This window comes from Myotis daubentonii, chromosome 11 (genome assembly GCF_963259705.1).
Source record: "Myotis daubentonii chromosome 11, mMyoDau2.1, whole genome shotgun sequence".
Classification (NCBI taxonomy): domain Eukaryota; kingdom Metazoa; phylum Chordata; class Mammalia; order Chiroptera; family Vespertilionidae; genus Myotis; species Myotis daubentonii.
This window is the reverse complement of record NC_081850.1, coordinates 10,391,130-10,463,218: the sequence shown is the minus strand read 5'-3', so window position 1 is coordinate 10,463,218 and position 72,089 is coordinate 10,391,130. Positions and strand designations below refer to the sequence as shown.

Below are 72,089 nucleotides of genomic sequence, written 5' to 3'. Positions count from 1 at the left end.
TAAGCAAAGGCAAGATCTGTAAGATATTCTAAGCTGCTTAGACTTTGTCCTGGGGACACTGGAAAGCTATTCAGACTTTAAGGAAGCGGGTGATACAAGCAAAATTACATTAATAAGAAAGCACTGTGGCTGCTCTGTGGAGGATTGGAAGGGAGCAAGAGTGGAAAGCTGACTAGTCAGGTGACACATGTCTCTTATCATGTGAGACTAACTGAGACAAGTGTGGCAGTAGATAAAAAGAGAATTTGACAGAACTGGGAAATAGTATCTAGAGAACCTGGCAGTTGATTAAATGTGTGGGATGACTCAGAGGAGTCAAAAGTAACGGGAATAAGCTTAAAGAAGCTCTTGGTCACTTCTCTTATGTTTGCCTGATGAAGGAGAGGTCTTCTCCAAAGGGGGAGGGGAGGGGAGGGGTTGGAGTTTTAGAATAAAGAATCAGGAGGTTCTAATCACAGAAAACTAGAAAAGACTGCTGGCTAGCCCTGAGGGTCCAACTGAGGGTTAAAACAACTAAAATAAAACCGTTTGGAGTGGTAAAAAAGATAAGCAAGGCAACAATATGCAATGTGAATGCAAAGCAAAAGGAAGTAAGGGACAGTATTAATATCAGATGAGGTAGAAATTACATAAATATTCGAACATGAGCAAGAGGGCTCTTTTAAATTTTCAAATAAAAGTCACCATTCATAATCTAAAAACATAAAACTAAAGCACTTTGATCTATTTTCCCAACATGCTCGTGCTAGGCATGGCTTTCATGTGACTTGCCAGCCAGCAAAATCACTAGCATCCACTAATCTTAAATATATCATTCCTGTTCATTTCTACATGTCAGCTCTAAGGGAGAGGTTGAGTTTACATGAATCATATATTTTAGAGTATTTACACAATCAGAACATACAGATTTTTTAAAGTATAAATTACCAAACCATATGTGAGAACTCTGAAACACCATAGAAGAAATTTTAATGAAACATAGGAGTTCACAGAAATTAGCAAGAGACTGAGACCAGAATGATGATACTCATCTACATGATGCATATCAACAGAGAACATGGAAGAGAATAATTTGAAAACAAATAATAGACAATAGTACTTGACCACTTGCGAGGGCAAGACTGTAAGATTGTATATGTTTAACCCACTGAATCTGTACGAAGTTTATATAAGGAGCTGCTATTGTTATCAACACTGAACACAGGAGGCATATGAAGCTCAGACCAGTTATGTAACTCACCAGGGAACAGCACAGAGAGAGCTGAGCTGACATGTGCCCTAAGCCTCTGTAAGGACTCATTCACTCACAGGGAGCTGTCCTAGGCCCAATAAAACATCAATGCAGATATTTGCATTGGATCAAGTGAGGCTATTGCTGGCCTCAGAAAATGAGTGGGAATCTGTTCCTTTCTCTTCTGTTTTCTGTTTTTAACTCTTCTTTACAGGTTTAAGAAGATTCTTCAGTGAAATCAATGTGGGCGTGAAGATTTTCCTTAGGAGTTTTTAAATGACAAATTCAGTTTCATTAACAGCTATGAGATGACCCCAGTTATTGAGTTCATCTTGATTTTCAGGAGTTTGCAGATTTTGAAGAATTGTTGTATTTTTAGGTTGTTGCATTTATGAAGATAAATGTTACTAGTATTCCCTCACTCTCCCTTTAATGGCTATAAGATTTGTACTGATAGCCTCTGGTTCACTTCTGATTGGTGATTTGTGTCTTTTCTCTTTATCTTTGTGACCTTCCTAGAGGTGTATCAAATTTATCAGGTTTGTTTGTTTTTTGGAGAAACAATTTTTACTTTCAGTTATTTTTTCTATTATCTTATTGTTTTTAATTTTATTGATTTCTACTCTTATTTGTATTATTTCTCTCCTACTACTTACTTTAGGTTTATTTTGTCCTTTTTCTAGTATCTTAAGCTAGAAATGTAGATGACTGATTTGAGGCTTTTTCTCTTTGCTAATGTAAATGGTTAGTGCTATAAATTGCCCTCTCAGCACAGATTATGCTGCAACCCACAAAATTTGATGATATATATATATATATATATATATATATATATATATATATTTCTATGTATTTTTTAATTCGTTGAAGACTTCCTCTTTGATTCATGGATTGTTTCAAGTGTGTTATTTAATTTCCAAGTGTTTTGTAGATATTCTTGTTGTCTTTCTGTTATCGAGTTCTAGTTTTATTCCATTCTGGTCCGAGAGCATACTCTGTATGGAAAATGTTCCACCTGCCATAACTTAGAATGACAATAATGCATTTAATGGATGTGGCGCTCCAGAGAAAAAAATGCCGGAAAACAGAATAATAGTCAGATAGATTGGTTAATATTGGCTGTATTTGATGACATTTGAAGAAGAGATAAGCGTAGAAAAGAATTGACTGTCTTATAACCAGAAATGAAAAGAGACAAGAAAGTTCAGAAACTTTCTCATTTCTAATGGGTAAAGGATAAAACTGAGTAGGCATGTGGGCAACAAAGGCTGATTACTATTCAGCCTTGAGGCAAGAATCAAATTAACCATGGGGCCAGCTATCTGTCGCTAAAATCTCTAAATAGATTAAGCTGTCAAAGAAGAAGGAGGCAATTAAGGTTTTGGCTCAGTAAATCCTTTCAATTGGATAAAATGACTTGCAGAGCCATATTAGAAAACACAAATAAGCCACAATTCCTTTTCCCATAAACCCAGAGACAATTAAATTTCTTTGGGACACAGCACCAAAGGCAGCTGCTACCTTTGATGTTAGCCTTGCATCTATATCAGTGGTTCTCAACCTTGGCCGCACATTAGAATCACCTGGGAATCTTTTTAAAATCCTGATTTCTGGGCCTCATCCTCGGAAATTCTGTTTCTTTGTTACTAATGTTGTGGCCTCACCCCATAACAAAGAAACAGAATTTCCGGAGGATGAGGCCCAGAAATCAGGATTTTTAAAAAGATTCCCAGGTGATTCTAATGTGCAGCCAAGGTTGGGAACCACTGATTTAAATGGAAACTGCCGTTCTGGGTAGTTTGTTTATGGTACTTCAACGGGTGATTTGGGAACGTTATTTATTTATTTTTTTTCTGCTTCTTACATTTTATAATGGACGGTGCCAAAACCTTCAGTCTCATCATTTCTTCCCACATTCAGTGTTGTAGAAAGGACTGCAGGGAAACAAAAATGAACATGAAATAAAGGACAGTGAATGGAAAAGAGTGAAGAGCTACAATATAAATGCAAAAGAGTTGCTGTTTTAGAAAAAAAAGGGAGGAGATAGCCTGGAAGAACTGCCTGGACATGTTGCAGATAAGCTGCCAGGCGGCGCGGGAGAACAATCAGCCAGGCGCTCAGAGGATTCAGAAAAGGACCCCTTTATTGCAGATGCACAGTGCGGTGACTCAGGGAGGTCAGTCTCCAAAGCCTGAGCATTGAATGTTGGGGGAGCTTTCCCTGTTATCCCCTTCGTTTCTTTGTCTCCCAAATATGGACCAGGATTCCAGACTTTTCGTGGGCTTTGCAGCCCCCGTTGGTCAGAATGGGGGAAGTGAGATTATGACCAATGGCCCGGCTGGCGCCAGCAGTTATCTCTTGTGGGGGCTGTGTATGGTTTATGACCCTTGTGAAATGGAAGGATTCTGGGAAACAGGCTCTGCAAGGCGGGACAAATGATGAGAATGGGCTTCATTATACACTATCAAGAATGTGTGGCAGAACACTGGTTGCTGGGCGCAGATTCAGATTGCTATCCCATCCCCACCCCCAGTTGTCTTATATTCCCCTTCAGAAGTAGCTTTCATCTCCCCAGGGGAGGAGAGAAACCATTAGGAAATGGTGGGGGCTTTGTATAAAGAGACTTCAAACTTTTCCAGAGATGTTTTGGCTAAGGATAGGAGAAGACAAGGACAGTTCAGAGTGACAAATGAGAGAGGAAGGGATGGGAAAGGAAGCAAAAGCAGAGCCAGAGGAAGGCACTGAGTGCCATGCTGCCATTGTTTTTGGATTTCCTTTCCTTCATTCAACAGCCCATCACCTGTGCACAGCCCAGTGCCTAAGAATCCTCGACATTTTAAGTCCTTGAGCAGAATACCTACTTTCTAGTTCAGGAATATTTAGAACTAAAATGAAAAATAGAGAGTGAGTGTTCTCCAAGCAGAACAAAATCATTCATGAACAAGAGTATGAATCATCATGTAATGAAGGTTATAATTATCTTCCTGTATGAAAAGCACTCAAGAATCCAACTGATGCTATTAATTAATATTACCAAATTGTGTAATTAGTAGTAATTTTTATACTGTAAAAACTTAGAATCATAGAAAATTTGTATTCTTTCATATTAGATATATTATTAATTGTATAATCTCTAATAATTCTATCTTTAAGCCTCATCATTCCCAAATGATACCAAATACCCTTAAAAGGAGCAATGGCAGATAAACTTAATTTTCAGCTTAAAAACAAGATAAGTATTTATAATAAAGGATGAATAAATACCCTATGTTAAATTGATCTAATGCTTGTCATCCAATGTTAAGCCTGTCAATGTTCAACTAAAAGGGCAAACATATGGTTACTGATATAGATGATAGATAGGTAGATAGATAGATAGATAGATAGATAGATAGATAGATGATAGACTTTTAATATACTCTGCATTTCATTTCATCTCAAAGTCAGAAAAATCATCATTCTTGCTTGCAGATCAAATAATTTTGGTCTATCATGAAAATTGAAACTGTTATTTTATAAACAGAAAAATGCATCAAAAATGTAAGGTGGTAATATATATTTAGAGTAATATTTGTTAATGTATCATAAGTGTTATTCAATAAAATATGAAATATCTAATATTATATATTTATTAGCATAAATCACACTAACTGATGCTTCCTCATTCTTAATTATCATACAAGCAATATAATCGAATTGATGGGACATAATTCAAATATGAAAAATATGTCATTCACCTAATCAATACTGTAGATGGCTTTTCTTCAAACCTTAGTAGATATGACAATGACATGATTCACATATCCAAGAGGGTAATTAAACTGCCACATTTTAAAATCAAGTTTAGGAAAAAAAACAATTTAAAATCTCAATTTCCAGAAAAGATTGATTGGCTTAAACACACTGTATGTGCTGAAATATTCAGAAAGGCAAGTTCTACAGAAAAGGAAGGTGTATTTGTTTCCCATGGTTGCTATGACATGTTACCACAAACTTACTGGCTTAAAACAACACAAAATTATTATCTTACATTTTTGGCATTCAGAAATCTGAAGTGGTTCTTATAAGGCTGCAATCAAATTGTGTTTGTTTTTAATCTCTGCACAGGGCCTACCCCAGTTCCTAGACCATAAAAGGGGATGACTAAATGAATAGAAACCTGGAGGATACTAGGAATCACCTGAAAACCAAAAATCACAGACTTCTTTCTGATTGCCATTTTTCTTGGCGAAAATGAAGGCTGTTAGAAGATAGCATAAGCGAGAGAATGAGCAGTTTAAAATCAGAACTGTGAGACGTGTGCTGAACGATTTCATGCCCTGGTCTCAGTAGCACTCCTGAGTCAGTCATAAGTAGCTTCATTAGATCATAAGGCCAATCACAAGTACCATGGAATATTTCTTCCACACTAGTCAAGGTGGATGGGTGTTTCCAGGTGTGAGCCCAGCCTCTTCACTTCAGGCACATCTTGCTCCTCCCTAGAATATCAATATTTCCAAGGGTACACACCACCCTCAGTGAAGGGCGCATTTTTCTCTTACATGTGGAAATATTTAAGCATTTATAGGCAGCTGGTGCTTCTGGCTAGGAATTTCACACCTCATTTTGAAGCATGGCTTTCTTGTCATGAAGATATTAAAATACAAGGGAGGTATGTGGAAGAATTAGTGGACCAAACTGCTGATGCCGGGGCTGACCAGCAGCCCCTGAACGATGGATGAGGAGATTACTCTGCGGAAGAGAAGGCTAAGGGGTGGGCTGACTGAAGGTGCCAGGCAGCCTTGATTGCTTGCCTCATTAGGCTTTTATTACAGTTTTTATCTTTAGATACAATCAGTAGGGTGAGTAATCTTGGGAAGACACATGTGTTTACATTGTCCTCTAGGCGAGGGCATTCAGGGATTAGGCATAAGGATTCCAGTAAACACCTGAGACACAGGCTTGTTTGGAAAGGTCAAGGAATAATTAGGGGTGCTACCTTCGACACTCCCCTAAGTCTCCCCTAAGTCAGAATTCCAATAAACAGGGCAGGCAGCCTTCCACACACTTCCCTTTTTATCAGAATGTCCTCCTTACAGACTTTACAACCAAGTCGCATGCTTCCCAACCTGCTGATGGCTTGTGTCTGTCTCCCTGAGATTATTATTCCTTGATGTTCAAAAACAAGTGTTAGCGATCTGCCTTCCCAGAGTACACAAGGACAATGGTGTGACTACAGCAAGTGCCAACAAAGGTTTGGTGAATGAGTACACACAAAAGTACGTATTATTTATTTACATGTTGATTTATTTATATTTCTCTTGCTATGACTGACTCTTATGGCACAGATCAAAACAGTAAAATTGCTGAGTCACTAAGTGGACCTTTTCTTCTTTATAATCCACATATATAAACTTCAGGGGCTTTGAGGAATGGGCAAGCCCATACCTGATGTCCTCAGCCTGAAAAATTCATACCTAGAAAATCATGGGATTAGATTGAAGGATCTGCTGCCCAGGTCCTGAATACCAGAATTATGTTAGAGTCATGATCCCCAGAAGCAGCCAACTGTTTTCTTCTCTGAGGACATGCCTAGAATCTGCATACTTTACAGTCATTCCCAAGTCTGAATGTAGGCTTGGAAATCTAAAACAAACAAACAACAACAAAAATAAAAACCCAGGGCATGGCCTTTAGCCAGGTAAAACCTAACCAGCAAGCAATAGCAAGGAGAGTGAATGATCATGAAAGGCATTTATATTTGTCTTATTTGACCTACAAGGGACAGAATTTATTGTAGGAAACCCACGGACATCTGACAATAGTTTATCTAGAGGACCAGGTGGGTATTAAAGCCTTTGGGATCTATATTTCCAGAGTAATACCTGGTTGATTAACTCCATGACCACTACTACTTATTATCCGTGAACTTACGTATTTCCTAGAGCCAAGGTAAGGTTCCATAGGAAGTGGGGAGTGGAGGTGGTCTCATTGAATCAGCACCTATTTGGTGGAATAAATGGACGTGTTCAGAAGAATGTCCACCAGTTTCTCCACTAACAAGACAAACAGCACCAATTCTATCGGCAAGTCTGCTTTGGACTACACCAAAATGAAAACAGGGTAACTAAAACTCTCCTAGGTCATTGTTTCACAGATCACACTACCTCCCACTTGTGTCTGTCTGCTCAAGACCTTGGTGCTAACTGTAGAGAATTACAAACATATATTTAGGACTCAGTTACTTTTTGGCTTTACAAAAAAGTTCTAATAATAAAGATTAAACGGTGCTAAAGTGATCTGAATTTTTTGGGGGGGGAAATAGCTATATAAATGTATTGCAACTATTAAACCACAGCAGACAATCACTACTTTGAGTACAAGCAATATACCACTATGATTAATGTGTTTATTCTTTAACCTACAAATCAGAATAGATGTGCTAATTCCACAAGAATAATTCCTACAATAATAGGAACTGGTAGATGGTTTTACCCCTTCAGTGACTAAAATAATAAAATTGTATTACCATCACTAAAATGAAGCATTTTTATTTACCCAATGTAAGGATGTTTCTCATTTCTACCTGAATTACTGGTTTTCAACAAGAAAATTCCCATCTAACACTTGACCATGCTAAAGTTCTTGAAAATAAAAGCAGGCAATGCCTTTGTTATAAAGTGTACTTATGAGCGTCTTCAAATGCAAAGGTGTTTATACAAGGCTTTCCACTTAGCATAATTTTAAATTGCAACCAGGTTCTGGAATAATGGCCAATATCTCTCCTCAACTACAATCTCACTTTCCTTCAAGGAAATTCTCCAGAATCTGTGGTAATCTAGTTTTGCTGCTTCTCCTCTCATGGGTTGTCCCAAAATCTTAGTGTATTTATATATGTTTGAAATTTTCCATTAATGATTTAAATATATGAAAAATTAGGTAAAGGTATATTATTTGTAAACACTTGAGAATGTAAAAGTGGTCTTACAGTTCCTGTGAGAGAAAACCCTTACTGTTTCAATCATAAAATTGTGTATATGCAGCTTATAAAAATCTTGTTCTTTTTAGGCAAATATTTACCAACTCAAGCATATTGTTTAAATAGAAACTATTTCAGATTTTAATTTGTGAAAACAAGTTCTTTCCACCAAAGATTATGTGTGGTCTCACAATATATGATTATGAAAGATGCTTTAGTCTTGATATTTTATTTTCATAACCTTTAATTAAACTGTGTGTCATAAAGTTTGAACCCTTTCTATTTTTACACTAGAGTTATCTTTTCTTTATAAATCTTCTTAACTGATTTCATTTTTATACCTACAATAAAACAAAATGCAAATTGAAAAATGCAATGTCCATCTTGGTGAGCCGGGGATAGCTAGTAATTGGCTTGGTAAGTGAAGCAAAACATTTAATGACTTATCAGATTTTATATTGTGACATAAATCTTATTAGATATGAATAATAATGGTGGGCAAATCACTTCCTAAGCCTTTTTTTTTTATCATAGTAAAGGAGCCATGATAATCCTTCATTGATTCAAAAATGGTATCTATTTGTCACTTTTGACATAAAGCTAAGTCAAGTTATAGGGTGTATGTAATGAGCTTCCCCTAACCATCTTGAATGTCTGTATTAGGGAGGGGAAAAGTGGAGGAAAAACATGTCAGTGAATAGTTAAGGAGGGTGACAAGAAGTTCGAAGGATTGTTTAAAAAAATACATTGGAGGGCAATGTATTGTGTTGAGTACAAGCCAAATGTATTTATGTATAAGCATACATTAATGTGAAGCTCCACAGGCTTTAGATAAAGGAAACTATAAAATGTACTCTGAGGTATGAATTAGATATACCTATACAGGGAAAATAGACCTTGTTTGTGGACAAGAATATTAAATATTATAAAGATGCCATTCATCTCAAAATACTTTAATAGTTTAATCTGAAACATAGTATATTTATACAATCACAAAACAGAGGAGGGAACATCATTCCAAATATTTATGAAATAGTATGATTTAATAAGTATAGAATTGGTTATCTCTATAAAAGAAAAAATGTCTAGGTCTTCATTAAAGAGTTCTTTGTGGAAAAAATAAACCATAAGAATAGTGGAAAACTATAGCTGCAAAGAAACTAATTTCTAAATTTAAGAGTAATGGAAAATTATGAAAAAATGGTTAATATGAATATTATAATCTTCAGAATATTAAAGACATCCCAAGGAGACTAAGGAGAAAGTGAGAAAATATCTATAGGGTACAAAGGGTCCTTACCTTAATATAGAAAACTAGTAGCCTGGTGCATGAAATTCGTGCACATTAAAAGGGAATTAATTGCCCTAACCGGTTTGGCTCAGTGGATAGAGCATCGGCCTGTGGAGTCAAGGGTTCCAGGGTCGATTCCGGTCAAGGGCATGTACCTTGGTTGTGGGCACATCCCCAGTGGGGGGTGTGTGCAGGAGGCAACTGATCGATGTTTCTCTCTCATTGGTGTTCCTAACTCTCTATCCCTCTCCCTTCCTCTCTGTAAAAAAGCAATAAAATATATATTTTTTAAAAGGAAATTAATTAGCAGAGATATTATAATATTGCTATTTGCCCTTTCTCTATAATAGAAGTGTGAGAGATGAAAGGAAATTAGTAAAATGTATATGAAAATCATATATAAATTTATTAATAAATAAACAGTAACAAAAGGATATAACAACAGAGGCATGATATAAAAACTACAAAAACATGATATGAAAACAACAGAAACATGATATAAAAACAACAGTGATGCAAACAATGACTGATAAAGTGATTAAACTTATTCTAATATCTCCCTGTACACCACATTAAGAGTGAAAACACTTTCAGAGTGCTTGACTAATTTCCCTTGTGATGATGTACTTAGAACTTTAACTGTAACATCACATGCTCTTCAAACTCGAGAGAAAGCAACATATAACTGACCATGTGCAAAAATGGGTTCAGGTAGGAATATGCCTACTTTGTCTAGAGCCTATCCTTGTGATTTATTAGTAGTCATCACAAATGCTGGCATCACGGGAATCAATTTAAATGGGAGGCCAGTGTCAGATGGGGACAAATTAATTCCTGGAATCATGGTTTTTATATAAGTAGATGCTTATACAAATTAAGAATATGGCTAAAATTTCAATAGATAAATTGGCAAAGTAGTTGAGAATTTATCTACAATATTTGAAGTAATAATGGCTAAGAATATGTTGAACTTGTAATAATTTTAAAAAACTAATTGAAATAGCATATTTTAAGGAAACTGACTTTCTATTGAGATAGTTAAAGGAAACAGGTTTTAAATCTATAGTTTTTACAAGGGCTCCAGATGTGGAGTGATTGGAAGTCAGAGCACATCCACATATTTTACCTCATGTAGACATCGCTGTACTTGCCTCAGGCCTCTGCATACTCTGCCTCACTCACTTATGTGGTAGATATTATTGAACGTTTATTGTACCTACCAGAAAAGGAGCAAACAAAATGCAGCTGGATCCCTTCACAGAAACATAATGCGTAGGAGTGAACTAGGATAAATGGAGGGGTTATGGGAAGCTCAGTGAGACAAATATTTTTAAAGGAAGACTAGAAGGAGGTGAGGAGTCAATCCATGTAGAGATAATTCCGGGAAGAGCATGCCCAATAGAGAACAAAGAAAGTATCAATCAATGCCCTGAGGCCATCACTATCTTTTATGAAATTTCCCAAGTGCTCCAATCCTTCAACCAGGATTCAGACCACTAGGGTACCATTTCCAAGAGACTGGCCTTAGTCTGACACAGCTGAAAACACTTTGAAAGAAATGCAAAGAAGTAGATTGTCGGGATATTTCCACAACCCAAGCATAATCAGGACTGATTTTATGGTTCAAAGGGACAAGTGTTACAACCCTTTGCCATTTCTTCCATGTCCCATAAAGGCATTTTTTAAATGGAGGAATGTGAAATCTGTTTTTATTTAACCTAAAGCAGTGGTCGGCAAACTGCGGCTCGCGAGCCACATGTGGCTCTTTGGCCCCTTGAGTGTGGCTCTTCCACAAAATACCGACTTCTGCGCATGGGCCACGAAGTTTTGATCGCACTGTACGTGCGCGCCCGCACGTGGTATTTTGTGGAAGAGCCACACTCAAGGGGCCAAAGAGCTGAATGTGGCTCCCGAGCCGCAGTTTGCCAACCACTGACCTAAGGTTTAGAAAACCTCAGCCAGAGCATTCACCAAGTCAACATCATCATAACATGGTCTTGGTCCTAAAAATATAGTACCCTATAAATAAATGCTATCACATACAAACCTGGTGCATATAGTGCTTGTGTTCAGTATGAGTATCAGTGATGGGCATACCACTGTGGACACCCTTTCACATACCAGTAGGTAGACAAGGAGGCGAGGTGTGGACAGAAAGAAACATGGCATCCCTGCTACAATTCAATGGCCTCTTCATGAAGTGGTCCTGATAGAATATAAGTTTTAAAAAACACTTCAAAAACTTAAGCTAACAGCAGAACTAGACATTTCCCTTTGAATTGTGTCTACTTTGCATTTGAACCACAGGTCAGGAGTGTGACATGATAGATTCAAACAGAGCCTTGAGGCCTTTCCTCTAACCCTAGTCCCTGCCCTACGCAAAATAACGGGGACACTGGGGTGGCCCTTTGCTGACCGCCTATTTCACTGCCTAAATAGGAAGGTCACACATGAAAATACTCCCATCTCTGCCCTCTTTTAACTACACGATTATTATATTAATTCCATTTAGTTTATTTAAATCCATGGTACATGTTGAAGATCTTATAGCATTTTATATCTATCTTGCAGTTCAGCCACAAAATTAATTACTAAAAGGTCAGCCTGGTGCTAGGTTTTATTAATTTAATTATGAATTGCTTTTCTATTCACTATTGAGTGACTAAAATAATTCAATGTAGAATAATGTTATATAATAGCAAAATCATTATTAAAGCCGTAATTCAATAAAGCGTGCTTGTTCTACTATTCTCCTTCTCGCCAGCTTCATTTCACTGCAGAGTGAAAAAATGAAGATAATACCTGACATTATTTTCATGACCCTCCAAACATCAGTAGGTATACAAAACACAAAAATTAGAGAAAGCTTTTTATTATCTTGAATATCCAGTCAGTTAAACTAACATCTAAATCTTAAATCAAAAGTTTTGCCATTTTTCTGAATGATCTAACTAAAATATCTAACCCAAAGATTCTACATAAGTAAATTTCCTCATTGTAGCTGTCCTCCTTGGAAATATGAGTATAAATGTGCGCAAAGAATAAACAGTTAGATTAGGTCTTTTTGTCAGCTACCAAAATCCTTAGAAATGCAAATATATAGGTTATGATGTAGATCTCTCTCTCTCTCTCTCTCTCTCTCTCTCTCTCTCTCTCTCTCTCTCTCTCTCTCTCTTTCCTGTATCTATACCCTGTATCTATACAGTAGCCCACCTTTATCCACAGTTTTACTTTTCATAGTTTTAATTACTGGCAGTCAATGACAATCTGAAAACATTACATGGAAAATTTCAGAAATAAACAATTCACAAATATTAAATTGTGCACTGTTCCGAGTAGTATGATGAAATCTGCCGCAGTCCTGCTCTGTTCCACCTGGGATGTGACTCATCTTTTAGTCCAGCAGATACAGACAGAGAGATGAGTCACGTCCAGGTCCTGCCCACTCGTCACTTAGAAGCCACCACAGAGATCAGATGAGCTGTCATGATGTTGCAATGCTTGCATTCAGGTAACCCTTATTTTACCAAATAATGACTCCAAAGCAAAATAGCTGGGATGCTGGCAATTCCAATCAGCCAAAGAGAAGCTGTAAAGTGTTTCCTTGAAATGAAAAGATGAAAGTTCTCATATTAATCAGAAAAGAAAAAACATTGTATGCTGAGGTTGTTAAGTTCTATAGTAAGACTGAATCTGCTGCCTGACTGGCGTGGCTCAGTGGTTGAGCATTGTTCTGTGAACCAGGAGGTCACAGTTCAATTCCCAGTCAGGGCACATGCCTGGACTGTGGGTTCGACCCCCAGTGTGGGGCGTGCAGGAGGCAGCCAATCAATGATTCTCTCTTATCATTCATGTTTCTATCTCTCTCTCTCCCTTTCTCTCTGAAATCAATAAAAATTTTGCTGTTTTTGTTTTTTTTTAAAGAATGCATCTGCTATCTGTGAAATTGAGCTAGTTTTCTGTTGGACCTCAAACTGTACTAGTAAAAGTTACAGGCACAGTGAGTGATAAATGCTTAGCTAAGCAGGAACAGACATTGAATTTGTGGAATGAAGAGATGAATGGAAAACATGTTCTGATTGACAGCACGTATTGAGCGTGAATACGGACACTTCAGTACGGGATCCCCTGAAGGAGTGATGCCACATCATTGACTGCAAGTAAGGACAGTTCCACAGACTCAGGGATAGGTGTGGCATTGTATCATCTCACATCATCACAAGAAGAAGGGCATGTACAGTACAATAAGATATTTTGAGAAACAGAGAGCACATTCACATTACTTTTATTACATCATTTCTTATGTGTTCTTTCTACTTTTTTATTGTTATTGTGGATCTCTAACCATGCTTAGTTTATAAATTAAACATTGTCATAAATATGCATATGTAGGGAAAAACATAGTGTATATATAGGGTTTGGTACTATGTGCATCCACCAGGGTCCTGAAGCATATGCTCCATAGATAAGGGGGGGGGGGACACTACTGTATATCTATAAATCAATAACCCAACTGAAAATATATAAAATTGCCTTTGGTTGTTATAAAGCTACGAGGAATTTCTGGAATGAGAAACACATGAGAAGTTGTTTGAAGAGGAAAACAACTTCCAAGGTATGGCAAGGGGAAGTCTGGTTGATTCAAAATGTGGGAGCAAATTCCAGAGAGCTTCAACTGTGGGAATGGCAGGAACCTGGCACAGGTGCCTGTGGGCAACTGACAGGGCAACTGGTTTCGAAGCGGTGACGCGAACATTTACACAGGTCAAAGCCTCCTCCAACTCTCTCTCCTACTGTCAAGTGACAATAAGCAAAGATATCTGCCATTAGGCATGGGTCCTGAGTGTGGGGACTAAGGTAACAAAAAGAACACAGAGTCCCAGGTGCCTGGTGACACCAGAAAGAACTGAGAACACCCATGCCAGGAGGCCAGTAAGTGGCACGCACTGGGCAGCAAGCACGTTATTACCGGACTCAGTTGACTGGAGAAGAAAAGTCACCTGAGTGACAAACCAAGCATAAGAAAGCCCCAAGTGAAATGGCTTTCTCTGAGCCTTGCCGAGCTGTTACTCTGAAACCAGAACCTGGGTGGAGAAAGAACCTGGGGAAGCTGCAACGGACCGCGTAGGGCCTGGGGAGGCAAGTGGTGCTGTCACGTGTCCGCTTCACTAACCCTGAGTGAACTTGTTGTTGGGTAAGACCCAAGATTCATGTGATTCTTCTTTCACCATCAGATCTTTGAAATGAATCTCCGAGTCCTGTCCTTGAAACCTGACAACAGTTCCCATCTGTCAGAAGAGGAAACAGGCAAACAGCTAATGAGTGGTAGGCCAGGGCTCCGAAACACGCATTCCTAGCCTGGAATTGCTGCCTGGAAACATTTAGAAGCCAAACAAGATCTACACAAGTTAGTAGCCAAAAAGGAAGAAATTTGAGAAGTTTTTTGAAATAACATTGATTTTTCTCTGCTGAGAATGAGTGAGATGGAGTAAGGAGAGGACTCAGGCTGAGTTTTAACTACTGAAGAACTATCCTAGGAAATGAGAAAGTCAATAAAAGTTATGTTAAGGTGAGCTGCAAGCCAATAAACATTTGGACTCCGAATAGATTTTCTTTATTCAGGCTTTTCTTATCAGATTCAAGTTAATATATCTTCAATTTGTTCTAGCTAAAAAAATCTTTCATGCTTTGAGTAGCAAAACAAATATTTTCTTGTAAGATTGTGATTTATTTAGTTTTTGTGAGGATCTTAAGCTTTTATATTCTCTGATATATTCTTATGTGTCTGCATGAATGACCTTGAAAGGACTGACAAGTCCTTGAGCTGCAGCACTTCTCAGTTAATGTGTATATTCAAATAGGTTGTTTGACCTTGACTAGTGCCTGGGTTGTTTTGTGTGTGTGTGTTTTTTGTCACATAGCAGACTCTTTAGGATTTTGCATTTAGAATATTTCCCTTCAGCAATTCAGAAATGTACAGATGTTTTCTATTTCTCCACTTTCCGGGCTTACAGAGATCTATTTAGAGATCAAAGATGTGGATTGTACTGATTAGTAGGAAAAGACCTATTAATAATTAAGATAGATTTATTTGAAACAAGAATAACCATAAACCCTATTACTTTTAGGAGCCTGTGTTTGATTACATACCTGATGAAGGAAAACTATATTGTGTCCCTTTTTCCATGGATTGGTAAACAAATTATACTATTATTGTAGTAATTAGCAAATATATTAAAACATAAATTTACTTTTTGGCATTTAATTTAAGCACATTTTATTTTTAGTTACCATTATATTTTCAAACTACGATACCTTTTCAAAATGAGAAATTATACCCTGATATTATTTGAGAACATCTATATATATATGTGTGTGTGTGTGTGTGTGTGTGTGTGTGTGTACATACACACACACACACACATTGTGCAGATGAGCAAAGCAAAGCAGAAAAGATTTACTTCAGCCCAAATAGCATATTTAGGTCATCATCACTCTTACTTACATTTCTAAATTGAAGTAAATTTCATTTATTTAGGCAGCATTTATAATATAGCACTTTGAAGATAAACAAATGCCATGATCATTTTCCAAAGAGGAGGCAAATTGGTTTTCTAAATAGAAACAGCCCAACATGCCAGTCACGGCATCTTGTTTTTGACTTTGCTGCTGATAGAGTGTAAGTCCCCAGAGTCCATGATAATGTTTGAAGTGTTGGAACACATTTTTTCCATTAATTCTCTGGTATATCACCACCCACATCAGATGTGCTTTCCTGCAGTTTATAGTGAGCTGTACGCGATGAATTTAAATAGCTCCGGGCTTGTTCTCTTCCTGAGAATATTACACATCTCACTCCTACTAATTGAAATTGTGAGGTGAGGGCAATCATACCTTCTCCCGCTACTTTGTGCTTAAATATCCAATCATTATGAATAAATAGGCTGCCGTGTAACACATGCTGTGTCTCCCAGCAATCACAAAGAGCGAGGCATGGGGAGGGGTGGGGGTTGTTTGGTTAAGTGCAGGCGTAAAGCCAATTAAACTGGATCAACCTACAGCATCACAAGATTTAAAATATCTTATCATATGTAAATACTTAGGAAAAGAAGATAGGCTGTACCCTCTTAATGACTGTATTCATTAATTTAACAAATATTTATCAAGCAAGTACTTTGTCAGCACTGATCCAGGCAAAGCATCAGGGAAGCAAAGAGAAAAACCATCCCTATCTTCATGTGGCTTACATTAAACTAAATATATTAGACTAGTGGCCCAGTGCATGAATTCATGCACATTGAAAGGGAATTAATTAGAAGAAATATTTTAATATCGCTATTCGCCCTTTCTCTATAATAGAAGTGTGAGAGATTAAAGAAAATTAGTAAAATGTATATGAAAATAATATATAAATTTATTAATAAATAATAACATGATATAAATATAAAGACATGATACAAAAACAACAAAAACATGATATAAAAACAAAAACATGATATAAAAACAACATTGATATAAACAATGACTGATAAATTGATTAAACTTATTCTAATATCTCCCTGTATAGCACATTAAAAGTAAAAACTCTTTCAAAGTGCTTGACTAATTTCCCTTGTGATGAAGTATTTACAACTTTAATGTCACACGCTCTTCGAACTCGAGAGAAAGCAACATATAACTGACCATGTCCGAAAACAGGTTCAGGTAGGAACATGCCTACTCTGTCTAGAGTTTGTCCTTGTCATTTATTAATTGTCATCACAAATGCTGGCATCGCGAGAAACTGTCTTCGAATTAATTTAAATGGGAGGCCAGTGTCAGTAGGGGACAAATCAATTCTTGGAATCAGAACAACCTCTCCTTCCGCATATCCTGTTAATACTTCAGCTTTGATTATGTTAGGTCGCAATCTTTTGATAATGAATCTAGTACCATTACAAAAACCCCATTTACTATTAAGATTTCTCAGTAGCATGATGATTGCACCTACTTTCAATTTTAATTTGTGACACGGCATTCCCAAAGGAGTAATACTATTAAGAAACTCAATGGGAAAATTTTCCTTTTCGGCATCATTCACTGAATTGATTGAATCATCACTCAAATAGATGTGAAAATCTCTATCAAGTATATCCAAAATTTCTTCATTTAATTTATGATCATGCTCATTTTTAGGACAAAGAATTGCACATTTAGATGTATTTTTAATATTATATATAGATATACTATTTCCAAAGGTAGCTTCAATAATAGATCTGTTACAAATCATTTCATGGGGGATTTCAATAATATCCATTCATAATTGAAAACTGCTATCAAGTTTACCATCCCCAAGTTTTACTATCTATTCACTATAAGCAGAATCATCTGATCCCATATTTGCTTTAACAGACAACTCTCTGAAACATCCCCAAACACTACAGTACTTTAAACTCGTTTGTACTATGGCTGATCGCATAGCATGTGGCACAACACTGAGACATTGTCAAAAAGCCCCTCTAAGAAGGAGAACTTTCCCACCAAATGCAACATTCAAATTCATAATTTCTCCTAGTAATCTATCTATGACGTTTATAGCATGACTGGATGCCATGGTGCATTCATCAATAATGAGAACTTGGGCCTTTTTAATGGTTTTAGCAACTTCACTCTTTTTATCGAGTCTAGAAATTGAAGTTTCATTTAATGGAATTGGTCATTTATATTGGGAATGAAAGGTTCTTCCACCAAGAAGTAAATTTGCAGCAATTCCTGTAGACACTGTGGGTAAAACAGTACCACCATGACCTCTAATACAATGTATTAAAACTTTATAAAGATATGTTTTTCCACTACCACCTGGACCATCCAAGCAAAAGCATTTGGGGTGTACAGTTTGATCTTCGATGGTGGAAGTTAGAATCCGAAAGGCTGCCAACTGTTCATCGTTCAGAGAATTTATCAAAACCTCTGCCTGTTGTCACTGGTAAGAGTCATCACGTGTAGTTGTATTTGTTAATAAAGGATAGTGTGGAAGTTTGAAATGCGAACATTTCATTCATGCAATGTGAATACTTCTTGAATTTTGTTAAGGGCATGCATTTCACAGTTCCCACAGGCACCTTCTCTTCGGTATAATTTCCAACAAAAATCTTCAATAAAATGAGACTTACTCTCACCCCGTAATTTGTCTGCATCAGAAGGACATCCAAACACGGTCTGGAGTTCAAGTGAAAGGGAATCTGGGCTGTCAGGGTGCGGAGAGCAAGCTGACTGAAAGGGCGAGTCGTCTTGGGGCCTGACCATGCTGCTGGCGGCCTCGGGCACCGACTCCCCAGCCCATGGCGGGAGCCCGGTGCAGGCTGCCACCCACCCGCCGCCCCCGGACCGGACCCACCCCGGACCGGACCCACGTGGCAGCAGCGGCGGCGGGGGCGGGGTGCGTGCCCTCACCTGAGGAGATGGAGGAGGAGGCGATCGCCGATGCCCCCGGGAACGAGACGGAGGACGTGGACTTCCTGCCTGGGCTGGAACTGGTCGATCTACTGGACCCCCAGCAACCGGACTGGCCCCTGGAGCCCGGGCTCAGCTCGCCCTGGGGGGGCTAGGACTGCGCCCTCCATCTTGCCCTGGGTCCTCCATTTTTGGGGCGGCCGCCATGTGCTCAGGAGAGTGCCTTCTTCCCGGAAGCCCAGGCCCCTGCTGGCCACGCCCAGGATGTCTTTAAACTAACCAATGACAATCAAGGGACATGCGCGCCATAGAGATGACCCGACTCGCGCCTGGCCAATCGACGGGGCCCACAGTCCCCTCTCCTGCCCTCACTCCACCCCTCTATAAAACCCCCTGTCCCATCAGGCCTCTCTCTCTCGGCCACTGGAGCTTACCGTTGCATCGGTGAGTGTGGCAGGGGAGCCAAACCTAGGTTTGAAAATAAATGACTCTTTGCTTTTGCATCGGACTGACTGGCTCCCTGGAGGTCTTGGGAACTTTGAAATCTGGGCACAACAGACTAGTGGCCGATTCCATGAGGAATGGGGCTCCCGCCTCCCTGCTGTCAGGGTCCGGGGTGTGGGTGCCGACAGCAAGGTCTGGGTCAGTGCTCATCATAGCTACTGGCTGGTCATCTGGTCATTGGCTGTTCTGGTTGTTATGCCATACTGGTCACTGGGTTTTTATTATATAGGATATTTAAGTTACATATAAAGTAATAGAGGTAGAACTAGAATAGAAAATAGAAGTTTGTCTATGGAGAAAAATGAGTCAGGACTTGATCTAAGGGAGGTGAACATTAGGAAAGGTGGCTGGGAAGGGCTGTGCAGAAAGGGTGACATCTGAAGAAAGCCTGAAGTGAATCACATGGAATAGCGGAGGAGGGGGATTCAAGAAAATGATAAAGGCCCTGAAGCAGGTGTGTGCTGGGATGTTCGAGAAACCACAAGGAGAGGAACTGTATTCAAGAAAACTGAATCAGAGAAGAGACTGATAGGAGGTTCGGCCAACCAAGGAGGAGCAGCTTTGCCTGTGGGGCCTGCAGACCATTTTATGGACCTGAACTTTTATGGTAATAGAGACAGAAAATCATTGGGAGCTTCTGGGCAGTCGTTCGACAGGGTCTGTCTTCAGTTTTAACAAAACTACTCTGACTATGTGTTAAAAAATAGATTTTAAAAAAGAGCTAGGCAGGAGCAAGGGAGAACAGTGGTGGGGCCCGCTCTTCCTGCCCTGTGCCCCAAAGGGTGACCTGCACAACATATCAAAATGGGAAAGTTGGACTGGAACGTGCAGCATTCCCCTGGGCAGGATGACTTCCTGGGCTCTGTTTGTTGGAGTCAAAGAATGAAACCACGGGTGGAAGATGGTATAACAAAGGTGGAAATTTATTCAAGAACAAGTACAGACCCCCACATGGGGAGGGGGAAAGAGTCCCACAGAGCAGACACCCCCATGGGGAGGGGAAGAGTCCCACTCAGTCCCTTTTTCCCTGGTTTATAAAGGCTGCAGTTTTTGTGCCTCAATATCCCCTCTGATTGGCCACTAGTCCCCTTTGATTTGGTCACCATAGCAACTCCTGAGCTCAAAGGTCAAACCTCACATGGGACATATGAGGCCCTCCTCCCTTATTGTTTTCCTATTCCCTTTGGGCTTTCTTCCTCCTTCTTTATTCTGTAAAGAAGCTGCTGTTTCCAGCTCCCTTATCTTACGGAAATGTGACCTTTTGCAGCTCTGTAGCCCTGTGCTTTTTCCATGGATCCCTTAATTTTCTAAAATTTCCTAAACCTGCCTATTTCACCCCTAAAAACTCCTTTCAGTATTAACCACTAACTGGCCCTTTGCTTCCAGCTTGTATGGAGTTCAACTAATGGGAGACATTTACAGGGGAGTAAAATTTATGTCTATATGACCTTCTCCTGCTGCTGTTTCAGGTGCCGGTGGTTGTCTATGTCCATCCATCGGGGCCAGAGTTCCTGCCAGGGACCCTCTCCATTTAGGGACTCCTCCTATTTCCTGTAACCACCGCATGGGTTAGGATGGCAATGTGCTCCTGCCAGCGCTAACACTGGGCAATCGCACTCTGCCGTGTGGATTCCCTGATCTCTGCTCGCACCTTTGTAAACAGCTTTTTTAAAATTAAATCCTTCTTAATTATTCATATTTGCCATCTGTTTTCAGCTTGGAATTGCCTGACATCAGGCCCTGCCATATTCTAAAGAGACCCGATGGTGACTTGTTCCTGGGTGATAGCACTGGACGTGGTGAGAAGTGTTTGAATGATGGACATGTTTTGAATCAGAACCTGCTGCATTTACTAATGAATATAATGTGTGGTGATGTGTACAAACACCAAGATTTTCGTGCCTAGATTTCTTGCCTGAGGAACTTGAATAACCATTTGATACCATTTGGATATACTCCCTTGAAGTTTGGGGGAGAAAGCTGAGCTGTACAGATATAACATTGGAAGTTATAGAGATGATTTTTATGCCTTGATGTAGGATAAGATCACTGAGGGAGTGAGGACAGAAAAGAGAACAGATGGAAAGACTGAGTCCTAGAACAGCTTGATAGTTAGAGACTAGGTAAATGAAGAGAAATCTGAAAAGGGGGGAAAAAGAATTGCACAGAGGTTAAAGGCATTCCAAAAGGTTATGAAATTCCTGAATCCAGGTTATGAAGAAACCATAGGCAACAATGAATAGACTGTTCTGTACATTTCTGAAAAACTAATGCTGCCTTTTAATGTAAAATTATTACATTTTAAAATATACATATACAAGAGGCCCAGTGCATGAAATTTGTGCACTTGGGAGGATCCCTCCTCGCAGTCCAAGAGCCCGTGGGGGATGTCTGACTAACAGCTTAGGCCTAAGGTTCCTGCCACCACCACTGCACTCACCAGCCGTGAGCCCAGTTTCTGGCTGAGTGGTGCTCCCTCTGTGGGACCACACTGACCACCAGGGGACAGCTCCTGCATTGAGCGTCTGTCCCCTGGTGGTCAGTGCGCATCATAGCTACTGGTTTTCCACCGTTTGGTTGACTTGCATATCAGCTTTTTATTATATAGGATATGTGTGAATTAAAGGTATAGCAAATGGATATTTTAAAACTAAAATCCACAAGTATCAATGGCATTTTAATTATATGTATTTCAACTGTCCTCACTCACCTGAGACTGAAAATCTCACAGGTAGTGTGTATTTAGACATATTTGAATCTTCACAGTTTAATACCTGCAGTAACACCTACAGGAAAAACTTATGAATTTAATTGTATAAAGGGGGAGGGGTGCTGCCCATTAGCCCCAGACGAGTTAAACAGTGAGGAACAAGAAAGGCCCCTTGGAGCCCATATGAGTTTAGGAAACATATTTGCAGCTATTGCAATTAATTTAGAAAAGAATTTCAGGTAAGCATAGCAACTGTAAACTATTTTGTATGGCTTTAAAATTCCCAACTGTCCACATCATTAAAAATATCTATTTAAAAAACCTAGTAATTAATTTACCTAAGTAAAAAAAAATTGATAAACTTACTTTCTTGAATTTTAATTGCTACATAAATGTTTTGTCTCATTGGAAATTTCACTTTTTATGAAGTTATTAATTAATATTTCAAAATGCTCATGTGTGCCACATATCTGTAATTAAATTATTTTGCAGAATGACTATCGCCGTGTAAAAGATTGGCTTCAAACCTAATTCAATGCTAGATTAGTGAAGTCTCTTCCTCAGGGGCTGGGCATGCACAGCTAGCAGGGATCATGAGAGGCAGAGAAGAAAACTTATATCACTCGATGACACTAGTGTTAATCATCTGCACAAGTGCCAAGGTGACTAATCAAACACCGAATATGCACAGTCCTATGTGAAGGTTTTGACTGTTAATTTCCAGTGTTAAGGAAGCCGTTCTCCAGGGCACCACTTTAATTGCATTTAATTTTACTGTGAAATTTGAGAGAAGACCTGAGATTTTCTGATTACCCTTTTCATTATATTATCTGTTTATTGTGTTCTACATGGTACCCATTTCTCCATAGAATTACAGTTTCCATGAGCTTTAGCTCTACCATTTTTAGGCTTCTAAAATTATTTACTTTTACAATTAATAGTTAATGTAATTAATTGACATTTTAAAAATTATTTTTTTGTCCAGGGCTGCTCTTTATTTCTCTTACTTTTTCTGTAGCCAGTATATTTGCTAGTAAAAAAAAAATCTTAATCTTCAGGTATCTAGAAAATTCTCTATTTTAACTTAATTCTTGAGTTACAGTTTATCTACACTAATAAAAGAGAAACATGCAAAATAACCATCCCTCCAAGATGCCTACAAGCCACGCCCAGCAGCCAATGAGGAGCAAGTATGAAAATATACCCGACAAAGATGGCTGGTTAATTTGCATACACAGGCACCAGGCAGCTGGGGCAGAACAGATACTTCCCCCACGGCTGCTTGTGCATGCACAGGCACCGGGAAGCCAGGGGTGGGGCAGCGTAAAGACACCAGGGAAGCTCCCACCAGGCCAGCATGCGCACACAGGTGCCAGGGAACCAGGGTCAGGGCAGTGTGCTTGGAAGCCGAGGATGGGGCCTGGACCTTCCCCTGCCCCACTGGAGTGTGTGTGCGGGCGCAAACGGAAGTTTTTGCTCTGTGGCTGCTTCCACGCACACCGGCACCAAAAGGCCTATGTCCCCGGGACAGGCTTCCTTGTGAGCCAGGCCACCCCGAGCCTGTAGGCCAGCACCTAGGCCCGGAGCAGCCGGGGTCCCGGAACATGACAGAGGGTGCACATTGGGCTGAGGGGCTTCCCCTCACCTCCCTGTGCACAAAATTTCATGCACCAGGCCCCTAGTATAAGTATAAAACTATAGAGATCATATATCCTTAGCTTTTTTTGACTGACTTATTTCACTTAGAATAATGTTCTCAAGGTCTTCCAGTCTTGAATGTTGTTGGCTTCCATAAGACAGTACAGCCTCACTGCTTGGGGGTGGAGTTTGTTTTGCCCTCCCCATAATGGCGACTCCGGACCTCCATGAGGTCCCTCCTGGGGATCAGTCACAGAGGGAAACAGCAATTCTATTGCAACAGCTCTTGATTTACAGATAACATGCTCCTGGACCCGACTCCAAGGGCAACAGGAGGCGAGTTTGGGGAGTCCAAGCAGTGGCAGGGCTCTGTGGTTCTGTTTTTTTGTCTGAAACACCACCACCCAGCCTGACAGTGCAGAGGCCCATGGCAGAGCCCCATGCTCTGTCAGGTGTCTGCTGACTCAGACACTGTTCACTCTCTCATCACTCCCTGCTCGCTCTGCTGGGCTGTCCCCCCCCACCCCCCCCAAAGGTCTATGTTCCTCCCAGCCTGCCAAGGGAAATGCCTGCTACTGCTGGCTTTCTCCCCCCTCCCAACTGATCCATGAGCTCGTGATGCAGGGCTTCGTCTGTGGCCATCTGTGCTTTCCTTCCTTCTCAGCTCCCTGTTTATTCCTGGTTGCCCACCTTTAGTTTTTTCAATGCATGGATCTCTCAGGTGTGTATCTGTGTTGAGCAGGGGTTTCTTTGTTCAATTATAGATGGTTAACTTGTTGAAATCTCAGGGGGAGAGGAAGATGTGCCCTTATGCCGCCATTCCTCTGACGTCACTCTGTGTGATAATTTTTAAGCATTCTTTTTCTTCATCCTTGATATTATTGTCTACTTTTATGTTTAAACCATTCTTCATATTTTTTATCTTAAGTCATATAAGGAATTTCTATACTTTTAAAGATATTCTGAAACTCCATTAAAATCTGTCTTGTTAAACATTTATTTATTCTACGTGTAGATTTAAGTGCATATTTTTCCCTAAGAACTTTGGTCTTTCCTGAATTCTTGAAAAGTCTCTTACTCTTTTTCCTTAATGTTTTTGTTTGTTTGTTTGTTTGTTTGTTTTTGGTTAATCCTCACCCAAGAAATTCTTTTTCATTGATTTTTAGAGAAAGTGGAAGGAAGGGAAGGGGAAAGACAGAGAGTAAGAAACATTGATGTGAGAGAGACACATCGATTAATTGCCTCCTGATGTGCCCCAACCTGGACCAGGATGGAGCCTGCAACCAAGGTATGTGCCCTTGACCAGAATCAAGTCCAGGACCCTTCAGTCCACAGAGTGATGCTCTATCCACTGAACCAAACCTACCAGGGCCTTAATGCTTTTATTTTAATCAAATATACACAGTCACCCCAGTGTTAAACGTCATACGATTATACAAGGTTTCCTGTGAAAACTAACAGTTGCTCTCAGTGACCTATTCTTCTTTTCCAAAGGAAACTGCCTTCCCCTCTTTTAGCAGATTCTTTTAGTATTTGCCTCTACATTTTGTAATATTTCTAATTGATGTCTTCAGTTTCAAGCATTATCAATATTGGCTTGTCACTTGTCACTATAGAGGGTGACAATTTAGCCTTCCTTCCTCCATTTGCTGTCATCACTCATATACACATAACCTGCTGTGACAGACACACCCTAAGACAACCCCCTCTGATCAGACCCTTATATAATATAGTCCCCAAGTGTAGGGAGAACCTGAGACTTCATCTAGGCCACAGCACATACATGACAAAAAAGAAGGATTTTTATTGATGTGATTAAGGGCCCAAATCAGTTGAATTCGAGTTTATCAAAGGGAAGAATATCCTTGATGATTGTTTTAGTCAGGCAAAATCCCTTAAAAGAGGGGCCAAGGCAGCCCCTGAAAGACATATATGTTCTTCTTTGACCTTGAAGAAGCAAGTCACCATGCTTTCTAAATGTACAAGGAAATGAGCTCTTCCAAAACTCTGAAGGAATTGAAAGTGGGTCTTTCCTTAGATGACATGCAGCCTGGCCTACACCTTCTAAGACTCCAACCAAAGGACACTTCTGACCTATGGAAACTGTGAGCTAATATGAGTATTCTTTGAAGACACTAAATGTACCATACTTTGTGCTGAACTATAGAAAACGCATACTCCTTCCCTTATTAAACTCCCAAATAGTTTCGGTCTCATTAATTTTGAGAATTCATATAATCATAACATGCAAGTGCTTTTTATAACTATGCCACCTTTGCTTCCTGCAGAGGAGCTAATCATTGCTCCCCCTTATCACTTGTGTCTTTATTCTTATTTAATTCTTTTTCTTTTTTTGCTATATTATTTTTTAGTTGTCTAATTTTCCTTTCAAGAAGTAAAATACATTAAGTATTTTATCAGTTTCATTGTCCTGGATGTATTCCAGAGATTTTTTATTTGATCCAATCAGAATTGATTTCTCTCTAATCCTAACACATGGCTATCATGCTGTTTCCTCTGTTCATGATCAACTTGAAGATTCCCTGGCTTATTTCATGTGTTGCTTATGCTGTTTCCTAAATCACATGTACTCCTCTTTCTTAGCTTACTACCTTGTTTGGTGAATCATGTCTTCACATGCTTTATACATTTATTCTACCTATTAAATTCATTGTCATTTTGGCTGGGTATACCATTGTAGTTAGAAATAATTTCTCTTCAGAATGGTAAAACCTAAATTGCTTAGCTACCTTCCAGTATTGATGTTGGGAAGAACAAAGCGATTTTGATTCATATTCTATATGTAGCCTACTTTTATTTTTTCCACCTTGGGGAAAAACTAATGAGACATAAAAGCATTAAATATTTGAAATCTGAATTTACACACAATATTTTCTTACTACAAAAAAAAAATTCTGCTTGTCTCTTATTGAAAATCACCTATATCCAGATTTTCAATTTCTTTAAATCTGAGTGAAGTAATTAAACTATATTTTACTAAGCTTACCAACAGATAAGTTTAAAAAGTGCTTAATAGAATTTTGAGCTCTAGGAGTCACAATTAAAATAAAAATGTCTCTTGAGTCCAGGGATAGAGAAAATGAGTCTCAATCTTTATAAAAGTGCTAATAGAACAACACAATGGAAAATTTAAATCAGTCTATATTTTTCAAAAAGAAATTAATAAACCACACAACTTTACTAAAGAGAACTTATGGAAATATCTCAATGTTATGGCTCATTCTTCCATTTTGTTTCTGAGATCTTAAATACATTCTAGTGAGAGGAAAAATTATCGTTTAGTTAACATTCTAAAAACAATAAAAATGGCCATTGAATGTTTAACGTTTATCTCCTCCAAAACAGAGGATTAAATAAGACAAAAAAAGAAAGTGCTTTAGTCCTAATAGTTACAGGGACGTAAAGTACAGAATGGGGGATATAGTCAGTATATGTGAGGACAGGTGGGTAGTGGAAATATTGGGAGAACACTTTATAAAGTTGGTGATTGTCTAACCATTATGTTGTATAGCTGAAATGAACACAAAATAATATTAAATGTAAACTGTAATTGAGAAATAAAAATAGAGGTAATTGTTCATTAGAAAAAGCATAGGAATACCAAGTATGCCTACCATAATTTGGAAAAGTATTTAACCCAATAAAAATGCAGCAAAACAGTGTTGTATGATTATAAGGACATATGCATATATTTCTTTTATTTTCTTTAAAATATATTTTTATTGATTTCAGAGAGGAAGGAAGAGGGCAGAGAGATAGAAATATCCATGATGAGAGAGAATCATTGATTGGCTGCCTCCTGCATGCCCCACAGTGGGGATCGGGCTCACAACCCGGGCATGTGCCCTGACTGGGAATCAAACACGGGACCCTTCAGTCTGCAGGCTGATGCTCTATCCACTGAACCACACCAGTCAAGCTATATTACATATATTTCTAAATAATTTTTAACTGTGGAGAAGAGAAATGAGATAGATCCATTTTCCTTTACAATTCTGACACCTAACTACCCTATGAAAGTGTTTGCAGGACTAGTTAATACTCATAACTGTGGATCAAGGGAGCTGTTAGAAATTGGCATAGGAGAGAGCTGGAGAGTAATATTTTTTCATTTGTATAATTATCATCAGTCTAAACTCAAGGACTTGTTTATGTGACCTAAAGAGATAAGCATTCATAAACAAACTAGAGATCTTTGAATAACAAGTTAAAACATCTTAAATTTGAACATGTTTCTTGGGGCAATGATTACATTGGGTCATACTGAATTATGTTCTGTATGTAAAACATTGATTGTTATATAATTGAAGCAAAATGGATATTTGTAGAAAAAATCATTTCAATAATATCAGACCTGATAGAATTTACTTTCAAGTTCAGCTGGAATGACAATCAGATAGGAGCCATAGAAGAAAGGTGTTGTTTGTTTTTTCAGTTTTGTTTTGTCTTTTAATTTAGTCAACTTCTACCTTAAACCTGTTGTATAAAACCAAAAATAGCTTTTATACTACAGTAAAACAAATCCACTGGAAAAACAGAACACAAAGAGCAAACTGAGAAAGTATCCTATCTAATAAAAGAGAAACATGGTAATTGGCGTACGACCGATACCCTTTTCATTGGCTAATCAGGGTGATATGCAAATTAACTGTCAGCCAAGATGGCGGCTGGCAGCCAGGCAGCTTGAAACTAACATGAGGCTTGGTTGCCTCAGTGACGGAGGAAACCAACGTTCCCCGCCTGCCGCTGCCTCTGAGCGGGCAGTTTAAGAAACTCTGTAACAAATACGCCCAACTTCAGCCAGCAGATTCGCAACATTGTAAGCAAAGGCCAGAAACCTACTTTCAGCCAGAGGCCTAAGAGCTGGAGCCAAGCCTCAAGCTAAAGCTGGCCCAGAATTAAAAAAAAAAAAAAAAAAAAAGGAAAAAAGGAGCGTTTGGGAGTTCAGTCACCCCCAGCCTGAAAACAGCCCTCAGCCCCTCACCCAGGCTGTCCAGGCACCCCAGTGGGGACCCCCACCCTGATCCAGGACACCCTTCAGGGCAAACCAGCCGGCCCCACCCATGCACCAGGCCTCTACCCTATATAGTAAAAGGGTAATATGCCTCCTGGCACCGGGATCAGCGGAGCCGTGAGGCCTCCCAGCACTGGAATCAGCATGACAGGGGGCAGCACCCAAACCCCCTGATCGCCCTGCGGCTCTGTGTGTGACAGGGGGCAGGGCCACAACCTCCCTATCCACCCTGCTCTGTGCCTGATAGGAGGGAGCTCGCCCCCCCCCACGGGCCCTGCTCTGTGTGTGACGGGGTAGAGCCATAACCTCCCCATCAGCCCTGCCCTGAGTGTGAGAGTGGCAGCGCCCCAACCCCCTGATCCGCCCTGCTCTGTGGGTGATAGAGGGCAGCACCCCAACCCCCTGATGGGCCCTGCTCTGTGCGTGACAGGGTACAGAGCCCCAACCCCCCTGATGGGCCCTGCTCTATGTGTGACAGGGGGTTGCTCCACAACCTCCCCATCGACCCTGCCTTGAGTGTGACAGGGGGTGGCGCCCCAACTCCCCAATCGGCCCTGCTCTGAGCCCGACCAGGGGCTGCACCTAGGGATTGGGCCTGCCCTCTGCCACCCGGGAGCAGGCCTAAGCCAGCAGGTCGTTATCTCCCGAGGGGTCCCAGACTGAGAGAGGGCACAGGCCAGGCTGAGGGACCCCCCCTCCCCCCCCGAGTGCACAAATTTTTGTGCACCGGGCCTCTAGTCCTATATAATAAAAGGCTAATATGCAAATCAACCAAATGGCGGAACGACTGGTTGCTATGATGTGCACTGACCACCAGGGGGAAGACACTCAAAGTAGGAGCTGCCTCCAGCCCGCAGGTCCCGAACAGGAGGGAGGTGGGGAGTGGGGGGCAGGGTTGGCAAGCAGGCAGCACCAGGCCAGCCAAGGAAGATGCCAGCAGGGGCCCCCTAATCATCCTGCCAGTCACCCTGCAGAGGGAGGCGACTGGTGGTGGAGGGCGGGGCCAGTGGGTGGGCGGGGCCAGGCCAGCCAAGGTGGGTACCAATGGGGGCCCTCTCAATTGCCCCACCAGTTGCCCCACACATCGGCCCTGATTGCCACCCAGGCCTTGGGACCCTACCTGTGCGTGAACTTCATGCACCGGGCCTCTAGTCCTATCTAATAATAGAGAAACATGGTAATTAACCATAACTTCGCGACCCTTCCCATTGGCTAATCAGTGAGATATGCAAATTAACTGCCAACCAAGATGGCGGCCAGCAGCCAGGCAGCTGAAGCGAACAGGAGGCTTGCTTGCTCCAGTGATGGAGGAAGCCAACGTTACCCGCCTGCCGCTGCCGGCCTCTGAGCTGCAGTCTAAGAAACAATGTTGCAATTTTAGAAGGTAAATAAACCCTAGAAACCTGCTTTCAGCCGTCAGAGCTGGAGCGAGCAGGACCGCAACAGTGTTACAATTATAGAACCCAAACAAAGCCCAGATACCTGCTTTCGGCAGCCAAGGTCTCAGAGCTGGAGCCGAGCCTCAGAGCTAAAGCCAGCTCTCAGTTCCAGTGACAGCCATAGAAGGTAAATAAATCCCAGAATAAAAAGAAAAAAAGGAGAGGTTGGGAGCTTCAGTCGCCCGCCAGCCTAAAAAACGGCCCTCAGCCCCTCACCCAGACTGGCCAGGCACCCCAGTGGGGACCCCCACCCTGAAGGGGGTGTGACCAGCTGCAAACAGCCATCATCACCTCACCAGGCTGGCCAGGCACCCAAACAGGACCACCACCCTGATCCGGGACACCCTTCAGGGCAAACCAGCCGGCCCCCACCCATGCACCAGGCCTCTATCCTATATAGTAAAAGGGTAATATGCAAACTGACCCTAACAGCAGAAGGACTGGGAATGACTGGTCACTATGACACACACTGACCACCAGGGGGCAGACGCTCAATGCAGGAGCTGCCCCCTGGTGGTCAGGGCACTCTCACATGGAAGGAGCTCTGCTCAGCCACAAGCCAGGCTGATGGCTGCCAGTACAGCGGTGGTGGTGGGAGCCTCTCCTGCCTCCTCCGCAGCGCTAAGGATGTCCGACTGCAGTTTAGGCCTGCTCCCCGCTGGCAAGTGGACATCCCCTGAGGGCTGCCTGGCTGCCAGAGGGATGTCTGATTGCCATCTTAGGCCCAATCCCCTGGGGAGCAGGCCTAAGCCAGAAGGTGGTCATCCCCTGAGGGGTCCCAGACTGCGAGAGGGCACATGCCAGGGTGAGGGCCCCTCCTCCCCCCTAAGTGCACAAATTTTTGTGCACTGGGCCTCTAGTCTATATATATAAGCCTAATATGCTAATTGTCCCTCTGACAATTCGACTGTTTGACTGGTCTCTATGATGCACACTGACCACTAGGGGACAGATGCTCCAACCAGTAGGTTAGCTTGCTGCTCGGGTCCGGCAGATGAGGACTGAGCAAGACAGGCTGGACACACTCTGGAGCCCTTCCATGGTCCCTCCCTGGCCCTGCTCATGCACTCGTGTGGTCCCTCAGCCTGGTCTGTGACATCTTGCAATCCAGGACCCCTTGGAGGATGTTGGAGAGCCGATTTCGGCCTGGTCCCACAGGCCTCTAGTTTGTAATAAAATGACATTTACATACCAAAATCAAAATAAAAGAAATAAAATAGCAGGATGAAGATGGCTGTCTTAATAGCAAAATGCACAAAGACTGGGAACACATAATTTATAAAAAAATAAAAATAAAAAGGATGTTTAATATTATTGGTGATCAAATTGATTTTGAAATATTTTTCACATATATTAAATAGGCAAAAATGCAAAAGCCTCTAGTGGCAGGGTCAGAAAGAAAAGGCAATGCCATCTATTGGTCTTAAGAGAATGAACTTGTGTATCTCTATGGGCAAATACATGTATAAATACATCCAATATATAGGCTGACTAAGAAACTGGATTAAAAATTAGTGATGTGGTAAAGAAACATTTTTTGAATCATAAAAAAATAAAGACAAATACTTCAGAAATAAATTTGTGAAAGTCATGATCCAAATATAAAACAAACCACAACAAGCATGACTTAGTGACATTGTACAACTATATTTGACTATAATTCAAGATTCTTCTTTGAGCTTCACAGGTTTTGTGGCTTATAATTATATTTTGCGGTTTTTATTGTTCAGAGTCCAATCATAATATGAGTTTCTAACTGTGACTGATATTTACATAATTACATTGCTGTTCGTTATTTATCAAATCTTAGATGAACTCTGAAGGCAACTCCTAGGAGAATTATTTACCATAATAGAACAACATGTAAGAGTTATAAACTCTGATAGCAGAATAATGATATAGCTGAGAGAAACTGTCAGGAGAGTGCAGGAGGTTAAGATAAAAACCTTTTCTCCTTATTTTGCATAATGAGAAGTCAAGAGTTATGGCTCAAAGTTGACTAAACACTATATCAGTTAGTAATGTGCTGAAGTATCAATTACAGGAAAACAAGGGTTAAGAGTAATGAAAATACACCTTGGTTGGTGTGGCTCAGTGGTATAATGTTGCCCAATCACCAAAGGATCACAGGTTCAATTCCAGGTCAAGGGCATGTACCTGGGTTGCAGGTTCATTCCTAGGCCCTGCTGGGGTGTACTCAGGAGGCAACCAATCCATGTGTCTCTCTCACATCAATGTTTCTCTCTCTCTCCCTCTCCCTCTCTTTCCTTTTCTCTCTGTCTGCCCCTCCCTGCCTTCTACTCTCTCTAAAAATCAATGGAAAAATATCCTCCCGTGAAGATTAACTAAACAAAAACAAAAGAGTAATGAGAGAATACATGTGAGTATGTCTGCCTCAGTCCTCAGCTGGTACACTTTTGTTTCCAATGTCATGGTGGGATCTATCTTTCTTCTCTTCCAGGCCACAGAATGGCTGCTGCTCCTCCCAGCTTTATGTTCATATTCCAGACAGGAAGAAGGGAACACAGCCAAAGCTGAACAGAAAGGGGGTATCGAATAAGTGTTGATTAATAGCATCTGCCATAGTGAGGAAAATAATATTTAGTAGGTAATTTGAAGTCTTCAAAGTATTATTGCTAACAACACTCAGAAGATGGATGCACAGCTAACCTGAGCTAAAATACCTCATTATTTGTAGTAGGGAGTAAAAGATAATCTCCTAAATTGAAATATTGTGAAATACAAAAAAAAAAAAAAAACACCATAAAAATTAAAAACAGAATTTGAGGCACTTTCTCCTTAGAAATGGAGATTGGGTGTTGGAGAGTTTTGCTGTTCATCCCATTAGTTCATTCCACAGACACTGATTGGTTCACTCTTATGTCCAAGGGACTTCCCTCATTACTGGGGAAGCACCAAAGATAAGACAACTCTGAAGCAAGTAAGACCAAAAAAACTCCATATAATCTCAGACAATGGTATGGTATAAAAAAATAGAAAGAGATACATCAGGGGAGATTTAAAATGGAGATAGCAAAGCTCCCTCTGAAGTGACTGCTGAGTAGAAATGGGGATGAAGTACAGAAGTGAGCCTTGTGGAAAAATTCAACTATAGGGAGAAGTTGACAAGTCTGTTGCATCTCAAAGTATGGGACAATGTTTGCTGCTTTGGAAATCCAGAGAGCTGATTCTCAACTACTCTGCCAAGTACGAATGAGGTTCTAGTTTTCCTGGTATAGATCAAGCCTGTCAGAAAAGCACTGATCGCCTTTATCCAGGGCCATTAAACAAACTGTGGCAGGGCTAATCTTGAAATCATCGCATTAATATAATTTCCGAGGAGCCTAAAACAATGTCCATTCTAATGTCCTGCAGTCAAGACTGTAGCTGATAACAAAGTCCAATGTTTACTTAGGCATCACACAACTCTAGCTAAGACTAAGCAAAAGCACAGACTGACGAGAATGATTTAGGATTTTAGTCTGGCCTAGAGTTTTGGACTTTGGACTTCACCTCAGAAGGGCAAGATAGTTTTATTTCAGATTTTATATTTTGGAAATTATAATCTTTACCCTCAGTTTACAAGGAGATGCTATTTTTGAATTTCAGTTTCTCCTAGGGGATTTAATGAATGCCAAGGATAAATTTGGGGTGACTGTTATTGCGTTATGTTGGTGACAGTATTTATGTGTTTCATCATAGCAGTCATTCTCAGTGCAGAACTTCTTTGTCTTTTTTTAATATATTTTATTGATTCCTTACAGAGAGGAAGGGAGAGGGCTAGAGAGCTAGAAACATCGATGAGAAACATGGATTTAGCTGCCTCCTGCAGTGTGCCCACTGGTGATATGCCCGCAACCAAGGTACATGCCCTTGACCGGAATCGAACCTGGGACCCTTCAGTCTCAGGCCGACACTCTATCCACTGAGCCAAACCGGTCAAGGCCATGCAGAGCTTCTTATATGATACTGTGGACAGCTTGTATATACTTTGGATGAGCCATAGAATGAAGTATAACATTTCAGCCTATGACTCATGGACATGGATTTAATAACATATTCCTCCGAACCACACCGGAGAATTGCTGGAACCACTACTCTCTGAGGGGTCCGAACCACTGCACAAAATCCTGGGAGGAATGAGCCAAAGGAGCAGTGGTTGGTATTGAGGGAGCGATCTCATCAAGTTGGGAGGTGAACTGTCCCGGGACTGAGGATTGCCCACCCCTGGAAGGGAGATGGGCAACGGCCCCACTCTGCCTAACCATGACTTCGTGGTTCAGGCCAATAGGTTAAGAGAACGTTGGGGAGTGTTGGAATGGAAAGCTTCTCTCATCAAGGGAGCGGAATTGTGGCGACATTCCTGGTCTCGAATGTCCCTTGACGCTATCATGATTGGGAAGTAAGGAAAGAATAAACAAGGTGTATTTGCCAGAGCACTTCTCATTTCTCTCTTAAATCCACCAAAAGACCTCCTACCTTTCATTTCTCCTGCAACCGGTCCCTCTGGTCTTCCTTGGCCCAGGGACTTCACAATTTGATTTTTGTTTTAATCTGCAGCATACAATATCTACACTAATAAAAGAGAAACATGGTAATTGGCATATGACCGCTACCCTTTTCTTTGGCTAATCAGCGAGATATGCAAATTAACTGTCAGCCAAGATGGCGGCCGGCAGCCAGGCAGCTTGAAGCTAACATGAGGCTTGCTTGCCTCAGTGACGGAGGAAACCAACGTTCCCCACCTGTGGCTGCAGGCCTCTGAGCGGGCAGTTTAAGAAACATTGTAACAAATACCGCCGGACTTCAGCCAGCAGATTCGCAACATTGTATGCAAAGGCCAGAAACCTACTTTCAGCCTAGGCCTAAGAGCTGGAGCCAAGCCTCAAGCTAAAGCTGGCCCAGAATAAAAAGGAAAAAAGGAGCGTTTGGGAGTTCAGTCACCCCCAGCCTGAAAACAGCCCTCAGCCCCTCACCCAGACTGGCGAGGCAACCCAGTGGGGACCCCCACCTTGAAGGGGGTGTGACCAGCTGCAAACAGCCCTCAGCCCCTCACCCAGGCTGGCCAGGCACCCCAGTGGGGACCCCCACCCTGATCCAGGACACTCTTCAGGGCAAACGAGCTGGCACCCACCCATGCACCAGGCCTCTATCCTATATAGTAAAAGGGTAATATGCCTCCCAGCACCAGGATCAGCGGAGCTGAGAGGCCTCCCGGCACCGGGATCAGCGTGACAGGGGGCAGCGCCTAAACCCCCTGATCGGCCCTGTTCTGTGTGTGACAGGGTGCGGCATCCCAACCACCCCTCCCCCCGGGCCCTGTTCTGTGTGTGATGGGGTAGAGCCATAATCTCCCCATCGGCCCTGCCCTGAGTGTGACAGTGGCGGTGCCCCAATCCCCTGATTGGCCCTGCTCTGTGGGTGATAGAGGGTGGCGCCCCAACCCACTGATCTGCCCTGCTCTGTGTGACAGGGGACGGTGCCCCAACTCCCCTATCAGACCTACTCTGTGAGTGACAGGGGGGAGCTCCCCAACCCCCTGATAGGCCCTGCTCTGTGCATGACAGGGTCCAGAGCCCCAACCCCCCTGATGGGCCCTGCTCTGTGTGTGACAGGGGGCAGTGCCCCAACCCCTGGAGTGGCCCTGCTCTGTGCATGACAGGGGGTGGTGCCCCACCCCCCCAATCGGCCCTGCTCTGAGCCCGACCAGGGGCTGCACCTAGGGATTGGGCCTGCCCTCTGCCACCCGGGAGCAGGCCTAAGCCAGCAGGTCGTTATCTCCCGAGGGGTCCCAGACTGCGAGAGGGCACAGGCCGGGCTGAGGGACCCCCCCTTCCCCCTGAGTGCACAAATTTTTGTGCACCGGGCCTCTAGTTTATAAATAAGTGAATTTATTGTAATGCAAGGTAGTTTTCAGCAATACATAGTATTCAGAACTCAAAGATGTAAACAACTTTCTCAAGTCACAAAGTGGTAGAGCAGAGATTTAAATCTGATCCTGTCACCTACACTGTCACAGAAAGACCCGGTTCTCCTGCAGGAAGCTTCCCAAACAAGGGACATGCTGCCCAGAACTCTCTTCTGTGATGTCTACCTACCACTAGCAGAGCAAAGCCTTGTCTTCCATTTTAAATAGAGAGGAGAATTTTCTAAAGTGGCTAATATATGAAATATAGGATGTACAGGAAAACTAGGGCAGGTTTATATTAATAAGTCTCTCGAGGACTCACAAGACATTCTGTAGGATTCCTAGGTCAGAATTTGAGTTCATATTCTGTAATGTGTTGGCTCAGGGAGGGCCTCATGATAAACTGATGAGAGACAAGCTAGGTTCCCAACAAACATGCTTGAATTCCTTCCCTGAAATGTTGGGCTCCTCTCTGCTCCCTAAGGAGGATAAGCCTATCCTGCTCCATTTCGACCCTCCCCACTTTCATCAAGACATCCTTGGTCCTCTGCAGTATTCCCAAACCCATACTTCAAACATGTCATAATCTTAATTCTAGAAAAATGGTGTAAAAATTATGCAAAAACTTGTAAAAGTTATGTATGTAATTGTGCTCTTTTCCATGGTGCTTAAAAATAGACATAAGTGTTTATGGGAATTTAATTTCTTTTACATTTTATAACCTGATTTTGTGTATTACTCTGCAGAAACCAGAGAATATGTATGGAAATAAACGAGATGAGATACATCTTCCACACGTCGAAGAGCCTATTGCCTATGGCAAAGTTAAGGCAAGTCCAACTGTAATATAAGTGGCATAATTTGTAAAATATCGTGAAAAAATATAAATCAAATGCTATAAGAAATCAAAGGAGTGACACCGTCTGAGAGCTGAGCCGCTGTCGACGTTATCGGAGCCACCGAACCGCAGCCCGTCCTCCGCTCACGGTCTCCTGTGAAAGCCTGAGCGACCATGTGGAGCTTCTCCCTTTGTCTCGTAACCATGTCCACCAACGAGAATGCTAATTCGCCAGCTGCCCGCCTTAACAGATTCAAGAACAAGGGGAAAGACAGTACAGAAACGAGGCGGCGCCGAATAGAAGTTAAGGTGGAGCTGAGGAAAGCTGAGAAGGATGACCAGATGCTGAAAAGGAGAAATGTGAGCTCCTTTCCCGATGATGCTACGTCTCCGCTGCAGGAAAACCGCAACAACCAGGGCACTGTAAATTGGTCTGTTGAGGACATTGTCAAAGCCATAAATAGCAACAATTTGGAAAGCCAGCTCCAAGCTACTCAGGCTGCAAGGAAACTGCTTTCTAGGGGAAAACAGCCACCCAGAGACAACATAATCCGGGCTGGTTTGATCCCAAAATTTGTGTCCTTCTCGGGCAGAACTGATTGTAGTCCCATCCAGTTTGAATCTGTTTGGGCCCTCGCTAACATTGCTTCCGGAACTTCGGAACAGACCAAGGCTGTAGTAGATGGAGGTGCTATTCCAGCATTCATTTCTCTGTTGGCATCTCCCCACGCTCACATCAGTGAACAAGCCGTATGGGCTCTAGGAAATATTGCAGGTTCAGCTTTCCGAGACTTGGTTATCAAGTATGGTGCAGTTGACCCACTGTTGACTCTTCTTGCAGTTCCTGATATGTCGTCTTTAGCATGTGGTTACTTACGTAATCTGACCTGGACACTTTCAAACCTTTGTCGCAACAAGAATCCTGTACCCCCATAAGATGCTGTTGAGAAGATTCTTCCGACTTTAGTTCGTCTCCTGCATCACGATGATCCAGAAGTATTAGCAGATAGCTGCTGGGCCATTTTCTACCTTACTGATGGTCCAAATGAACGGATTGAAATGGTTGTGAAAACAGGAGTTGTGCCCCAACTTGTGAAACTCCTAGGAGCTACTGAATTGCCAATTGTGACTCCTCCGCTAAGAGCCATAGGAAATATTGTCACTGGGACAGATGAACAGACGCAGGTTGTAATAGTTGCAAGAGCACTTGCCATCTTTCCCAGCCTACTAATGAACTCCAAAACTGGTATTCGGAAGGAAGCTACACGGACAATGTCAAACATCACAGCTGGCCGCCAGGACCAGATACAGCAAGTTGTGAATCATGGATTAGTCCCATTCCTCATTGTTGTTCTTGCTAAGGCGGACTTTCAGACACAAAAGGAAGCTGTATGGGCTGTGACCAACTATACAAGTGGCGGAACAGTTGAACAAATTGTATACCTCGTTCATTGTGGCATAATAGAACCACTGATGAACCTCTTAACTGCAAAAGATACCAAAATTATTCTGGTTATTCTGGATGCCATTTCAAATATATTTCAGGCTGCTGAGAAATTAGGTGAAACTGAGAAACTAAGTATAATTATTGAAGAATGTGGAGGTTTGGACAAAATTGAAGCTCTACAAAACCATGAAAATGAGTCGGTGTACAAAGCGTCACTAAACTTGATTGAGAAATATTTTTCTGTAGAGGAAGAGGAAGATCAAAATGTTGTGCCAGAAACTACCTCTGAAGGTTATGCATTCCAAGTTCAGGATGTCACTCCTGGGACCTTTAACTTTTAGATTGTACAACTGAGGCATAAAGTTGTTTGTTGTGTACTATGTTTGGTATAAGTACGTCTTGCTGTTTCTCTACTAAGAACTCTTTTTAAATGTAGTTTGTTATTGTAGCACTTTTTACAACGAATCTATACTTGAACAGTTCCAAACTGTACATACTGTATGAAGCTTCTACTCTCAGTGAGTTTCTTCTATGTGGAATTTCATATCTTGCAGTCTCCTGTAAATAAAGATTAAATTCCACCAAAAAAGAGAGAAAGAAATCAAAGGAGTAAAATGTGCATGCTATTATAGGAATTAGTAAATAATGTTTTTTATATTTGTCACTAGCCTAGTTAGGTAAATAAGATTTCAATAAGCAGAGGCAAAAAGAGAAAAATCTTAGTGAGAAAAAAACCATGAAGATAAAAGTACAAAAAAGGGAAAGCAAAATATGTGTTTGTAAAACCTTTTAATGTGGTTGAAATGTATGTGTGTGTGTGTGTGTGTGTGTGTGTGTGTGTGTGTGTGTGTGTGTGTGTGTAAGAGAAATACAAAACCAATGGAAAAGGTTTTGTGTAGGAAAATGAAAGCTTTTTGGGTTGAGGTTAAGGAGAGATTTCCACACACTGGAAATATTACATTTTCCAGCTTCTTTTGCAGCCAAATGTGGCCATGTGCCCAAGTTCTGGACAAGGAAATTTAAGCAGAAGTGTGAATATCTCCTTAAAAAGGAGAGCAGTCCTATTTCTTCCCCTCCCTCCTTCCTGCTGCCAGGAACACAGATACAGTGATATTTGCAGAGCGCTAGAGGGTGTGATTTGACCTTGAGAATACATAGGAACTAAGGAATAAAATAATGATCCTAGTTTTTAGATGCTGTGGATTCCACACAATCTGAACCTTGAGTTCCTACTTTTGGATTACCCTTAAAGATAAATAAATTTCTACTTTTTTCACACCATTGTTGGTGGTGGTTTTTTATTTGGGAGGGTGAGTTCTTGTTATCAGCATCTGAAGCAAATCCATGCTAATGAGATGGGTACTTAGAAAACTCAGCAGGAAAAAATTGTACTTTAGAAACATCAGAGTATAACAGAAGGAAAATGCTTATGCTGTCCATCAAAAAGAACATAACTAGGGACTAGAAAAATTGAAAAAAAATTATGGTATTTAATATTAGGGTCAAAATCTATTAAATTTATTTCTAATGTCTATATGAGTTGATCAGCTTTGTTCACTGCTAAATGTATCTGACTTCCATTCTCCCACCCCACTGATTTTGTTAACATTGTGCATTTCTTTATAGTGAAATATGAAAATTATGAAAAACAACTATTTTAAAAGAGCAACATTTTGTTAACAGAAAAAGTATTTCAATGGCATCTTCGCTGCCGTCACTATTTTCATTTGCAAATGTCATAGCTTCTTAGCTTGAGGAAGAACAAGTGGAAGGGAGGAAATGGAAAGCAAAGACTCAGCCCGCACAGCCTGTGAAACACACTGCCCAACCCACCCTCACCCTCGCGTGGCAGATACACAGAACATTGTCCCTTTCTCTTGTCCTGCAAAAGCACGGGGGATTTATTCCAACTGCTTCATTCACCAGACAGAGCACACACCTAGCAGTGAGGTCTAGAGGCCTAGCAGGGTCCAAGACCAGAGGTAAACAAACATCACAGCCTCCACCCAAACAGTCGCTCTTCTTTCTGAGTGCGTGTGAGTTGAAGCACTTGAAGAGTAACGTATTTTGACATCTGTGACTTCAGAGTCTGTGTGTGATTGACAGTGAACGAACAGTGAATAACCTGCATCATTTGGGGAGATGCTCATTTCCTATAAGTTCACACACAAGTATTTTCCTGTGCTTTCTTTCCTTGATCTCTTTGATGAATTTGACAGCACTGGCTCCTTTTCCGTCACTTTTTCTTTTCTTATCTCCGATGGGATGATTCTTCTCTACTTTCGTTTCCTTTCCTAACATTGCAACTGCAACTCTGTCTCCTGAGGAGGCGTGTCTTCCTCCGCCCACCGTCTAATTGTACTCATTCTTTCATGAAGCCCTCCCTCTTAGGGTTTAACCTGGACACCTCCTTTCATCTTCCTGCCTAAGCTCACTTGGTCCTTTGGAAATTTCATCTAGTCCCATGGTTTCAGAACTGGCATCTACATGAGTGATAGACACTCTAACGCCTACTGCAGGTAATACTCTAATACCTGTCACAGCTCTTGCCTCTTTTGTAAACTGTGATCTTGTATCTCCACCTGCCTGCATAGAACACTCCATGAGAGACTCACCAACACTGATTCCTTAACATGCGCACAGTTTCCCAAATGTGTACACCCCTTGACCCACTATTTCAGGTAATGGCAACCGTAGCTCTTCAGTCATTCAGGCGAAGGATGCTGCTGTTCAAAAACCGCCTGTAACTTTCCATTGGAAAAAAAAATCTTGAAATATTATTTAATATTCACATCTGCACCAATATGAACAATTTTGTGTCTAATTTATGCCATTAAAGATTCAATGCACTACAAAACTGAATACTGCTTCCCCGGTCACCCTGTGTTCAGTTTCCATTGTTTTCTCTATTAAGAGGCCTCTCCTCCTCATCTCCATTTGCCAAAATATTAATTACTATTCACATGTTATGTCAAACGCTCCCTTTACTAACACTGCATAAACAGAAGTAAAACTCGTCCCATTCTTCTTTTGTGCCATTTAACACTATTTTCATAATTATATCTTGAGTACATGTCTTCTCTTTTTACTACATGGCCAGACAATAAGTTTTATAAGACTAGATTTATATTTTATTCATGCTCGATTCCTTTTTTTTTTTTTAAATATATATTTTATTGATTTTTTACAGAGAGGAAGGGAGAGAGATAGAGAGTTAGAAACATCGATGAGAGAGAAACATCGATCAGCTGCCTCCTGCACACCTCCCACTGGGGATGTGCCCGCAACCCAGGCACATGCCCTTGACCGGAATCGAACCTGGGACCCCTCAGTCCGCAGGCCGACGCTCTATCCGCTGAGCCAAACCGGTTTTGGCATGCTCGATTCCTTTTTTCTGCAGCTCCCATTAAGGAACCATACATACAATTAATCAATCTGTACTGAATGAATAAGGTAGTGATTGAGTAGAATGAATTAAACAAATTAGAAAAAAAATCAGCATGAAGTGCTCCAATGAGAGTGTTGAAAAATGTTCCATCTTATCCAAAATACATCAGACGAAAGATAAATGAAGAGTTATGAGATTTGGGTATCATGAGTCATATTGAAAAAATATTTCTAAACTACATCTTCAAAACTAGATATTCCCCACTAATGCTAATTTTCTACATGTTCATGTCTAAACTAGAGGCCTGATGTACAAAATTCGTGCACTGGGGAGGTGGGGGTTCCCTCTGCCCACCCTGACCCCCTCACAGTCCAGGAGCCCTCAGGGGATGGCCTACTGATGGCTTAGACCCATTCCCTGAGGGCCTAAGCCATCAGTAGGCCTCCCTCTGCAGGAGGCAATCTGGCTGATCAGGGGAAGGCACTGCTCCCATCACCCCACTGCTGCTGTCACTGCTGGCCGCTGCAGCCGCCAAGGTGTTTTCATCAACACGGACTCCAGTCCCTTCTCCACAAAAAAAAGACAACTTTCTTTAGGAATTTTCAAGATGTGTCTTTCATAGGATATGTCATTTATTTATTTATTTATTTATTTATTTATTTATTTATTTATTTATTTTTTATTCTCACCTGAGGATATTTTCCCATTGATTTTTAGAGAGTGTGGAAGAGAGAAGGAAAGACAGAGAGAAACATCAATGTGAGAGGGTCACTGCAATTGGTTTCCTCCTGCATGAGCCCTGACCTGGGCCCAGGCCAGGGAGGAGCCTGCAACCTAGATACATGACCTTGACCAGAACCAAACCCGACCCTGCGACCCTGCGGATGGCAGGCCGAGGCTCTATCCACTGAGACAAACCGGCTAGGGCAGGATATGAGATTTCTTAGCCCCTCCAGCAGTGGATCTTCATTTTTTTTCTCCAGGAATGAGGTGGAAAAACCCTAGATCACCTTCTTGGATTCTTATTAGGCAAGTTACCAAGAACACTGTGAGTAGCGTACAGGGAGCTTAGCCAATGAGTGGTCAGAAAAGGTGTTTCCTCTGCAGCTTATGCGCAGAGGCAGGACTTCTGGTGAGGGCCTGCCCTTGGCCATGAGTGGGCCCTCTCTCTCTCTCCCTTTCCCTTTCCTTCTCCCTCTCCCTCCAGCCCACTCTCTCTAAAAAGTAGTGAAAAAATATCCTCTGGTGAGTATTAAAAAACAAAACAAAACACAGAATAACAGGCCTCCTCTTTGGAGATGCTGAATATGTAGGCCTGAAAGAGAGAATTCTTGGCTCTGTGAAGATCCCTATATAAATTTTATTAACAATATTTGGAAAGTTAGCCTAAGCCACACCAATGATTCAAGTTTTGCTTTTCTGTGTTCCAGGGAAGAATCAAATGATCTTTTGTTTTATTCTGTCAAAACAAAATTTTGCATGTGTTAAATACATAATTCTTATTCAAATACATAATAGCAGATGCAAAAGTTCTGTTTAACTCAGTGAAGGGACTGGCAGGATGATAATGCTGTTCAAAGGAGATTGCCAAAGAAGAAAGCCTGAAGTAAAACTGCTAAATTAGATACTATGTCCAATAGGACAAAAAAACCATCACTTTTTGAATTGGTGTGTCTTCTAGACAGAAATTAGTTACATCTTTAAAAGCCTAAAAATTCTTTTCATCTTCTCACTTTGCTGATCATTATATGTAACTTTCCAGGGCTGTAAAATGTCAAAATATATGGAACTTATTTAATTGTAAATACTGTGTCAGAGTTATGTGTTTCATAGACAAGGAAATGATCATTCTGTGGGCCTCTAATGCCTCAATTATATGAAGGGACCTGCTGTCAAAGGTTTACTCCGGGCCTGCGATCGGCCCGGGAGGCTGTGGGCAGGCCCACCTTTGCCTCTCAGGGCCTGTGATCGGCCAGGGAGGCTGTGAGCAGGCTCGCCCTCTCCTCTCCCAATCTGTGCTCGGCTGCAGAGGCTGCCGGCCAGCCCTCCGTCCCTGTCTGTATCCACTCAGGGCCTCACTTGCACGCGCAACCTCCTCCTGTCTGGTCATGACCCGTTACAGCATCCTGGGCTAATTTTCATATTACCTATTTTATATATATATACTCGAGGCCCGGTGCACAAAAATTTGTGCACTCTGGGTGAGAGGGGAGTCCCTCAGCCTGGCCTGTGCCCTCTCACATTCTGGGACCCCTCAGGGTATGACCACCTGCTGGCTTAGGCCCGCTCCCCGGGGGATTGGGCCTAAGATGGCAATCAAACATCCCTCTGGCAGCCAGGCAGCCCTCAGGGGATGTCCACTTGCCAGCAGGGAGCAGGCTTAAATTGTAGTCAGACATCCTTAGTGCTGCTGAGGAGGCAGAAGAGGCTGCCACCACCACCGCTGTACTGGCAGCCATCAGCCTGGCTGTGGCTGAGCAGAGCTCCTCCCATGTGAGAGCACCCTGACCACCAGGGGGCAGCTCCTGCATTGAGCGTCTGCCCCCTGGTGGTCAGTGTGTGTCATCGTGACCAGTCATTCCCAGTCGTTCTGCTGTTAGGGTCAATTTGCATATTACCCTTTTACTATATAGGATAGAGGCCTGGTGCATGGGTGGGGGCCGGCTGGTTTGCCCTGAAGGGTGTCCCGGATCAGGATGGCGGTCCTGTTTGAGTGCCTGGCCAGCCTGGATGAGAGGATGATGGCTGTTTGCAGCTGGTCACACCCCCTTCAGGGTGGGGGTCCCCACTGGGGTGCCTGGCCAGTCTGGGTGAGGGGCTGAGGGCCGTTTTCAGGCTGGCGGGTGACTGAAGCTCTCAACCTCTCCTTTTTGTCTTTTTTTTTTTATTCTGGGATTTATTTACCTTCTATGGCTGTCACTGGAGCTGAGAGCTGGCTTTAGCTCTGAGGCTAGGCTCCAGCTCTGAGACCTTGCCTGCTGAAAGCAGGTATCTGGGTTTGTTTGGCTTCTATAATTGTAAAACTGTTGCAGCTCCAGCTCTGAGGCCCAGCTGGCTGAAAGCAGGTTTCTGGGGATTGTTTAGCTTCTATAATTGCAACATTATTTCTTAGACTGCAGCTCAGAGGCCGGCAGCAGCAGGCGGGGAACCTTGGCTTCCTCCATCACTGGAGCAAGCAAGCCTCCTGTTCGCTTCAGCTGCCTGGCTGCCGGCCGCCATCTTGGCTGGCAGTTAATTTGCATATCTCGCTGATTAGCCAATGGGAAGGGTAGGAAAGTTATGGTTAATTACCATGTTTCACTATTATTAGATAGGATATATCTATCTATCTATCTATCTATCTATCTATCTATATATATATATATATACATATACATATACATATATATATATGTGTGTGTGTATATATATCAACACTAATAAAAGAGAAAAATGGTAATTGGCGTACGAGCTACCCTTTTCATTGGCTAATCAGGGCTATATGCAAATTAACTGCCAACTAAGATTGGCAGTTAACTGCCAACAAGATGGCGGTTAATTTGCATATGTAGGCACAATGCAGGGAGGCGAAAGGGAAAGCAGGAAGAAGCCCCCTGTCACTGACAGTGATTGGAAACCCAGGGGGGAGCTAAGAGCTGGGGGGCAGGGCAAAGGCGGCCCTGGGGGCCCTGCCCCCCAGCCATGATCGGAGAATCAGGTGCCTTTTCCGCCCTGGCCAGTGATAGCAGGAAGTAGGGGTGGAGCCAGCGATGGGAGCTGGGCAAGGTCGAAGCTGGCAGTCCCAGGAGCTAGGGGTCCCTTGCCTGGGCCTAAAGCGAAGCCCACGATCGTGGGGCCGCTGCAGCTCCGGGTCCCCGCTGCCCGGGCCGGACGCCTAGGCCAGAGGCGTCAGGCCTGGGCAAGGGGCCGATCCTGCGATTGGAGGGTGATGGGGGTCAATGCCTGAGGGCTCCTAGTATGTGAGAGGGGGCAGGCTGGGCTGAGGGACACTCCCACACACACACACACACACACACACACACACACACACAGTGCATGAATTTCGTGCACCGGGCCCCTAGTATATATATATATATATATATATATATATATATATATATATATATATCTCCAAGGAAATATAAGGTTCTTTAATAGTCATATTATCATAAAAGCAAAAGATAGATAGCATTCAATTAGGATCACAGCATGCAGTAAAACCATCTCACAGTCTAATGTAACTAGTTACTGTCACAGCCCAATGATATCATAAAACATGGCTGCCTTGTTCATCATTGGCTCCCCTAGTGCCTTGCACAATATCTCACATATAGTAAGTAATAAGTGCATGCACACCACATAATATCACTTTAAGTAAGGAGTAAAATGACCTCTGATTCTCTACTCTTATTCCCCAACAAAACAGCCATTATAACAATTTTACACAATTATGTTTTCATCTGCTTATATACTTCATTTCTACATGCTTACTTTTTCTTTCCCTCTCTCTTCTTCATCCCATACAAATGTTTTAGGCACATGAAACAATGTTAATCTAGAAAATAAAGTTTATTGAATGGATGAATGAAGTTAAATGAATTTGAATCTGGCTTTCATTTTTAATTACACTGATATATCTGAGATGAATTTTAACATTCTGATGTTTGCCTTTCTTCGAAAGACTTCGATTTCAAGTGTTAAAATTAAATTTCCTTGAAGGAAACATACACAACTCATTGCATAAGCATGTAAGATGTAATATACTTTCAAAGTATCTCTTCCCTAGTCGTGGATGGATATTAGCTCTGCCTTTATGAGAATTGCTCACATGGGATTGAGTACGACACAGATTGTAATGCTTCATTTCTTTACCTCCCTTCCATTTCTCCACTCAGAGCAATTTTAATTATAGGAGCCATGTGGACTTCTCTGAGGAGAAATATACATTTCAGCGTGTCAACTGCTCTAGCAGAAACGTGATTGTTTCTTGTTCCTTCTTTAACATTTCTGGTTCCCAGTCATGCATTTTTAAAGATTTGACAGTCCTATTGCTTCAGGCTGATCTGTAGGGCTGCTGTTTATACTCCTTTTGCTTCTGAATATCCATGAATTCAGTGACAGACCTTGGCTCAAATGTGGTAACTTTCTATAGCAAACCAATTTAATAGTTTTGAAATATCTTTCACCTTCAATTTCCAACTGGAATAATAATTTGAAATGCCAGAATAAACTAAGAAGATTGACCACCCATAAGATTTTATGCAACCTTCTTGTAGCAGATACAAAATGGGAAAATGATAAATCCTTGTGGGGTTAATTTTATGTGTCAACTTCACTGGGCAATAGAGTACCCAAATATTTGGTCAAACATTGTTCTAGGTATATCCATAAGGGTGTTTTTGAATAAGATTAATATCTGAATAGGTAGACAGAGTAGAAGAAAAAGGCTGACCACTTCCTCCCGTAGTGAGAAGAATTCTTTTTGACTTCACCTGGGACACTGGCCTTCAGACTTGCACAGAAACATTGGCTCTTTTTGAGTCTCGAGCTGGTGGCTTTTGGACTGAGCCCACACCATCAGCTCTCCTGGTTCCCAGGCCTTCATGCTTGGATTGAAACTACATGATCGCTCTCCTGGGTCTTCATCTTGCCAACTGCAGATCTTAGAACTTGTCAGCTTCCATCACTACATGAATTAATTTCTTACAATAAGAGTCTCTCTCTGTCTTTCTTTCTCTATCCTATTGGTAGAAAGTCCTCTTTTCTTCTTTAGATATTTCTGTTACAAATTTTAAGGACTTAAATATGTGAAACATTATTAAATCCTATAAGTAAAATAGTACAGTGTAGTCTTTCGTCACAAATAAAAATTGTCAAACTCATGAATGAGTTAGATAGACCTAAAACAGATCACCTTACCTATAGGAACTTGACCACATGAAAAATAATAATCTTAAGATTATGGATTATTCAGTAATTGTTTTGGGGTCCGATATCAAGTTAAATAAGAGACTGCACTAAGTTTATAAAAGTACACATACGTGTGTGTGTGTGTAATGTAGCATTGTGTATAATTAAGGATAGGCAATATTTAGCTAGGCCTGAGACATCATAGGACCTGTTAAATGTGAAAATGCAATCACAGAAAAATTGACTCATAGACTTGAATTTCGAATTATGAAAGTTTAATATTTTCCTATCATAAAGCACCACAGACCTGAAGTAAGCAAATAGGAAAACATGATACACAAGAGCTAAATAGCCTTAAAATATATAGTTTAAATAAATAATGTAGAAAACTCTTAACTATTCAGTATAAAAGTGTTCCAAAGATCTTCATGAGAAATTTAAGTGTTAAACGTGTGAAAACATACTAGTTTCTTATTACAACTAACATTAAAGCTTTCACTCCTTACTGTCCTATTTTTTTTCTTTTTCTTCTTTCTTTGTACTTTTTTTTACATATTTTCAGCATTGAACATGCATTACATTTTATGATTAAAATCATCCTATCCTACCTAATAATAGACAAAGATTGAAATTAACCGTACCTCCACTACACCTCCCATCGGCTAATCAGCGAGATATGCAAATTAACCACCAACAAAGATGGAGGCTAATTTGCATAATGCAGGCAGATCCTGCTGCGCCACCCAAGGCGAGATTCTGGCCTGCGGTGTCTTGGGAGGGGTGGGAGGGGCTGGTGGGGCAAGCAGCAACATGATCAGAGCTGCTGTCCGCCCCAGTGTGGGATCCGGGCCTGCCGTGTCTTGGGCGGGGTGGGCGGGGAGGGCAGGGTGAGCGGCAGCGTGATCCATGAGAGGGCACAGGTTGGGCTGAGGGACTCCTCTTCCCTGCCAGTGCACAAATTTTTGTGCACAGGCCTTCTAGTAAATTATAAAGATTGATACATTTGACTAAAATATTAAAGTCTCTCTTCTTCAATTGACAGCATAAAAAAGTGAAAAACAAGGCAAAACTGAAAATATTTAAAACACTTGTAGACAAATATCATATTTTTAGAATATATAAAGAATTCCAAAACAATAGAAGAACAACAGAAAAAGAGACCAAGGACAAGAAAAGAAATTTCACAAAAGAGGGAAATTTTATTTTGAGTAGACTGGCAAAGATTAAACTTCTGACAATGCTGCATTTTGGTAAAGATATGAAATTAACAGAATTCTTAGTCACTGTGGGAATGTTAATTGTTTCAATAACTCTTGTTAGGCAAATTAGAGTTATTTTATAAAGTTTCAAAATGTGCCTATGCTATCACCTATCAACTCCACCCTTAGAAATCTCTTCAGATGAACAAGAAAGCATGTACAAGAGAGAGCATAACAGCAACATTTGTGATAGAAAAATACTGGAAACCAGCCAAGTAATCATAGAAAGGACAATAAATAAAATGTTTTGATATGTTCACACAATAGAACAAAAAAGAAGTGAAAATTAGTACACTAGTATACATGCGAACATTGAAACATCTCAGAAAACACCTATGGTAGACTGAAAAAGCCAAATACAAATACCATATGATCTCACATGTTGAGTCTAATGAACAAGATAAACTGATGAACAAAATAAATCCAGAGGCATGGATACATGGAACAAACTGACAGATCTCAGAGGGGAGGAAGGTAGGGGGTACTGGATAAAATAAGGGGAAGATATTAGTCCAAGAACATATATGCACAGACCATGGACACAGACAACAGTGTGGTGAAGGCCAAGAGAAAGGGGGGTTGCTGGTTGCAGGTGGGTAAAGTGGGGGCAGGGGTGCAATGGAGGACATCTGTAACAGTGTCAACAACAAAAATAAAATTTAAAAAAATAAATGAAGTACTTATGCATGTATATCATGATAAACCCTGGAAAAAGTACATAAAGTTAATAAAAGCAATGTAAATATTTTTAAAAGGCTAATACCAAAGAATTCATATAGTTTAATACCATTTATCTGGAGTTCATAACAACAACATTAATATTATGTTTATAATAAATATGTAAATTTGGAAAATCAAGAGCATGATAGACATAAATTCAGAATAGTGTTTACTCTTGAGAGAGGGAGGGAGGCAGGAAAGGGCAAGAAACAGTGTAGAAGGGGTTACAATTTCATTGGTAATATTCTTTTCTTTAAACTTGATAGAGGGTGCACAGATGTTTATCATTTTTTAAATATATCATCTAATTCAGCATATATCCTTTTTAAAACTGTGATATTTCATAATTTAAATGTACACACAACAAAGACAAGAAGAAAATTATTCTACTTAAACAAAGCAAGAAGATTAACCTAATAATAAGATAGATGGAAGCTACTTTGATGTCTGTAGATTAAATGGAGATATGGGAAACTTTTATGAAAGAAACAAGAAATCTGTTGGATAAAAAGAAGTTCTTTTTCATGCTCTGAATTTATTCCACTTTAGTAAAAATTTTACTATCATACATAATTTAATAGATAATCTAGTAATCACAATTAACAAGCTCAGAGATATATTGCTTTTGCATTAAAAATTGGTTTATTTTAATAGCCAGTTGTTTTATTCCATTCTGCAGCCCAATAGTAAAGTGTATCATTGTTTTGCTTCCTGGGTCCCATTATTGAAGTCTGATTTAGTTCCTTAAAATTCAAATCCATACATCCCAGCAGAGTCATTACTTTATTTATGTCGTCTGAGATTATTTATACTGAGTACGCTTCTCTGCTCTGTTTTCTAAGCTCTTTAAATTACATTTGATATTTCTAATTCCAGTTATGTGCTGAACTATAACTTAAAAGTAGCACATAGTAGTGAAGTACAGAGGTTTGGATCCTACCTCCTGCACTCAGCTTTGCAAAGTCATTAAGTGCTCTCTGCCTCTGCTCTCTCATCTGCAAAGTGAGGATAATAGTAGCACCATCCACATGGGATTGTTGAGGATTGAGAGAAGTAATATATGTGAAGTGCTGACAAAACTGCCTGGCAAATGGTAAGTGCTTATATAAGTTTTTGCTGTTGCTATTGTTGGTAGTAGTAGTAGCCATAGTAGTAGTGGTTGTAGAGCAATAGCAATTGTAATAATGGTATGAGCGGTGTAAGCAACTTCCAGATAAATAAATGTGTGTGTGTGTATATGTATGTGTGTGTGTGTGTGTGTATCTAGATATTACATATTTGGAATGTCTAGGAAAGAATATATATTCTACTTGATAATGATACATTTTAGATACATCATTCTAGCTGAATAATTCCATTTTTCGATTTTCGATATTTTTTAACTTTATAACAACCTTGAGATGCTTGAGACCTCCAGTCTGCATATCACCACCTGGTATTTTTCCATTTATTTCTGTCATCTAAACTTTTCTGGGGAAAGGACAGAGGGAAAAAGAAAGAAGGGAAAGAGGTGTAGTAAAGAGGAGATGTTCATACATGTTGCTTTTATTTCATGTAATAACATGGAATAAATATTTGAAAAAGTATCTTATATAGGGAACTAATAGACTGCATTGGCTTTTCACATGAAGGATCTTCTAAACACAATCTGGATATGTTTATAACCTGAAATCAGTCATTGTCATAGCAGTAATTTATGAGTCATATAATAAAGAATTTTTCAAAGAAAACCTATTTTATAAAGAGTCAATATGCAAACTGATCTTCATGCCCTCACAAGATGGCTGCCTACAACCAAGCTGGCAGGGGGTTGTGAGGGACGACCAAACAACTGAACAGCAGGCTGCGTGGGGCGACCAGGCTGACAGGGGTGCCGTGAAGGAGACCAGGCAAGCAGGGGGGGACAATTGGGAGTGACCAGGCTAGCAAGGGAGGCTGTTGGGGGCAACCAGGCTGGCGGAGGGGGGGCAGTTAGGAGCAACCTGGCCAGCAGGGAGGGGACAGTTGGGCACAACCTGGCCGGCAGTGGGGGGGCAGTTAGGGGCAATCAGGTTGGCAGGGGGGTCAGTTAGGGTCGATTTCTGGGTTGTTTATTCTATTCCATTGATCTATATATCTGTTCTTGTGCCAGTACCAGGCAGTTTTGAGAACACTGGCTCTGTAATACTGCTCGATATCTGGTATTGAGATCCCTCCTACTTTGTTCTTCTTTCTCAGGAACGCAGTAAGTATTCGGGGTCTTTTTTTATTCCAGATGAATTTTTGGAAAGTTCGTTCTCGGTCTGTGAAATATGCCGTTGGTATCTTTGGGGAATTGCATAGAATTTATAGATTGCTTTGGGTAGTATGGATATTTTCATGATGTTGATTCTACCAATCCATGAGAATGGTGTGTTCTTCCATCTCTTTTATGTCTTCCTCTATCTCTTTTTTCAAGTGTCCTGTAGTTTTCCGCGTTTAGGTCTTTTACCTCCTTAGTTAAGTTTATTCCTAGGTATCTTAATTTTTTTGGTGCGATGGTAAATGGGATTGCTTTTTTAGTCTCTCTTTCTGTAAGTTCTCTATTGTTGTACGGAAATGCCATAGATTTCTTGGCGTTAATTTTGTATCCTGCTACATTGCCAAATTCATTTATTAAGTCTAATAGTTTTTTGATGGAGTCCTTAGGGTTTTTTATTGTACAAAAGCATGTCATCTGTGAATAAGGACAGTTTTACTTATTCTTTTCCAATTTGGATGCCTTTTATTTCTTCTTCTTGTCTAATCATAGTGGCTAATACTTCCAGTACTAAGTCGAACAGGAGTGGTGAGAGTGGGCATCCTGTCTTGTTCCTGTTCTTAGGGGAAATGCTGTTAGTTTTTGCCCATTGATTATGATGTTGGCTGTGGGTTTGTCATATATGGCTTTTATTATGTTAAGGCATTATCCTTCTATTCCCACCTTGCTGAGAGTTTTTATCAAAAATGGGTGTTGGGTTTTGTCCAATGCTTTTTCTGCATCAATTGATATGACCATGTGGTTTTTTTCTCTCAATTTGTTTATGTGATGTATCACGTTTATTGATTTGTGGATATTGTACCATCCTTGCATCCCTGGGATAAATCCTACTTGGTCATGGTATATGATATTTCTGATGTACTGCTGGGTCCAATTTGCTAGGATTTTGGCATCTATGTTCATGAGGGATATTGGCCTGTAATTCTCTTTCATTGTGTTGTCTTTACCTGGTTTTGGTATTAGGGTGATGCTGGCTTCATAGAATGAGCTTGGAAGTGTTCCTTCCTCTTGAATTTTTTGTAGTAGTCTGAGGAGGATAGGTTTTAGTTCTTCCTTGAATGTTTGGTAAAACTCCCCTGTGAAGCCGTCTGGTCCTGGGCTTTTGTTTGCTGGAAGCTTTTTGATGACTGCTTCAATTTCTTCCATAGTTATTGGCCTGTTGAGATTTTAAGATTCTTCCTGATTGAGTTTTGGAATGTTGTATTTTTCTAGGAATATGTCCATTTTCCCAGGTTCAAATTCAGTGCTGCCCCCCTGCGTGGGCACAGGGTCTGGTCGCAGGGAACAAATTCCCCGTGTTTGCACATCCAGGTTCAAATTCAGTGCAGCCTCTCTGCTAGGGTGCAGGGTCTGGTCATAGGAAACAAACTCCCCTGGTCTGCACCCCCAGGCCCAAATTTAGTGCTGTCTTCCCGTGTGGGCACAGGACCCGGTCGCAGAAAACAGTCTCCCCAACAATGCGCACCCAGGCCCAAACTCAGCACAGTCACCCTGCCTGGGCATGGAGCCCAGTTGTGGGAAACAAATTCCCTGAGTTCCTGCACATCCAGACTCAAACTCAGCGCTGTCTCCCTGCCCTGCGTAGGCAGGGGATCTGATCCCAGAAACGAGTCTCCCCAAAATATGCACCCAGGCTCAAATTCAGCGCCATCTCCCTGCCCTGCGTGGGTGTGGGATCTGGTCACAGAAAACAGTCTCCCCAAGGATGCGCACCCAGGCTCAAATTCAGCACAGTCTCCCCACCCGCGGAGCCTGGTCATGGGAAACAAACTTCCCGTGTCTGACACCAAGGCTCAAAGTCAGGCAGAGCTGCTGCTGCTGAGTGTGTGCAGAAAGCCCTATTGTGCAGCCAGGGTCTGGCAGTTCCTATGCAGCTGCCGCAGGGGTGTTGGGGGAGGGGGATTGGCTGTGTGACTCACAGAAATCTGCGGCCCGGGTGCCTGGAGTCTTGGTGTCCCTGGGTCTGCAGCTGTGGCCGCAGGTCTTCTACCAGAGCGGCTATAGGGTTCCAGTTTGCTACCAACCAGTCTGGGTGGTGGCCAGGCTAGGATCCTAGTCTCAAGCAGTTCTGTTCTTCAAGATGGCGTGGTCTCTGAGCGCTGGTGTCCTCCCTGGAGTGTTTGCGGCAGCAGCGGGGTTTTGCCATTGGCAGCCCCTTGAAAGACCTGCAGGATCTAACTGTCCCTATTTCACTCACACACACACCCACACACATCCACACACTCCTCTATAGCTCCCTCACTCTCTCACACACTCTCCCTCCCTACCTTCCTGCCTGTTGCCATTTTTCCAGATCAAAAAAGATGCTTTTCTAAGAAGAAATTAAATCAACTTGTCTGCATAGACTTATAAATCATTGCTATTAATATAGAACATTGGCATGATCTGATCAATAGAGGAATATGGCCATTTTCAACATGGCAAATTCATTTGTTGAAGTTATTACACATAAATATGCCATTCTTATGAAGTCATCTCAAGAAGTTCCATGTCCATGGTATTACTGATTGAAATACTAAATTGGGGAGGGAGGAAGGGGAGATTACCAGTTACATTTAGTGGCTGGTTCTAGTCAAATATAAAACAGTAAATTAATGATTCTAAGAAATTCTTGCTACTCAGCAGGAAGGTATTTTTTTCAAGCTCTCTTCAACTCTCTGTGGATTTGAAAGTTCTGAAAATCCAAGGATAGGACATGTTCGAGGTTAGAACGGCCACTAACAGAACATAGAAACACCTTCCATGACAACACTGTAGCATAAGCCCTGACCATTCGCCTATGTTTCCAAAAGAGTATTTTCAGAAGGAGAAGGCAAAGGAGAAACGAGGCATGTAAAAGAAAGGCAACAATGAATAAAACAATAAAAGGAGATATGGCTGAGCTTGGATCTTTAGGTAGAAAGGGCCCTCTCTGAGTGCAGAGCATGAATATTGATAGAAATTGTGCACTTGCACATATCCTAGGGAAAATCCTGAGTTACAATCACAAAAGAAATCCCATAAGGTTGCATAAGGATGAATAAAATATGTATCTACAAAGGAAAGGAAATTAAGCTGTCTTTATATGCCTCACCTGCAAGAGTAATGCTAGGAAATAGTGGAGCAATGTTGCCGAGTTCTGCATGAACAGGACTGTGGCGGCCATGAGGTTACCCAGGCCAATCTGTCCGTGCACCTGGGCAAGAAGAAAGGCATCGTCAGACACATCAGGATTCATAAAATGCAGCGCTCACTCAATTCTCTGAAAACATTTCTTGAGAGAGTACCCTGGGGGGACAAAAAATATCAGCATCGTTCTCCGTCGGATATTTTGAAACTCTTAAAAGAGAAACACAAACTCTTATGAACTGGAATGGGGAAAGGTCTACAATTTATTAAGGAAAGGGGTTGATGTTAAAATAGTAAGTCCATTAGGCTTCATTTTGAAGATATAGATGAAACAGGTACCATTTGTATTCTGAAGATGGGTATAGTCAGTGCTTCTATTTTTTAAAAGGAAAGGAAGATAATAGGGTGAAATGTCAGACACATTGGCTGGCACCTGCCGTGTGTTTTAAATCGCATCCCACCTGAGTATTAATGAGTAGGTTTCATATCTGCTCAGCCTGGGAGAGTAGCTCTGAGATTCCTGAGGAAGTTTGGGCCAGGGAAGCCATTGCTTGGTCCAGCCTGGATTCCAAGAGCTCTGATTATTTGGGTTTAGAGACAATTCTCCCACCACATGTGCTTTTGTTGTCATCTTTGACATCTCTCCCTCCCTCTCAGGGACCTTGTAGGAAGGGTGGTTGAGCTTGAATCCAGCATTCAGACATGACCAAGACCCTCTCCAACACTGTTACAGCATCATCCCAGTGCCACGATATAACAGCACCCTGACCTAGGCCAGATAGAGCCCACTCCACATTCCACACTGGTGGGAAAGAAGTCTCGGCCTCATTCGAATTGTATTCACCTTGAGTTATTTTCAAACCAGCAAACAATGCTGAAAAGATTGGTCATCAATTAAAGATAGAAGTGAGACTCTAAGTAGGTTCTTATCTTTGTAATTTTTCATTCGAGCAAGACTAAAGTGATGATCAAATGTCATCTTCATAGAACTGAAAACCAGCCATGCCATAGGCCTCACTGCATTTTACCCTCACCCTTGCACTAAGATGACCCGGCAAGAGTATAACACTTTCTGCAGCAGGCCTTCTAGGGCCTGACACACACACACAACTTCTATGAGATACCAGTTATTGGCCCATTTACAGCTGCTTTGCCAATTCTTTCAGAATTTAGTTGCATATAAGTAATAACATAAAAATAAAAAATCTATGAATATGAAGAAATTCATTGCATTTTATTTCTAATAATGAAAGCGAGATTCAAAAGGCAGGTCAGCCAACAACCCAGGGCACCCTGAATCCCCCTCCACCTGCTGGCCGCTGCTAGGCTGTCACTGAAGGAGCCTGTGAACTCAACTTTTAACTCAGGCCAACAAGCAGTTGATTATAGTCTTGGCAGCTTTACTAGGGGGAGAAGTGTGCCCTTACAATTGTTGGAAACATGCCGATCTAGACGACCTTCTGTTAGTTTTCACTTAAAAACAGTGAAGTCACCTTTTGCTCCACATGACCCTCTGCAAGCCGCCTGTGAGGAGCAAGCCCCTGAGGGTCCGGACACCATGAGACCCCGCACTTGCCCAGTGAGGAGCGCTGCTCTGAGGCCACTGCTTTCCCTGGCCCTGCCCCAGGGCCAGAGTATTTCCTTAAACACAACCAGGCCATCTTCCCTTCAAATGCAACCTCCCCTACAACGGCCCAGACAGTAAAGTAGGCTGAACCAAGTGGTAGGACAGACACACCGGAAACCTATGATGCAGACTTAGAAGGAGAGAGGATCCATTCTAATCCAAGCATTGGAAGAGATGGGGCATGACTGGTGAGGATGGGGAGGGGGAGGGGGGGGGACGCTGATAAAGCCTTGGAAGACATTAACATTAGTAATAAGCCTTTAAAGATGTATGAGCTTTCGCTATGTTGAGAAAAAACACATTTCCATCTTCCTGAAGGCTTGGAGTTCACGGGGTTGGGGGAAGGGTAGATAGTGATTATATGTGAAGAGAACGATGGGAAAGGGCACCCCTGCCTGATACTGTCACCACAACCACCACCTCATGTCGGAGAATCCAGCCCAAGATGTAGAGATAAAAGTAATAAAATGTGAAGTACAGCCACAGAAAGACACACATATGTGACATTTCAATATCTAAAGTAGATTGCAATCTATGTTTGGAAAACCTGAATTAAAGGGAATGTACTAAATTGCTCTCAAAACATAGCAAATTGGGGAATAAGGACACACATGTAATACCTTAATTAACAAAGAAAATTAAAAAAAAAAAACACATAGCAGGCATAAGTGGCAATGCTTTCTTTGCTCACTGCCAGACTTGCCAAATGCAGCGGGTATTTTGAGAATTTTTCACCCAACACAAGCGAAGAGAAAGGAGTACAATGTTGGCCCCTGGGGAGCTCAGGTCTACAAGACAAGCAGTTTCTCAATATAAAATAAGCTCTCATTAATAGTTCATGTACTCAAATCAACATTTATTCAATCTGGGTGCTATTATTAAGATATGTTTGGCAAATGGAAAAGGGGCATATTGTAACAGGAATATATTATGTCTTTATTTGGTAGCATTATTTTTTTAAGTATACTTTTTTATTAAATATTTTTACAAAGAATTACAAAGTTCAAAAAAAGATACAAGTATAGTATAAGTAACATTTTTTCCTCAACCTTTTGAGAGTAGGTTGCCAACCTGATTCCCTAGTTCCCAGAAACTTGGGTTTTATTTCCTGCAAGGACATTCTTCTATATGCCAACAATACAATCAACAAAATCAGAAAACTAATCTAAACATATCACTGCCATCAAACCCCATTCAAAGTGTGTCCAGTGTTGCAATATTATTTAATGAATACTAGTTTTATTATATCAGTTTCAGGTGTACAACATAATGATTCAATATTTGCATATATTATAAAATGATCACCACATTAAATGTGGCTAATATTCATCACCACACATTTTTTTCTTGCCCTGGTAACTTTTAAGATCTAATCACTTAGTAACTTTCCAGTATACAGTACAATACACATTATTCAATATGTAGTTGCCATGCTACACATCACATTGCCATGATTTTGTATATAATTGGAAATTTGTACCTTTCAAATCCCTTCATGCAGATCTCACTCCCTGCTTTTGGCAAATACGAGTTAGTGTTTTGTATCTATGAGTTCGTTTTTTGTTTTGTTTGTTTTGAATTCCACATATAAGTGACATCATATGGTGTTTGTCATTCTTTGTCCAATTTATTTCACTTAACATAATACACCCAAGGTCCATTCATGTTGTCACAAATGGCAGGATTTCCTTCTCTTTATGACTGAATAATAATCTATATATAACTCCTTTATCCATTCATCCATCAAGAGACACCTAGGTCACTTTCATATCTTGTTTATTCTAAACAATGCTGTAATGAACATGAGGACGCAGGTATCTTTTCAAGTTAGCCTTTTCATTTCTTTCAGGTAAATAATTAGAAGTGAAATTGCTGAGTCATATGGAGCCTCCATACAGTTTTTTTGAGGAGCCTCCATACAGTTTTCCATAGTGGCTGTACCAATTCACATTCCCACCAACAGTGCACAAGGGTTCTGGTTTCTTCACATTCTCTCCAACACTTGTTATTTCTTGTCTTTTGTATAATGGCCAGTCTAACAGGAAAGAGGTGCTTATCTTAGTGTGATTTTGACTTGCATTTCCCTGATAGTTAATGATACTGAGCACCTTTTCATGAACCTTTTAGGCATCTGTCTTTTTGGAAAAACGTCTATTCAGAATATCTGCTTAATCCTTAATCCCACTGTTTGTGTTTTGTTTGTTTGTTTGTTTTGCTATTGAGTTACAGATTAATCATATTACACAACAGAATGTTTCTATACGTTGAGTTAGATATAAAGCTCATATTTATTAGATAACTGTCGATTACACCCTCAATTTCACATTAGGAAGACATAGACCTATATTTATGGCTAAATTGAAGTTATTTCAATACCAAGTTAGCAGTTGATAAATTATGCATTATTTAATTTCCTTTTTACAGATTTTGCAAATAAATTACATGCCTCATAATATATATATACACACACACATGTTGTTTATCATGTTATAAAGCATTAACTTATGGATGGAGTTCATAAATAATTCTTTTCCAGTATGCATCCTTTCTTCTCAGTAGCTAAATATACAAAATCAATTTGCTGAAATAAATTGTCCATTAAGGATGCCTCTTTGCTTAATTTACATGATTCTAGTATTGTCATGAGTTCTCTCCCAAGTGTGTATGGTTTTCAGGTGTAACTAAGCGTCAGGCAGTTGTGCTGTCTTGATGTGTAATATATTTCAGCTCATTGTTCTTCTGCTCACTCCTCGCCTCACATGTTTATAGACTCACCTTGATGCCTGAGCAGAGCACTTTTATTCTCAAGCATGGTTCTAATTCTCTGTCCAAAGCTACAGGTAATTCTTGTAATACTAGAGGCCCGGTGCACAAAAATTTTTGCACTCGGGGGGGGGGGATCCCTCAGCCCATTTGCAGTCCAGGACCCCTTGGGGGATGTCCACCTGTCGACTTAGGCCCACTCCCTGGGGGGATCAGGCCTAAGCTTGCAGTCAGACATACTTCTGGCAGCCAGGGAGCCCTCGGGGGATGTCCGACTAAAGGCTTAGGCCCCCAAGGGATTGGGTCTAAACCTTTAGTTGGACATTCTTAGTGCTGCCACGGAGGTGGGAGAGGCTCCTGCCACCACCTCTGCGCTGGCCAGCCATAAGCCAGCTTCTGGCTGAGTGGCACTCCCCATATGGAAGTACACTGACCACCAGGGGGCAGCTCCTGAATTGAGCATCTGCCCCCTGGTGGCCAGTGCACATCATAGCAACCGGTCATTCTGCCGTTCAGTCAATTTGCATATTAGCCTTTTATTATTATTACTAGAGGCCTATTGCACGAAGAGATTCGTGCAATAAGCCTTCCTTTCCCCTGGCTGCTGGCACCGGTTTGCCTCTGGCACCCGGGGCCCAGGCCTTCACTCTGGCTAAGTTAGTGCTCTCATGATTTCATATACTTTATAAGTAATTTCTATTCTAGTTTTTCCAATATACTGTAATTATCTTGAGAGAGATAAGGTTTACATATACTTATGTTTGGGACAGATTAAATCAGGCTGCATATCCTATCTAATAATAGACAAACATGGTAATTGGCCATACCTTTGCTATGCCTCCTATTGGCTAGTCAGCACAATATGCAAATTAACTGCCAACAAAGATGGTGGCTAATTTGCATACTGCAGGCAGGGTGGAACAGTGCAAGCCTCCAGTGCGAGCCGCCATCCAGGTTCTCATCTCATGAGAGCACTAACTTAGCCAGTTCTGGTCAGAGTTCTGGCTAAGTTCTGACCTGGAAACGTCAGGCCTCGCTGCTCCACCGGCCCCGGGCTGTCAGGCTTCACTCCACCACTTGGAGCCTACGTATGCAAATTAACAGCCATCTTTGTTGGCGGTTAATTTGCATATCGTGCTGATTAGCCAATGGGAGGCATAGCACAGGTATGGTCAATTACCATGTTTGTCTATTATTAGATAGGTTATAGGATATCCCTATGTCCCCCTTTTGCCCCCTCTACCCAGCTCTTGCCTCCCACTTCTCTCTGGCCATCACCATACTGTTGTCTGTGTCTATGGGTTGTGCATATATTTTCTTTGGCTAATCCCTTCTTTAAATTCACTTCTTTAAATTTTTATTTTCAGATAAGTGCTTATAACTGCAGTATTATATGTTTTCTATTATATCATTTAGAATTAAGATATTTTTTAATTGAACCCTTATAATTTTTAGCACAATTTAATAAATTATGCTAGAAGCAATCAGGAGATTTTTCATGTAATGCAGGTACATTTCAATTAATATTTTATTAATTTTTAATTTTTTTAATATTTTAATTTGAAATAATCTCATACATGTAAAAAAAAAAACTATAAAATACTACAGCATATATGTACCCTTCACCCAATTTCTTAGGTGTTAATAATTTAAACATAACCATTATACAACTAACAAAATTTGGAATATATTTTTCTTATAATCTCTTTAATGTTACTTAATCCATTTACTTTGTTTTTGTTAATCTTCACCCAAGGATATTTTTCCATTGAATTTTAGAGTGAGTGAAGGGAAAGGGAGAGACACATTGATTGGTTGCCTCCTGCACATGCTCTGATAGGGACTGGGGATCAAGCCAGCAACTGAGGTAACTGTCCTTGACTGGAATCGAACCTGGGACCCTTCAGTCCATGGGCTAATGCTCTATCCACTGAGCAAAACAGGCTGCAGCTTAATTCATTTACTTTTAATCTATATGTGTCTTTATATTTAAAGTGGGTTTTGTTTTTGATTCACCCTCATAATCTGTCTTTTAATTGATGCATTTATGCCACTGACTTTCAGAGTGCTTACTGATAGAGTTACTACCATATCAGGCAGCTTTTGGGGCTTCCAGGGCCAGCCTGCAGCCCGGGATTGGATCCGATCACGGGCGGCAGGCAGGTGGCTTCTGGGGTCGCACACAGGGGCCTGGATGGCGGCTCACACTGGAGGCTCACGCTGTTCCACCCTGCCTGCAGTAGGCTAATTAGCCACCATCTTTGTTGGCAGTTAATTTGCATATTGTGCTGACTAGCCAATAGGAGGCATAGCAAAGGTATGGTCAATTACCATGTTTGTCTATTATTAATAGGATATGCAGCCTGATTTAATCTGTCCCAAACATAAGTATATGTAAACCTTATCTCTCTCAAGATAATTACAGTATATTGGAAAAACTAGAATAGAAATTGCTTATACAGTATATGAAATCATGAGAGCACTTGCGCCGTAATTGTGAATTTGGGAATTGGTAAAAAATAATTTAGAAAGCAATCTGGCATTACACAGTACGTAAAGTTGACATGCACATCCCAGCAACCCAGCAACTTTGCTCTTAGCTATAAAGAACCCTCGGTCCTGGGGAAAACCCTCCCAGGTGCACCAGGGTGTGGCTAGGAAGCAACTCTGTGGTGCAGATGCATTGCTCTAAAAGGAGAAAAAGAGAAACAGTTCAAATGTTCAGTAACAGGAAAAGGAACAAATCAGCTGGTACAGCCACACAATAAAATGTATGCAATGGGATGTGAACAATCCACATGATGGAATTTTATATATTCATATAATGAGTCGGAGTGAAATGAAGAACATACAGCTGCACACACATCCGTACAGATAAATTTCAAAGCTCCAATGTTGACTTAAAAAAGCATTACCACATACATGTTGCCTTTCCATTCTTCCAAAAACCAAAAACATCAAACCTGAACAATACATGCCGGGACAAAAGCAGGTTCACAGCTGTAAATGCATGAAGCACAGTTTATTTGTGCATTATTTATGAATTATTATATCATTTTCCATAAAAACAACTGTAAACCTACTTTGCACCATTCCATATATTATATTGAGGGGCTGCCCTAAATTTCTGACGAACTGATAAAGAAAACCAACTGAATGAATTCACAAAGTCCTGGACAGTAATTAATCCGAGAGGAGAGGACTATGGACAGAGCCTATGGAGGACTTCAGAAGTACGGTGGTGTTTATATTGGTGTTGGTTGTATGCATATCATTCTACACTGTACATGCATGTCACATACTCTCTCTCTATAGGTCATGTTTTCCAGTGGGGAAAAATGCACAAGATAAACACTGTTCTATCTAGCATTGCTTTGGATATTCTGGGAAAGGAATGATTAAAAATATGTTTTTCTGACTTGCTAGGAATTAACACTACTCATTTGTAAAGGTTGTAAAAATACCCAATAAATGCACAGGAAGCCTCAGGAGACCTTTCTCTGAAAGGCCTGTGAATAACCCCGAACTGGTCCTATTGCCATGCAGTGCCCTGAAGGCTTTCAGCTTCCAAGACTCACAAGTCCCAGAGGCAGTGGCCTGAGTGACAACATTACCTGCATTTAGCAGTAATGGTGTGAGCTTTCATTTTAACCTGTGCTGTTTCCATCCAGCACAACCCACCTGTCACAGAAATCGGTTCATGATTGCGTGATGGAAATACCATGTGACGTGACTCTGATAGCTCTCGTGGGCTTATTAAATAATGAACATTCTGCTTTATGTCCATCGTGACTCTGCCTTCCGAAGCCCCGTTCCTCTCTGGAAAGGGCTTCCTGGGAGAGGATTCTAACTCAGACTTGTTCCTTTGTATTTCCTCCACTCTCTAAATTCTGAAAATGTATACTAACGGGGCTCTTTTTCTAAAAAGCATGATCTAGACAGAGTTCAGATACAGCACTGCTATGATAGATTTTATGAATTTGTAAGTACTTTATAGATTCAAATGATGTTGAGTTCTGCTTTATCCAGTATTGTGGTAGGAGTTCTAAAAGCCATAATTTAAAAAATTTACAAGTCAGGATTAGTCTTTCTGTCACATTGAAACATTATCCATAATTATAAAAGGGTAATATGCTAATTAGACCAGATGTCTTCTGGACATCCTTCCTGACGAAGCCGGGGCCTGAGGGAAGCCATCCCCAGTCCTGAGTGCCTACAGCGGCTGAAGGGAAGCCAGCTCAGGTCCCAGGTGCTGGAGGGAAGCTGGTGCCAGCAGCAGGGGAAGGAAGGCCTACTCTTGCATGAATTTTCATGCATCAGGCCTCCAGTATCAAATAAAGCTAAACGTGCTAGGTATGTTTGGTTGATATTAAAAGACATTATTGCTTTCTCTCAGGATTATTTTAGTGGCTTAATTACAGTAAAATAGAATAATTAGAGAGAAATTGTATGCACCCTACAATTCCCAAAGCCTTCTTTCTGCCTGTTAGTCAGATAATGAGTATTAATAGCAATAACTGATCCATTCTGAGTGCCCACACATCTTCACACCTTACATTTTTCTTTTTCATTTTGCTGCAGATGGAAGGTGAGCCTCGGCAGGCATTGTTTCTTTGCTCTAAAGAGCACTAATTAGCTTTTGGTGAACCCAATTGCAAATAAAACAAAGCAATTCCATAGTAACAGGGAGGCTTACACATTCCTTTCTCCTTTTTTTTAGCTTTATGGACTGGAGTGCAGTCTTTTTTTTTATTGTTAATCCTCACCCAAGGATATTTTTCCCATTGCTTTTCAGAGTAGAACAGAGGAAAGGAGGGAGGTAGGGAGGGAGACATGGATGTGAGACCATGCTCCCCCAAGCAGTGATTGAACCTGCAATCCAAGGTACATGCCCTTGACCTGGAATCGAACCTGTGACCCTTCAGTGCTGGGGCCGGTGCTCTAACCACATAGCAACACCGGCCAGGCAGTAAGTGCAGCCTTTCCAACAAATGTAGCCAAAGCTTTGTGTTTGTTTGTTTTTGTGGACATGTGTTCAGTGCTTAAGATACTTACAAAAGGTGTTTGGTTACACTTTAGACATGGTGGGATTGCCAGGCAGTAAGTGGAAACCATGTAAGCAGGTGGAATATCCATGAAGGCTGAATGTACAATATTTAATTCTTACTGGTGTATGAGGAGTGCATACAATGTGCTGGGGTCTGTGTGGGGTTCTGGAAATAGGGTGGAGTTCTGTGCATATCCTAGCCCAGTGGTCAGCAAACTCATTAGTCAACAGAGCCAAATATCAATAGTACAATGACTGAAATTTCTTTTGAGAGCCAATTTTTTAAACTTAAACTATATAGGTAGGTACACATTGTTATTAACCTACCTATATAGTTTAAGTACTGTTGATATTTGGCACCTCCCCCACACTGCATATCCTGCAGTCCACCTGTGCCGCGTCTCCCGTCGCCCGACCGACCAACCAACTGACCTACACCCCCCACTTCTTCTAACGCCACTTCTTCAAAATAGACTCGCCCAGGCAGAAAACTGACTTCTGCGCATGGGCCACGAAGTTTCAATCGCACTGTACATGCGCGCCCGCATGTGGTATTTTGTGGAAGAGCCACACTCAAGGGGCCAAAGAGCCACATGTGGCTCACGAGTCACGGTTTGCCAACCACTGGGCCCTAGCCCATCACCTTTGCTATTGTAAAGCTTATAAAAAATTGCAGGAGCTCTCCCAGGAGGTGACAAAGGAACACCTCTGGTCAGAGAAACCAGAAGAGGCCTCGCTGGAGACGAATAGCTCAGGGATGGGCGGACCAAACACAGGCTAAGGCGGCAGAAGAGACTTTGGAGAAGGGAGCGATGTGCACACACGTGTGCAGAGAATGAACGTGCTCGGCTCCAGGGGCAGGGAGGACTCTGCTGCGGCTGGAACGCAGGGGTAGGCGTGTGTGGAGGGAGGTTGACCTGGAGGGGACACAAGCCAGGCAGGCAAGTCCTTGGAGGCCATAATGTGCCTCTTAGGGGGAAATGCTCCTTCTCAGGGGGACTAACAGAAATTCAAGCCAAAGGAAAATGAAGTATGTGCTGTTGTGTGTCCAGCACACTCAGTTGTGGGAAAAAGAAACGTTGGCAAATACCTTTGTCCATGATAACTTCCACACTAGTCCCACCCACCTTCTCTCCACATGTGGATCTCAAGGTTCAAACTAATATTTTAAACTAATTAGTTAAACTAATAAATTAGTGTTCAAATGTCAGTTTGCTGGGGGGTGTGGCCGTCAGTAAGTTTGCCTCACCTCGCTAAGTCTCCATTTCCTCATCTGTAAACCTGATATGGACACATCCCCTTCTGAGAGCTGTGACAGCCCAGCCCGCGGTGCACAGCTGGCACGTGGGCAGTTATGCCCTCAACAGTTTCCTCTCAGCCTCCCCCAACTAACTCCTGCTTGTGCCAGAGACAGGAGGCGTGTTGTGTGAGACCAGGGTCACTTAGTATCCAATCAGACACGGCAAAGGCCCGGAGCCAACAGCCAGCCAGCCCACCCTACCACCAGCCACTTCTTCAAGCACTGAAAGCATCAGAGGGTTCTCTCTGCTGACGAAGCAAGAATATCAGGTCAGCCACCCCCGCTGCTGAGTCCACACTTCCCCTTCGCTGCCAGCAAAGGACAACTTAGGAAGAATTCAGGGTAACAACTCAGCCGCCTTTGTTCTGATCTTACAATCGAAGGACCGTATAATTTCTCATTCAGTTAAGGACAACTTTGAGCACAAAGGGAACACTATTAAAAATAAATCCAGGACATGTCCAGCCAGCGTGGCTCAGGGTTGAGCATCAGTCAACCCAGGGACCTGGTGGTCACAGTTCCATTCCTGGTGGGGACACATGCCTCGGTTGCAGGCTGGATCCCCAGTGGGGAGCATGCAGGAGGCAGCCAATCGATGATTCTCTCTCATCATTGGTGTTTCTATCTCTTTATCCCTCGCTCTTCCTCCCTCTGAAATTAATAAAAACATATTTAAAAAAATAAGTCCAGGTCAACAGAGGAAACTGTCACTCCAGCTATAATACAAATCACACATATAAAAAGAACTGATAGTGAGATTTGCCTTGTGCCCATCAATTGTGGCCAAGAGAGTGGAGAAGTGGTTATTAAAATGCCAGTGATTTCTTGTTTTCCAGATTTTACCCCAGTTATCATTAATAATTAGGTAACATAAAAGTCAAAATATACCAGGTAGATGCAAATCTAAGGATAATTTCTACTCTGGTTTTATACTTCCATCAGTCTGACCTAAAATAATACATTTTACCTTTCCTTATAATGGACTCTGGTGTCCAATAAATGTTATAAGTCATTAGGTCCTAAAATCAGATGTTAGTGAATATTGTTATGGCTACTGTCCTTTCACATTTTTTTAAAAACAGAAAAATAATTTTCATTTTATGTTCATCTGCAGGACATTTATTCCTTTAAAATGTGGAATTAATTTTATATTGGAATTTTTTTCAAATATGATGTTAAATAGCAATTTCTTCATGCAACAAGTGTTTATTGAGTGCTATGTTAAATATGGGGTGAGCAAAAGATTCAGTCCAGACTCTGGGGGAAACTCTGGCTTCCTGGAGCAGGCGGAAAAGTGTCTGCCATCACAGCGCACATTGACACTGTGATTGAGAAAGTATGAGAGCTCTGAGCTCTAACCCAGCCTCGTAGTTATCAGCACAATGCGATGTCTGTGCTCTGAATAAGATTTAGTTCTGAAAAAATAGAGTGGGTGAAGATGATACTGAGAGCAACAGGAAAAGCATGAACACACATATAGAGAGAGCATGAGATTTACAGGGTTTCTTATCAGAAAAATGCCATAGGTTTGGGGGATGCGGAATTAGGGGCTACCCATCCAGCTGGATGAAGAGGGAGGACCCTGAGCCTTGACCAACTTCTTGCCCAGATACGCTCATATGAGCAGCCTATAGTTTCAGAGGACAATCGCATTCCTTGCATAGTGTCTCTGAAACTCTACCATGCAACTGATAGGAAGTATTACAGAAATTGGAAAAGGTATAATCAAAGCATCAATCAAGTTGTAAAACACCTGGAAAGGAACTGTCTGATTTAATTGACAATGTTCTGCATGAATTAATGAAAACAGAGGTTCTGCCTAGAAGCCTTAATTAATATGTATGATCTGGAAAAGTGTTGCATTCTAAAAAGTTTGTCTATTGTAAAACACCATCGTTAAGGCATAATGGCCCACTTTATGTCTAAATACACAAACATCCATTTGTTCCCCATACACATTACACTCTATAGAATATCATGCTGTAATACAGAACATACACTGCAATTACCCTTTTCTCCTGCAAAAATCACATGGGATCACCATGGATAAATAGCACTTACTAAGTTCCACAAAGATATTTGTCAAGGGACAGGCCCAAGTAGGCCAGTGTCACCTTGACGTCTTCTGAGTTTCAGTTTTCTTATTTATAACATGAGAAATTTTAACTTAATAATATTTACCTTTCTTCTACTTTCAAAAATCCAAACTATATGGGTTTAAATAAAAAAGAAATAAGATTGATCTATACATAGAAATGTATGCGGAAACATTAGAATTTTTATTTCACCCAAAGGTAAATATATATATATATATATATATATATATATATATATATATATATATATATATGAAATAAGTCTTAATTGAAACCCTAAATAGATATATGATAAAACTAGTAATTTTGCTTTCAGATTGATATCCTATATAAGAAAAGCCTAATATGCAAATCAACCGAACAGCGGAACAACCGTTGGAACAACCAGTCGCTATGATGTGCGCTGACCACCAAGGGGCAGACGCTCAATGAAGGAGCTGCCCCCAGCCCTCAGGCCAGCCAAGGCGAGTAGCGGGGGCCCCCGATCGCCCCGCCGGTCACTCCGCAGATTGGCCCTGATCACTGGCCAAGCCTAGGGACTCTACCGTGCACAAATGTTGTGCATCAGGCCCCTAGTTTTTATGTCAAACTAGAGGCCTGGTGCATGACATTTGTGCACTACGGAGGGTCCCTCAGCCCAGTCTGCACCCTCTCACAGTCCAGGGCACCTTGGGGAATGTCTGACTGCTGGCTTAGCGGGGAGCGGGCCTAAATTGGCAGGCAGACATCCCCCAAGGGGTCCTTAGCACTGCCGTGGAGCTCCCGCCACCACCGCTGTGCTCGCCAGCCATTAGCCCAGCTTCTGGCGAAGTGCCACTCAGCCAGAAGCCAGGCTCACTGCTCCTTAGCACCACCTCGGAGGCGGGAGAGGCTCCCACCAAAACCGCTGCACTTGCCACCCATGAGCTTGGCTTCTGACTGAGTGGCACTCCCCTTGTGGGAGCACACTGACCATGAGGGGTCAGCTCCTGCATTGAGCATCTGCCCCCTGATGGTCAGTGCCATAGCGACCAGTCATTCCACCGTTCAGTTGGTTTGCATATCAGGGTTTTAGTATACAGGATTTCTTAGTTTTTCAACTAACATTTATTGAACACTTGCTATGTGCCAGACACTATCTTAAATACTAGAAATAAAATAAAAACTAAAATAATCATATTCCTTTCCCTCATAGAGTTTGCATTCTAGAAGGATAAGTAGATGTGAAACGCATAAACATGGGAGTGCATACACTATATGCTATCATGGAGAAGTAGAGTTCAGATTGGTGGGTGAGGAAAACTGGAAGGTAGATTATTCAAAGTATGAGCAAACTCCCTGGGGAGTGTAGGAAGGGTCGGAGGGGCTGGGCTGCAGCAGCAGGAGAGGGGAGGGCTGGGCGAGCAGGCGGACAATAGGCAGGGACCACATCACCCAGATCTGGGAGGACACACCAGGAATGTGGTTTTTATCCTCAACGCAATGTGACTTCTGTCAAGAGTATTCCGCAAGGGAACTCCATGATGCCTTTGGCATTAAAAGTAATTGCTTTGGCTCTGGAGCTGAGCAGGGACTGAGGACACTGTGAAGCACAATGGATGGAATGTTTAGAAGACTGCTAAGCTCCCTGCTGGGAGTTCATGCTGGCTTGCCAGGAGGTTGGCAGTGAGGATGAGGAAGAAGCTGAAGATTTGACATGCAGAGCAAAAGGATAAAAAGGTAAGTATTCACATAAAGTGACCTTCAGCTTGCATGGTCTGAAACAATATTTTCTCCCCTCTTATTCTTCTTTTCTATTTTTAATGCCATTCAGATAAGAGTAGAGAAAAATTTTGCATTTTTCCCTGGAAAGAGAAAAGAAAGGATACACACACAAATGCACATCACTTAACCAAAATATGGAAGCAAATAAAATGTTCCTGCTTTTCACTTTAAATCCTTCCATGGAATATAGTTTCTCTCTCTCTCTCTCTCTCTCTCTCTCTCTCTCTCTCTCTCTCTCTCTCTCAGGAATGTATTACAGCTTCTCCTAATTAAAAATCATTAAAATAATGTTTCCATCAATTAAAAAACATTTTTTACTAATATTAAAAGTTTAGTATTTAGCTTTGCATGAAACCAAAAGTCTTTCCTCCTTCTTGATGTCTTACAGCATTTGTAACATTAACACTTTAGTAGGTGTTGTTAGGAAAGTATCTGACATTATTCATTTTTTAAATAGTAACAGCAATACTGGCCAACCACTAATTGTTGTCATGATATAGGCCAGCCACGTTGGGAAAAGAGCCAAAGGCCCTCCCCCAGAAACCTGTCGTGCCGCCTCCAAGCGGGGAAGGCACAACATGGGACACTGTTTCATGTTTCTGGAAAAAGGTTTGGCATTCCATGCATTTCCCACACAACACGTGAAGGAGAAGTATTTTGCTAGATTGTTATTTAAAAATCAGTTTATGCATGAATATGTGTAATCCATCTTTCAAGTATGATTTAACAAACTATAAGTGTACCATATATTTAAAACTAATATGGAAACTAAGCAGTCTGTCCTCCATGGAATAAAAAGAAAATGTCTCCCTCCATATATTTTGCAAGATATCTAAATCTAGGTCTGTAAACACTTCTGACATTTTAATATCTCAAAGTCCATCAATTATGTCTAGACTGTTTTTCTTAAAATAATCACACTATCCTGAGTTATCCTGTGCATACGTGATTAATCTTTAGATTTTAATTGCAACTTAACCATATATTTTAATCTATTGTCTCACATTTAAAGACATTTGATATATTTTATTTAAAGGTAGAACTGGAGTCAGCTAATTTCTCCATTATAGATCTCCAGTTTTGACTTAACATCTTCCTTCAGAATATTAAAGATAAATCCTGTCACCCTGTTACCTAGGATCCTACGAGATGTTAAGATATTGTATTCAAGCCCCAGCCAGTTTTGTTCAGTGGGTAAAGAGTCAGCCTGAGGACCAAAGGGTCCCAGGTTTGATTCTGGTCAAGGGCACGTACCTTGGTTGCAGGCTCCTTCCTGGCCCAGGCCCTGGTCAGGACTCGTGCAGGAGGCAATCAATCGATGTGTTTCTCTCACATCGATGTTTCTCTCTGTCTTTCCCACTCTCTCCCACACTCCCTAACAATCAATGGAAAAATATCTTCAGGTGAGGATTAACAAAAAATAAAATTGTATTCAAGTATAAAAGACAAAGTGAACACCTGCATGTAATCACTACCAAGATCAAGGCTATTACTAGCAGCCAAAAAGCCCACCTTCTTCATCACCCAAATCATTAACAGCCCTACAGCAGTTATCTTTATTTGGGCTTCCATTAACAGAATTATTTTGTGTATTTTTAAGTATTTCATCAATATCATTGTACAATATGTATCCATTGGCTTTCTTCCTTCAACATTAAGCTTATGAGACTCAGTCATCTTATTTGTGGCAGTAACTCATTTGTTCTCAATGCTGTATATTATTCCATTGCATGAGTCCACCAACTTTTATATGTCCATTTTACTGTTAAATAATCTTTAGCTATTTCCAGTTAGAGATTATTAACATATATGTTATGACAATTCTTGTACATGATTTTGGTGCACATGTGTGCGCATTTGTTCCTCTTGGGTGCATATAGTTAAGAAGCGAAATTGTTGGATCAAATGGTAAGTGCATGTTCACTTTTATTAGATACTGCTAAACAATTTTCCAAGCGGTTCTATGATTTTACCCCCACCAGCAGTGTATGAGGGCTCCAGTGGTTGTACAGCCTCATCAACTCTTAATATTATCAGCCTTTTATTTTAGCATTCTGTTGCATATATAATAGTATCTCATCTGGACACTGAAGTTTTAACTTCCATTTCCCTGAACAACAATAAGGTAGAGCACATATTGTTTGCTCACTGGCAATCTTTATGTGTGTGTGTGAAAGAGTACATTTTGTTAACTGAGCTCTCTTTCCCCCCATTAAGTTGTAGGATATCTTTATGTATTCTGGATACAAGACCCTTGCAGATACACATTTTACAAATGTCCTTTCCCAATCAATAATTAGTATAATCACTTTCTTAATATAATCCTTATATGAACAACCATTTTTAATTTAGTTTAAATCTGATATTTCAATTATATCCATTCTCATTAGAGTTTTTAGTATTTTATAAAGAAACTAGAGGCCCGGTGCACAAAAATTTG

The 72,089-nt window shown here is 41.2% G+C and overlaps 2 protein-coding genes across 2 annotated transcripts; both read left to right on the top strand.

Annotated features, from left to right (window-relative positions):
* The first annotated feature begins 37,158 nt into the window (after window positions 1-37,158).
* LOC132211843 (importin subunit alpha-1-like) lies at window positions 37,159-37,920 on the top strand. The gene has a single exon (XM_059656495.1). It carries the CDS (start codon window positions 37,159-37,161, stop codon window positions 37,918-37,920), a length of 762 nt encoding a protein of 253 aa, XP_059512478.1.
* A 123-nt stretch (window positions 37,921-38,043) lies between these two features.
* On the top strand, window positions 38,044-38,772 carry LOC132211842 (importin subunit alpha-1-like). Its single transcript, XM_059656494.1, has one exon. The coding sequence runs from the start codon at window positions 38,044-38,046 to the stop codon at window positions 38,770-38,772; it is 729 nt and encodes a 242-aa protein (XP_059512477.1).
* The last annotated feature ends 33,317 nt before the right edge of the window (window positions 38,773-72,089 follow it).

Coding starts and splice junctions, on each gene's coding strand:
- LOC132211843 (XM_059656495.1), top strand. CDS start 37,159: ATGTGGAGCTTCTCCCTTTGTCTCGTAACCATGTCCACCAACGAGAAT.
- LOC132211842 (XM_059656494.1), top strand. CDS start 38,044: ATGGTTGTGAAAACAGGAGTTGTGCCCCAACTTGTGAAACTCCTAGGA.